Raw genomic sequence first — 72089 nt, 5'->3', positions numbered from 1 at the left:
TTTCCCGATCCTGTATGCTGGAAAGATTCCTGTGGAAGATAGCAAGCGGAAAGATTTGTTATGGGGGATCGATTCAATGGACCTAAATCGCTGCACGATTGTCGATGTTCACGAAACATGAGTTACTAGTTGTTCAAACCGTTCATCATACAGTGATAGACATTCGTTTAGCCGCACATGAAAAAAAAACTTGAAACACTTACAAAACAACTAGGAATTTTCTTTATATCGGGATACTTATTTGATGTAGTGGTAGTATATTTAAGTCTATTTTATTGAAAGGACGTGCGTCACAATCACACACACAAGGCGGTGTGTGTGTGATTGTGACTGCGGTATCAACAACTTGGTTTCAACAACTTGTGTTGAAACCAAGTTGTTGATATCGCAGCAAGCCGTGATAAATAAAATTACGAATAGGGCTCGGCAAAGTCATGTTCTACTGAGGATAGTCAGGGGACTATGAAGCCATCGGCCTTCACATTCAATTGGATATGAGTTTTTGCTTATTCCAGCACTTTCTCGGTCAACATGAATCAACAGCCATTCGGAGCCTCTTTTCGCTAACTGTTCTAACGAAGCTCCGTGCTCATTTCTTTCTTAACCGTCGAATGGACTTCACGGCAAATTGAAGCGACTTCCCTAGACTGAATTCGTTTCTCTCTCGCATGTAAGGTAAATGATTTTGGTTTGCCCACTTTTTTGAATACTTTGAAGCGGTTGCAAAACATTTAAATAAAATTGTCATTTTCCTGATTTACAGTAGTTTTATAGTATATTTTTGCTGAATCACATGTTTTAAAGGATTATAAAATACACCTTCTATTGGTGTCAATGCGCCCCTCATTCGAGCCAACTTTTAATCGATCACCAGATGATTATTTGGCACGTATTCAGGCCTTTTCTAGATTATAACACTTACAAACATTGTAAGAATCATGCTTGCACACCATTTGTATCAGATTTATCGGCACCTGCCCTCTGCTTGTCTCGTAGACTAGAACGCGGTTCTGGAAATAGCTTTCTAGGATTCTGCACAGGTACCCAGGAACCTTAATGCGGTGCAGGAACTCGGCAATGGTGTCACATTTAGCGCTATTAAACGCATTCGTCAATCGGTTGAAAATAATCCTCTCCAAAAGTTTTCCGAACGTATTCAGCAGGCATATATGCATATATGATGTTAGTACTTCCGGGGGCTTTCCTGGTTTCGGCAGCAACACTAACTTCTGTATCTTCCATTATTTAGAAAAGTAATCATTGTCCAGATTTTTCTGTAGCACTGTCCTGAAAATGTCTGGAAACGCCAGTATCACCACTTTTAAGCCCACATTGGGGATTCCTTTGGGCTCGGGTGCTTTCTTCATCTGTGGTCTTTTGCCACTGCCATCAGTTCCTCGTTGGAGACTCGTGAGCGTTCGACAGCATTCTCTTTGTACGGTGTGGGTGGCCAAGTCGTTGGATCATGCCTCGGGAGTAATCCTTCCACAATGGTTTTCAGCCTCTCGGGACACGATTCGACGGGCGTCACTGGACTTCTGATCTTCGCCATCACGTTCCATAAAACAGTTCGATTTGCTCAGTTTAATTTCCCGTTTCAAGGCGGCTCTAGCTGCTCGGTACACCGTACTACCTTCCTATCTATCAGTGCTGTTTCGTGCTCTCTGGACGCGTCTTCTAGCTCGAAGACAACTTGCGCGAAGGTTGCGGAGAGATTCGTTCCACCAGTATGCTGGGCGTCGATTATTCTTCGGTTCGATTTTGCGCGGCATAATGTCACCTGCTCCCACCAGTAAATCGGTTAAATTTCCCACATTCCAGTCAGAAGTTCTGCTATCCAGACGAAGTGCATCCACGAAAAGGTTCCGTAATTCTGTTTATCGATTTTATACCAGATCGCCTGATGATATGCGTATACGATTCGTATACTTTCCACTCCGTGCTCGCCCCCAACGACGGACTGCAAGAGATGACGTCGATGATTCACGCCCTTCTCTCCGAAAAGTGCTGATGGTACCTTCGTTCAGTAACGTCACGTCCAGCTTTGCGAGAGCTTCCAGTAGACTGTACCCTCTTACGTTGGCACATCTACTTCCGCACTCCACCGCCCAAACGTTGAAGTCGCCTCCAATGACGATCGGTTTTCTATCGACGCGGTCATTGCGTCTAGCATCTGTTGGAACTGCTCGATTGTCCATCTTGGGGGTGCATAGCAACTGCACATGAAAATTTCAATAATTTTGGAGATTATGAAACCTTCATATGGGCCTCCAATCACTTCCTGGATAAAATATCTGCCCATTACCTGTATTGCAGCCATCTTTGATCCTTCCGTCACGCAGTTGTCGTTATCGCGAGGTACTCGATACGGTTCAGCTATGATTGCAACATCGCAATTTGCTTTTGTTGTTGACTGCAACAACAGTTGTTGAGCCATCACTGCGAATCTATCAACGCCTTCTTGTACGAGGAACACTTGAAGCCTCCTGTTGCATGGTCGCTACCATCCTCCGATTTGCAGAGCAGGCATCTCGGTGGCTTCGTGCAGTCTCTCGCAACATGCTTTTTCTCGCCACATTTCCTGCACAGGTCAGATTTGTCGGGCCAGTGTTGTCCGAACCCCATACACTTGAAACATCTCTCCATCCGCTTGATTACCCGCACACAATTTTCATCGGGCGCACCGACCGGCCGACTTCTATTTTGGTCGTCTGTACCATTTTGTTGGTTGCTACCGTCGAAAGCCGTATCGACGCGGTCTGCCTGTCACCGTACGCCTTCCTCATTCAGATCGTCATCGGAATATCGTCCAGCTTACACTGTACCAGTAAATCACGCCTCAACTCCTCGTCTGTAGTGACTTCGTCCAGATACCTGCACTCGACCACTGAGATAGAGCTCCCATGTTCGCTTCCTCGCCGAGCGGCTTCTCAACAAGTTCCTTGAAAGCTGAGCTCTTGACCACCGGATCTTTCTTCGTCCCCAGTTCCTTCAGTTCCGGATCGTCCCTCACTTTCCGTAGGAATGAAGTCACTCCTCCCTTCACCTCGACAATCAGGGCATCACCTTTATTTCGCTCGCTTCGGGGTCTAGGGGTTTTCTTCTCCTGCGCCACTTTTTTTTTCTTTTCTTCTCTCTTCTTCCGTTTCTCCGTCTGGTTTTCGACAATGCGCCACCCACTGCCTTCACCTTCCTTCACCTATTGACCGGGTTATTGTTTTTTGCCTTCTTCAGGTATTCTCCAGGAGTATCCCTCTTCCTTTTATCCGATGGAGAAATCCGAGATCCCGTGTGAATTTACCTCGTTCATTTTGTTTATTTTATCGTTCATGATTTCTTTGGGTACCAACTCCGGGCCGCTCGTTGTACATAGTCGCTTTTTGTGATCCCATGATCTTTGTAAGCAGTGAGGCCAGAGCCGTGATCAGCGCGAATCAGGAATGTGACATCTGAGCCTGGTACCTAGTGTCAAAGCCTAGACGAACATCCTGTTTAATTTTGTCCGCCACGGTACCACTGATTCTATCTCTCTCCACGAAATGTTCAAGAGCGAAATGCATGCGGGGGAGGGAGTCCAAAATCCGGATTTTTAGCGTTACGTAATTTGTGCACGACGCCTAACTGCTGGATCGATACAAGAAATATGTCGTGTCACAGGATACGACAAAGATGAATTTCATCATTTTTAGAAGAAATGCTGTGTAGTACTATTTACAGTTCTGTTGAAAAAATCAAGATATTTTTCTCAGAGACTTTTGATTGCAGCTTTCACAGCAAATACCAATTCAATGATAGCTGCTGACAGAAACGAATCATTAAAAAGATCGACGTTTATGAGTGACGTCAGTTTATCCATTACTGGTTTGATAAGGTTCGTCAGTTCGGAGAAAAGGAAAGTTGCCATAGGCTCTTCAAAAATAGTTGAACTGCGGCAGCTGATGTTACGAAAAACGCTTAATTTAGCCTCCAATTATTCATCCTCAACAGCCTCTGTAACTACTCCAAAGGTACTGGGGGTGAAAACAGAAGCAATGCTCCTACGAAAATCTGGATGTGTATCTTTGCACTTAGGGTCCTTTTATGTTTTGACTGCGACGTAGGTTTGAAGGTTTTTAAAATAATAATTAAAAATATGAGTCCATCTGATTTTTCCTGGTTTTGAATGAAAATTCCTGTTTATTTCCTGTTTTTTTCTTGGTGAAAAAAAATCCTGATTTCCCGGATTGAGTTTCCACCCTTAATAAATTAGATTTGATCTCAATACAACATGATAGAGCAACAAAAATACGCATTAGAATTGAAAATTGTAAAGAGGAAATTGGGAAATGATGCGGAGGACTTCATTGGTTAATTTTTAGAAATTGGTGTGGACTCAATAAACATGCTGTCTTCTTTCCTTGCCGTATTGCTCTTTGAGGCTAAGAGATCATTCAGGAATGAACACCGGCTTTGGAATATGTTTTTCGAAAATGAGGCAGATAAGCATTTCTTAAAAATGAGGGAAAAATAGTACTTATTTATACATGCCACCGTAGCGCCATGTTTATTGTGAATTTATTTTGTTGTAATGACATTTATCTTGAGAACAATGTCTAACCATCTAACGAGGCCGCCAAGGTGACGCAATTCGCGTCGGCCGCCGACCCGCCGTCGGAAGCGGTGGCCTCTCACAAGCAAACCTGTGTTTCACCGATTGCCCAGTTAATAAAGGGTGTGTCACATCAAATTGCATCACGGAAAAAACGCTGTAGAAATTTAATTTTTAGGAATTATATCTTCAGCTTTCGCTTATAATCAGATAAGAGTCTATAGATCACGTTGGCCATGTTTCACTGTCAATTTTTCGTAAATTTGGAAAAATGTCGTCGAACGAAAAAGAGCGTCGTGAATTAATCCTGTTCACTTATTTCGAGAATACGGAGTTGTCACATCGGGACATCGGTAAGATGCTGGGAATCGCCCAATCCACAGTCAGCAGAGTACTAAAACGATACTTCGAGAACCTAACCATCGACCGGAAGGTGAAGAACGGCAAAAATGGATGCTCCGTCAGTGAAAAAGATCACAAGCGCGTAGTTAAGCAGTTTAGACGTGATCCGAGAAGTTCGGTCCGGGATGTCGCCAATAAGCTGAATTTGTCAAGTTCATTCGTCCAGCGGACCAAGCAGCGGGAGGGCCTGCGTACATACAAGGTTCAGAAGGCTCCTAACCGCGACGAAAGGCAAAACATGGTGGGGAAGACGCGAGCCCGGAAGCTGTACACCGAAATGCTGACGAAGCCGCATTGCCTGGTAATGGACGACGAAACCTACGTCAAAGCGGACTTTGGTCAGCTGCCGGGCCTGTCGTTGTTCTCCGCAGAGGACAAATTCAGCGTTCCGGAGGAGATTCGCAAGCAGAAACTATCCAAGTTTGCCAAAAAGTACATGGTGTGGCAAGCGATCTGCTCTTGCAGAAAGCGGAGCGCCCCCTTCATGATGACCGGCACGGTAAACGGGCAGGTTTACCTTAAGGAGTGCCTACAGAAGCGCTTACTACCACTATTGAAGCAGCACGAGGGCCCGACCATCTTCTGGCCGTATCTCGCTTCGTGCCACTATTCAAAAGATGTGTTGGAGTGGTACGAAGCCAACGGGGTCACCTTCGTGCCAAAGGAAATGAACCCGTCCAACGCGCCGGAGCTTCGCCCAATAGAGAAATATTGGGCGATTATGAAGCAGGCCCTCCGGAAGAACCCAAAAGTTGTCAAATCGGAGGCGGACTTCAAGAGAAAATGGATTTCTGTTAAAAAAAAACTACAACCTGACGTTGTACAGAACCTTATGGGCGGGGTAAAGAGGAAGGTGCGAGCATACGGGCTTGGGCTCGAAGTATGAATAAAAAGAAAATGCCAAAAGTTGTTTAATAGTTTTTATTTTACTGTCTAAAATTTTCAAGAGGATCGGTCTACTGGGCGAATTTCTACAGCGTTTTTTCCGTGATGCAATTTGATGTGACACACCCTTTACGAAACATAGGAGAAGATTCTTTAGTTAGGTCTAACCGAGCGTTAGCGAGCGTTGAACGGCATACGTTTGCCTGGTGCATTAGGTTTGCCCGAGTATTTTTTGTTCGGAAATATATCATTCATATTTGAGGGGCTCAGAATGCAAGGGGTGTAAGTGACTTAATCGTTTTCTCTTCATCAACTTTTTATTTAATTAATAACTCAACTGCAAAAACTTTCCAATTTAAGTTTGCTATAGAATCCGATAGATGAGGTTCTGACCTATTTTCCACGTTGGTAAATACAGCTGGGAATGTATTTGCAGCTAAGTTATGACCCAAAGAGAGAGTCGATGTAGAGAAATCGATCAAATTACTTACACCCCTTTCATTCTAAGCCCCTCATTTCAATGTAAAAGTTACATACATGTCTGAATAAAGGATTTGGCAGTAGTGGAGCAGCTCGTAGTTGATGGTTGCCTGGTTTTTGTTCTTCTAACAGATTCCAATATCTCATCCTATGAATTTTATGGCGACAAAAAAAATTGACAGCTTTCCTTACGTGAATGGGCTACGTGATCCAAATAACTGGGTAATGATCATGATCGAATTTTAATATCCATTATTTTTACAAAATTTATTATCTATTTAATGTAAATGTGAAACTATATATCTTCTTTAGTTATGACTTTGAAAGACATAGTACGTCACGCCGCTTTCTCTCGTTTTTGCTCTACTCACGCAATATACGAGTTTTTAGATGCCAGTTAATTTTAATAATGCATGTCAGAATCTAATATAAAAATACCTTCTAATTAGATATAGCTGTGAATGGTACATTCGGGTAAATGATGCATTCGGATAAACTTTGCATTCGGGTATCTGCTACATTCGGATGATTGGAATTCGGATAACTGTCTTTCGGATAATTCTAATTAATTCTGAAGTAAACACTGACGAAAAATGTGTAGCAAAAAGCTCACATTTCTCCTCGCCCACTGATGATTCAACATCATTCAAAAAGATGCTGGGAGGTATAGTCGAATTCTTCCGTTTCGAGTTTACATAGCTCCACACTGGAGAAATAGTTTAGTAAAAGCAGCTACCAACTCTTTAGTAGCAAAAACATTGGTAAAATATACACATTTTTTGTAAATATTACTAAAATTGCGTAAAAAGGATGTCAGACGCAATGAATGTTCCTACCAGGAATTCGTATATTTTACTTCATACCATTAGTAAGTTTGTTTTTATTGTCATACCTAACAACTGTGATGTGCGCACTTTGTCTTTCGTCTTTTGGAGACGAAGCGATTCGGAGGTAAGCACTTTGTTTTTATTGAATTCAATTATGTATTCATCTCCCCCGAGAATTTGTTTTCATATTTTCGGCGGGGAAAATATCACAAGAAATTTTAATCCATATTAACATAATTGACCTAATACCTTTTATTTCTTTTTTAGTTGGCCTTAAAATTATATGCAGTACAATTATTCATCATAAACAAATCGGAGATAAGTATTCGTTTTTTTACATCATTACATCAGTCACCTCGATCGGGAAACTATTTTCATATTCCCGCCAAGGATAAACATCAGTTATATTCTATACATTACAACACTATTGACCTTTTTCCTTGTCTTTACAGCTGTCATGATCCCAGACTCGTAATACTTGTTTACCAAAAACCATCCAAGCTATGGGATTGAAGGTAACGGCGAGTTTGTCGCTAAGATTGGAATCTTTCTTCAACACATCATCGACCGTAAAAAACTTAAGGTGAGCATGCATAATTTATTGCATATTTAATATCATTAACATATGTATTTCTTTTCTTCATAGGGACACGAGAGAACAAAATACGGATGAAACGTGCTAATTCTACCGTCACTCTGCTAATCAGCTGCTAAACAGCTAATACAAATCAGAGCGATGCAGCAGGAAGAGGAACGGGAACTTGCTTTGGAAATGCTCATCAAATTGAGGTGGTTGAGACTGCGATTGAAATTTGCCTCTTGTACGCAGTTTATAGAATGATTCCAACGAGAATTATTGATGTTGTTTATAGAATAAGTTAATAGTATAATGTATTCTAAGTAAGTAGAATTAAACGCAATCAAATACAATTTTTTAAATTAAAAATAATTATTAAAATATATTGTCATTATCCCTGATGATTATCTCTCACAAATATGAAGCAAAATTTTCACTGTTATTGCACCAATGTTGGACCAACAATTTGTAGTTTGTTTGACATATGTGCCTACCATTCTTTTTTTGTAACATGTACCAATGATTAGTAGGGTAGAAAATGACTAGAGAATTGGTAACATGTACCAAAAAATTCGTCATATTTACTAAATTTTCCTCTCAGTGCAGAAGCTCTTTGGGTTTCGCCTCAGATTAGTTGAACTCGCAAAACGTACGATTTGTAGAGCGACGAGTTTAGATTACAGTACTCGTTGCACGCCAAGTGGAAACTGCGTTTATTGCCGAGAAACGATTACATCGAAGTCTGCGTTGCGAAGCATTCCGTTTCCGTTTCAATTTCCGTAACAGCCAGGTGCTCCAGGCAGGAGAAACAGCAGGTCGACGAGTTGGGACATTTGAATCCATTCATCGAGAAGAGCATTAACGCCAGTCAGGAAATCAACTAGAGCATGGAAATCAATCTTGCTATAATCTAACGCAAGCTCGACATTTTCATTCATATCATGCGACGGTGCATCATCGTCAATCAGAGGTGGAGAGGAGATGGCGGATGGTGAAGGTCAGCTACTTCTGCCAGCTGACCTTCACCATCCGCCATCTCCTCTCCACGGATCGGATCTCGAGATTTCCACAAGCAAATCAAAGGAACAAAAAAAAAACAAGTCGAGAATTCGCCCTAAGTGGTTGCACTTAAGATTCCTTTGGCACAAATTAAGGAAATCCATGCCATCAATCAACGGGGAACTAGCCATTGATAACGGAACATAATTCACGGCCTGGATCGACCATCAGAACAATTCCAGGAAATTCCAGGTTGATTATAGTCACCGCATACTAACAAGAGATCGTCAGCAGAGCCATTGTTCGCTAGTTCATGAATGGACGCAATATGTCTTTTTAGTACGTTGAGGTCCTTGCTCTTGTCCGGCGGAACATAAATTGCACACAACAGTATCCGCTTGGATCGAATCGTAATCGATGCACACACTTGTTCTAACGTTTCACCAAGGCTTACAGTTATCCTGTTACTGACGAATCGATGGTGTACGGCGATAAGAACTCCTCCAAAACTCGATTTGTTGCTATTGTTACAGCTTCGGTGGACAGCATGGTTGTTACCAAAAAGCTGCGTCGAATTGATGGCATCGTAGAGCTCCGTCTCAGTTAAAATGATGACATCAAAATTACAATCCAGGGTGTTGCAATAGAAATCATCGATCTTGGTCCGTAGTCCGCGAACGTTTTGGTAGTAGATCCATAAACGGCTACCATCGCAGGTTATGTTCTGCAACAAGCAATCATCAGGCGCAGGAATAATTGGTGAATGATATAGACACTCACCTCTGGTGGAAACCCTAGAGTTTCCACCATACACAGAACGTCGCGAGGAATGATTATTAGTAATGGTGTCAACCCTAGGGCTTCCACCGTCAATTCAATTCATTGTTTTTAGAAGCTTTAAACTTTGCAGTTCATTCGCCTCTAGCTTCCACCGTACACAAGACAGAGCATTAAGAAGTTGCCTGAGTATTGCCGTTGGATCGACACTGATTTTTTGTATAGTAGATGAATTCACGGAATAAAAATCCATCGGGCCTGGAGAGCGAGGTCTTTCAATGATGGATCCAGTCCGATTTTGAAAGAAACGAAAGTCAGCTTTGCAGTATTTGCCTCCTTAGGAACAAGACGTATAACGTCAGCAGGACCGGTTAAATTCAAACAACGAGAAGCAATTTTTTGTACGTCGTCAACACTTGCTAACGGGTGCAATCCAGATAGGTATAGTCAGATTTCAGGAGCGGGAATCGATGGTGTCAGGCATGGCAGAGACAAGTCACTGAGATCAATTTTTTTGGACCCCCGGGCTGAAGAAGTGCCAATCGCTTCGGCTTTATTACTGTAAGGCTAGGCGCAAATTGAGACGCGTATGGCGCGAGTAACTTGGCGCGATGTAGCGCCTGTCTTTGTGGCTCATGGAAACAGATGAAACGGCGCATATTGGTCAGATGACGCGAGATGGAGGAGCGCTCGTGAGACATGACTCGCTCGACGCTGTGGCTGAGCCACAGTTTCTCGTGCTGCTCATGCTGGTTGTGTTGGTTGTGTTGGTGAACAATCATATAGCGCCGTGAGTCTGATGGTTGTACCGGTCGGAAGGTTGTGTTAGTAAATAAATATATCGCACAACTCTGTGTGAATCAGACATTGTATGCGAGTGGCACGTCATTTACACCAAACTGCGACTCAATATGCGCTCCACCACGCTACGTTTGTGGCACGAATGAGTCGTGTTGATAGTCTCGTGTTCGCTTACGAGCGCTATACGCTTCTCAATTTGCGCCTAGCCTAATAGTTTTATATTCGACCACTTGGTCCAAACCCACTAGCGAACTAGATATCAAAAGCAAACAACTGTTCTCGATCATTCAAATGTATTGTTTATATAACACTTAAAAGGACCAATAAAGGGGAACTGAGTCGGTTAGAAGACGACAGCCAAACTATAAAGTGTTGTGATAAATTTGAATGAAAATTATACTGGCGACGAGAATAAAAGTGGAAAGTGAAAATGAAATTTGGTAGCAGTGTTTCATCTTGTCACCAGAGATTCGGGATAAGATTTTTTTTTGTTGCTGCCTATATTGTTTGCGCTGCCCATATTGTTTGCGGTGCCGGCATAGTGAATTTAACACAATTTTATTCAACCGTATAGCCATTTTTTTGTTGCTCAATTCGACGGACATTGTGTTCTGTAGTAAAGGGTGTGTCACATCAAATTGCATCACGGAAAAAACGCTGTAGAAATTGAATTTTTAGGAATTATATCTTCAGCTTTTGCTTATAATCAGATAAGAGTGTATAGATCACGTTGGCCATGCTTCACTGTCAATTTTTCGTAAATTTGGAAAAATGTCGTCGAACGAAAAAGAGCGTCGTGAATTAATCCTGTGCACTCATTTCGAGAATCCGGAGTTGTCACATCGTGACATCGGTAAGATGCTGGGAATCGTCCAATCCACGGTCAGCAGAGTACTAAAACGATACTTCGAGAACCTAACCATCGACCGGAAGGTGAAGAACGGCAAAAATGGATGCTCCGTCAGTGAAAAAGATCACAAGCGCGTAGTTAAGCAGTTTAGACGTGATCCGAGAAGTTCGGTCCGGGATGTCGCCAATAAGCTGAATTTGTCAAGTTCATTCGTCCAGCGGACCAAACAGCGGGAGGGCCTGCGTACATACAAGGTTCAGAAGGCTCCTAACCGCGACGAAAGGCAAAACATGGTGGGGAAGACGCGAGCCCGGAAGCTGTACACCGAAATGCTGACGAAGCCGCATTGCCTGGTAATGGACGACGAAACCTACGTCAAAGCGGACTTTCGTCAGCTGCCGGGCCTGTTGTTCTTCTCCGCAGAGGACAAATTCAGCGTTTCGGAGGAGATTCGCAAGCAGAAACTATCCAAGTTTGCCAAAAAGTACATGGTGTGGCAAGCGATCTGCTCTTGCGGAAAGCGGAGCGCCCCCTTCGTGATGACCGGCACGGTAAACGGGCAGGTTTACCTTAAGGAGTGCCTACAGAAGCGCTTACTACCACCTTCGTGCCAAAGGAAATGAACCCGCCCAACGCGCCGGAGCTTCGCTCAATAGAGAAATATTGGGCGATTATGAAGCAGGCCCTCCGGAAGAACCCAAAAGCTGTCAAATCGGAGGCGGACTTCAAGAGAAAATGGATTTCTGTTAAAAAAAAAAAACTACAACCTGACGTTGTACAGAACCTTATGGACGGGTAAAGAGGAAGGTGCGAGCATACGGGCTTGGGCTCGAAGTATGAATAAAAAGAAAATGCCAAAAGTTGTCTAATAGTTTTTATTTTACTGTCTAAAATTTTCAAAAGGATCGGTCTACTGGGCGAATTTCTACAGCGTTTTTTCCGTGATGCAATTTGATGTGACACACCCTTTATAATTGTTTTCTGACAATTCAATCAGTTCCTTTGGAAGACTAATTTTTTTTTGTCTATCAATTTTATCATCAGAATACAACAAGGCAAAATTTGTCGATTGAGCGATTTGTTGGTGGTTGCTGTTTGTGCTCCTGTGATTGCTGGTTTTTGCTGCTGTTGCTGGGTTTTGCTGCTGTTGCGGCTTTTGCGGTTGTTGCTGCCTTTTGTTGATGCTGCTTTCGCTGAATGTTTTTGTCTGCCCGAGCCAGATTTGGGTCGGTCGATTTGTTTCCCGTTGATTGAACAACAGAAAATAAGGTACGTGCACCCATTTTTGGTCAATGATATAAATAAAAGAAGTTCCCTATTTTTATTATCATTTTTTTGGAAACATACATATATTTAGAAGCATTATTATTCAGACGTTTTGGTTTTTGCATTCATTTTTGTTCATTTTTATTGTACTATCAGATTAACAATGCCGCTAATAGGCTCCATTGAGACGTATATTCCTTGTTCAACCAGTTTCGCGCAATATGTTGAGCAAATCGAATGGATCTTTAAAATTAATAAAATACCATTTCGGGAGAAAATTGCATATTTCCTTGCACTGTGTGGAAGAGAAACATTCAGTGAGCTAAAGCTATTACGTCCAGATGTAGATTTATCTACTCTGACTTATGAGGCTATTATTGATTCGTTAAAGCGACGGTTTGACAAGGCAGATACAGATATGTTTCAGAGATACAAATTTTATATTATGATGCAGGAAGAATCTGAAACAGCAGAAGATTTTATTCTTAAAGTAAAATTACAAGCAGAAAGCTGCAAGTTTGGTGCGTTCAAGGAAACTGCCATTATAGATAAATTAGTAATGGGCGTTTTAGACAAGCAGGTACAGCAAAGACTGATTGAAGAGGAAGAATTAACTTTGGCTAAAGCTGAGAAAAATATGGTTAACAGAGAAGTTGCTGGCGTACGCAAAAGAATGATGAACGATAATAGACTAACAGTAGTGGCAAAAGTAGACAGCAGCAAGCGGAAGGTTTACAGTTCACATCGTCCCAGAAGCCGAGAAAGGAGAAATAGACATGATGAAAGCAGGAGTGGTAGTCGTAGTAGTTCGTTTTCCACCCAAAGAAAATCATACTTTTGCAATTTTTGCAACAAGAAGGGGCACACTAAAAAATATTGTTACGAACTGAAAAGAAAAAAAAAGATGCATGTCAAATTTGTGGATGATTCTGAAGCTTCTCCGGCTCAAACTGCTAGCAGGACTGATTATTTTAAACGTTTGAAAGAGGATCTTAAAGACAGCGAATCCGAATCAGAAGAAAACTGTATGAAACTGTCTTCTGCCAAGCATCTGAATGAGCCCTGTTACATAGAAGCTTTTATGGAAAATAGGAAAATGCGCATGGAAGTTGATTGTGGTTCTGCTGTTAGCGTTATTGACGAACTGGAATATAATAGTCGATTCTGACATTTAATGCTGGAATCATACCACAATCGCCTTGCCGTTGTGGATGGAGCTAAATTGGAAGTTTTAGGAAGCATTTTGGTATCTGTAAGCATGAATGGAATTAGTGAGCACAATATGGAATTGGTGGTTTTGAAAAATAATAAGAAATTGCGCAGAATTACCCCACTTTTTAGCAGAAAATGGCTCGATTTGTTCTTCCCAGAATGGCGTACGCCATTTTGTTGTGCGAGGATAAATCAGATCTCGGAGAGGGATATTGAAAGTACAGTGGAAAATGTGAAGAGTAAGTTTAATCAAATTTTCAAAAAGAGCTTTTCTGATCCTATAGTTGGGTTTGAAGGAGACTTAATTCTGAAGGAAGGTAGACCTGTTTTCAAGAAAGCCTATCAAGTTCCCTTGAGGCTCAGACAAAAAGTTATTGAACATCTTGAACTTTTAGAAAAAGATGGAGTGATTAAGCCTATAGAGGCAAGTGAGTGGGCTTCGCCTGTTGTGGTTATTGTGAAAAAGATCAGGGAATTCGTTTGGTAATCGATTGCAAGGTTTCAATCAACAAAATTATCATATCTAATACTTATCCTTTGCCAAATGCTCAGGATCTTTTTGCTTCTTTGGCGGGAGCTAAGGTTTTCTGTTCATTAGACCTTGCTGGAGCATACACTCAGTTGAAGTTATCAGAAAAATCGCAGAAATTTATGGTAATCAATACTCTTAAAGGTCGCTACACTTATACAAGACTACCACAAGGTGCATCATCCAGCGCTTCGATTTTTCAAAAGATTATGGATCAAATTTTGAATGGTTTACCTTTAGTATTTTGTTATTTAGACGACGTTTTAATTACCGGGATTGACTATGAAGACTGTAAAAAAAAAGTCTTTCTAAAGCTAACATAAAAGTAAATCTAACAAAATGCAATTTTTTTGTGAAATCATTGCCTTACCAGGGAAACATTATTTCAGATAAAGGATTAATGCCATGTCCGCAAAAGGTAGAAACTATTCAGGTAGCGAAACCACCACGAAACGTTTCAGAATTAAAGGCATTTTTGGGACTTTTGAACTTCTACGGAAAGTTCATTCCCCATTTGTCATCCCGTTTAAGTTGTCTTTACAGATTACTGCAAAAGGAAGTTCAGTTTTATTGGTCTAACGAATGTCAGGAAGTCTTTGATGAATGCAAGAATTACCTTTTGAATGAAAATCTCTTAGAATTTTGACGTAGGACTACGACTAACCGGAAGATATAGGGGGTGAAATGGAAATCTAGGCACTGAACAAGTAGGAAAAAATGCAAGATTTGGAACGCTTATAACTCGAGCATTTCTCAATAGATCGCAAAGGTTTTTGCATCAATTGATAGGAAATATATCTACGCATCTATCATAACGAATAACATTCCATTTTTCTTGAGATAAATAATTGAGTAATTGTGAAATATCAAGCATTGTCAAAATGCACTATGTGCCCATTTTTGATTGGTCCATTTTGTGCTCCTCAAATCGTACCGACCAAAACGGGCAACCAGAGCAGCAGCGAAATAGAATGAAGCATGATTGGAAAGGAAAAAGAAAAAAAAAATGAACGAAACATTGGTCGCAGTCTCACACATGCGTAATTCTCGAGCCAGCCAGTCAGCTTAAAAATCCCCGCTCCGCTGCCGTAACGATCATTCTCATTCAAACCGTACACCACATCGGTTCGCATCACAACACATCAACAAACTGACACAAGCAGCCATGTCTGGACATGGCAAAGGAGGAAAAGAGAAGGGAAAGGCAAAATTCCGCTCGAACCATTTTGGACTGCAGTTTCCCGTAGGTGTATTCGCCAATTGCTCCGCAAGGGTAGCTAGGCCGAGCGCGTTATTACCAGTGCACCAGTCCACCTAGCCGCCGTTATAGAGTTTCGGCTGCCGAAGTGATCGAGTTGGCTGGCAAAACTGCTTGCGCTTTGGTTCGGTGGGCATCAAGACAACAACAGGCAGACGCAAACGCAATCGCAAAACGGCAGCAGGTAGCAGAAGAAAAAAGTTTGTTCTTCATACAAACTGCTTTGGTGGCAAATCCAGAACAAGGCGGCATCGAGGGCGTTCGAAATGGTTTTTTTCAAAACCACGAGTAAGTTTTCTAAATTGGAACCATTCCATAAAACAAGGCGCTTTTCAGGGCCATTAAACCCTCCAAAAAAGAGTTTAAGAAATACAGTTCAATGCTTTCTAAAACATTATCCAAAATAATAATAAAACACAAATTGATTTTTTCATAATTTGTTTGCCAGGATCTGATGAGTGTGTGAATTTGGCAGTTGTTCTGAGCTTATTGATAGTTGGGGACTTTCCAGATTATTCAATTTTCACCAATTCTTAAATTGTTTCCAGATTGAAAGTACAGTAATTTACAATTAGTTCGACATTTAGCTAATTGGACGGACATGTAATGCGACTTATTTAGTTGGACATTTTTGTAAACATAGAGATCCAAATTATGACCCCACATTGAAAGTCGATACTGTACCACTGTCATCGCAAATGTTCAATTACAGGTTAAAATCGCCTCCAATGCGACACTGAGTGGCGCTTCGGCACGTCGCATTGAATGTAATTTACTGTACAACATGTCACAAAGCTGGATGGGAAGAAATTTTCCAACTGTGAAAGCTGTGGCGAGTGGCAACAAATCGCTAAACAGGAAGGTTTAGCCGAACAAGATGGGGATATCGGGGTTAACAAAACAATAAACTCTTTAGATTGAAGATAATTTTGTGATCCTGAAAAGGATCCTTTTTAGCCTGCATGTGAATCCAACGAGCGAACAAATCGTAATGAATGTATTTTTTTGCCATCGCTCCCTGTTAACGCTCATTCGTTCGTCTCGTTGGACTCGTCCCTCTGGCTGAGTCTGCCGATTTGTCTCTATCCTGTGAGTGTGTACCGCTAGAGTATAAAACACGCGGACCCCAAAAAAATATCTTATTTTCTTTCAAACCGTAAACCCGTGTGGTTGTACGGCATCGGCATCGTGGACGTAACAAAGGAGGACAAGTTAAGGGAAAGGCAAAGTCTCACTCGAACCGTGCAGGTCTCCAGTTCCCTGTTGGTCGCATTCACTGATTGCTCCGCAAGGGTAACTAGGCCGAACGGATTGGTGCCGGAGCACCAGTAACCTAACAGCGATTATAGAGTTTCGGCCGTCGGAGTGCTCCAGTTGGCTTGCAAAGCTGCTCACGACAATCAGAAAACCCGCATCAAGAACAGAGCAGCTTCGGTTCGGCGCTCATCAAGACAACAATTAGTTTCAGTGAGTGGCAAAGTGTTTCTCCGGCACGTCGCATTAAATGTAATTTACTGAACAATATGTCACAAGCTGGATGGGAAGAAATTTTCCAACTGTGAAAGCTGTGGCGAGTGGTAAACGCAACAGCTAAACAGGAATGTTTAACCGAACAAGATGAGAATATCGAGTGATAACAAAAACACAACACCAAAGGTTCTTTTCAGAACCATCAACATATTCATAAAGAGTAAACAGTAAACTAAACCATTTTTCAGGTAGATAGGTAGGTATTCACGTAGAAGAAGAAAATAAAACAATATATTTAAAATATATATTTAACAAAAGCTGTCCCCTTTGTATAGTCCTACGTCACTCCGGTTATGTGCCCGACATTACCCACCCGTCTTTTTTGATCCAAGAAAACCAGTAGTAGAGGTTTCGAATGCCTCCAGTTATGGTATCGGTGGTGTCATCGCTCATGTGGTTAATGGTATAGAGAAAACAGCTTCGTTTGCATCGTTTTCTCTTAATGCCCAACGCAAGTATCCCATATTACATCTGGCAGCTTTAGCAGTGGTAACCACTATAAAAAAAATTTCATAAGTTTCTTTATGGCTAGAAATTTACAGTTTACACGGACCATAAGCCACTCATTGGCATTTTTGGTAAAGAAGGTCTTAATTCAATGTATGTTACCAGATTACAACGCTATGTTATGGAACTTTCAATATATGACTTCGACATAGTTTATCGACCGTCTACAAAAATGGGGAGTGCTGATTTTTGTTCGAGATTTCCGCTATCGGACGAAATTCCTCAGTCATTGCAGCGAGAATACACTAAAAACTTTAATTTTTCAACGGATTTTCCCATGGACTATCGACAGATAGCACGAGAGACAGGAAAGGATATGTTTTTGCAACAAGTGCAGGCGTTTATCTCAAACGGTTGGCCAGATAGGATTGATACATGTTTCAAGGATATTCGGGCACATTATCAGGATCTTGAATTAATTGATGGATGTATCTTGTTTCAAGATAGAGTGATTATTCCGAAAGTTTTGCAAAACGTTATTCTGAAAATGTTGCACAAAAATCATACAGGGATTTCAAAAGTTAAGCAATTGGCCCGAAGAAGTGTTTATTGGTTTGGACTAAACAGAGATATTGAAAATTACACCAAATCTTGCCGTACCTGTATAGAGATGTCTATCGTGCCAAAACCTGAGATAAAATACGCTTGGATACCCACAACACGTCCATTCGCCTGCATGCCGTTTTTTTTTTGTTTCCAACAAAAAGTATTTTTAATTATTGTTGACAGCTATAGTAAATGGTTAGAATTGGACATAATGCCACAAGGAACCGATTGCAAAAAAGTTCTGAAGAGATTTACAACTTTATTTGCACGGTTTGGGTTACCGGATGTGGTTGTTACCGACGGAGGACCTCCTTTCAATTCATCCTCATTTATCAAGTTTCTAGAGAACCAAGGTATAAAGGTTTTGAAGAGCCCTCCGTATAACCCGCAAAGCAACGGACAGGCTGAGAGGATGGTGCGACTAATCAAGTATATTTAAAAAATACTTACTAGGCCCACGGATGCAAAAGATGGACACAGAGGAAAAGGTTAACAATTCGATCGAATCTCGCCAGAGTTCCTAGTGAACCAAGATACCGAAAATGATTATCAACAACAGCAGGCAATTCAAAGCGACGAGGAAGATTTTTACGGGTTTGTATCGGACTCCAATTTGTTGGATGCAGCCGTTCGATCCAACTCAACTAGTGTTCCAAACAGCCCAGTTGAAATCGAACATTCTGAACATAGCCGGCAGGAAATAGACTAGGAAAGAAAATCCGAAACGCGAAAACGTAAACACCCTCAGACGCCTGTATGCTTGCTCGACTGAGGTTGAAACCACAACATTGCGTGCTGATGTGGAAGTAAAAATAAAAAAATCGAACAACGTAGTGATTCGATTTCGTTTATCTCTAGCTGGCATTCTCCGCATTGTTTCTTCTCCATCTTCCAACAATCAAAACAAATGATGAAATCCAAAATTCGGGGATATGGTTTCGATTTATATCCTTTGGGATCGTTATAACAGTATATTACAAATGAAGTTCACACTTCCACTATGTAGACAGATCCAAAAAACAAACTTCCAACAGACAAATATTAAAACCGTGAACGATTGTTTACGTTGTAAGCTTCGATCTTATTGTGGCTTCCGAGATGGAGCGGAATATTCTGCCTACAGAATAAAATAAAAACGTAAGTTTCGTGTCCGAGTGGAGGCAGAATCCTATCTGAATGTGACATCAGAAAAGGATTGGCAGTACATTTGTCACTTGAAAATAGAAGCCGAACTTGGATGAGCCGGAAAGGCTCAAGCCAAAAAAAAAGCTAAACAAATTAAATTTTCGCGAAAAAGCATCATCTTTCAGTCCACTCCTCTATTTAAAAAAAACGCAAACAACTGAACAGGAGATCAAAACATCTAATTGGCCACACTTGCTCCGACCGATGGCGGCCACGATAATTGACTTAAATGTAAGGACCAGTAGCATAAGATAAGTGTTAAATTAATAGACACGATTGTCACCAAGCTCTCCACGAGTAGACTTCTTTTTAATCTGTTTTGATTCTACCCACACCATCTTAAAAAGTTGCAGATTCAGTGATGTCGTTTCGTCGTTGTCGCATCCTTGAACGTTCGTTTTCTTGAGCGCTAGCAGTTTTTACGAATCAGAAACGCAAGACAAATGTCCTTGGAGCGTTAACCTTTTGCGCCCAGGATTGCTCCCACAAAATTGACATTGGAATTCAAAATTGCAGAAATCGTGGACAGGATGATGTATTAAATCTTTGAGTTAATCCCTAATTTAAACATTTTACTATTTCTTCTCTTCTATGATATCATTAAACAAATAAACGCTAAACACTCACATTCTCTCGATCAAACCAGTCTCATCGAGGGCGCCAGGGATATCCCGCTTGTTGCCTAGCACTAGAACCGGAATGCCCATCAGCTGGGGCTTATCCAGCAGCGAATGCAACTCATTCCTGGAAGCTTCCATCTTATCCAAATCCGCCGCATCAACCATATAGCTGAAATAATCAAAACAAAAAAAAGAAACATCCCAGCTGTGAATAATCATCGCGCCGACTAAGAGATAAGATAACGTACACAATGGCATTGACCCCGCGGCAGTATCGCTCCCACATCGATCGGAATCGAGGTTGGCCTCCGATGTCCCACACTTTGATTGTGACGTTGCCTTTGGTCACCTTACGCATGTTGAAGCCAACCGTTGGGATCATATCCTCGCAGAAGTGACCGGACTGTATTGATGAGATAAAAACAAAGACGAGTCTAAAATTCAATTGCATCAATACCTAGTTCTGCTTTTATTTTTCTAATTTGTCTGCAAATGCGGCGCATACTGCGATTGTGAAACATATAAAAAGAAAATGCGATTGGAAATTCAAAAGCGAAAAGATGACACAATCGTAAACAGCCGTTGCAAACAAACGCAAAAAGTACATTTATTCATGTGTTGCACTTCTGATTCTTTCACTAAAATGCTTTGTATGAGTCACAAAGAGCTCAGCCTCAAGTTAGGATCCGACTCTGCGTAGTTAGCATATCAAACAGTAAACTGAACGCATATTGCCATCCAATCACTATCAATTGGGCGCTGATAACGCAGCCGACGATTAGCTCAACATTTCATGAAAAATAAGCCCAAGATTCAATGGCACTCTTGTTCTTCTCATTCCCTGCGGAATTTATGCCTAACTTTACTCTTTGATGCATTCCACTTACGGCGATAACGTTAACAAAGGTTGTCTTCCCGGAGTACTGCAATCCGACCAGTGTCAGTTCCATTTCCTCCTTCCAAAACAGACTTTTGAACCAGTCCAGAATCCGATTGATTAGCGCTAACATTTTCGATCGCTAGTGTGCACCGTGTAGACCACCTGGATATCCTCCACCAAGGAAAAGCCAATTTTCGATTTCCTCCTTATACACTCAATATGACAAACTTTTTTTCTGCTGGATTTGACCCTTGAAAACTATTCCTTCTGTTTACACCCTTTTCTCTTCCATCAATTTTCCGACAACTGACTAGGAGAACGACACTCACGAAATTCAAACTGCGTTCTTGGAAAGACTAAAACAATAACCTTAGGGAAAATCAGTAAAAATGAAAACTTTTTTCGGTACAGTCTGTGCTTTTCGTCACTTTTTGTCACAGACAGCAATATACGACAGAGAGTATCAAGATTTTTCCCTTCCTTCTGCACTATCACTTTTTTATTTGCTCCTGTCACTTCTGACAAACACATGATGATGAAAGCCCGAGTCGTATAACAGTTTCAGTCGAAATGAAACGGGGGACAGGCAACGTTGGCTTGTTTTAAATCGTAGAATGAGAGAAATAATTAGTAGTTATAAAGAATTTTTTGGTAAATGCTACCAATCTATAGTCATTTTTTGCCGTACTAAGAAACATATATGTCAAGCAGAACAATAATTCGTAAGTCCAACATCGGCTACATTTTACCGGCGAAAATGCAGGTACAGTAATTTACATTGAATGTGACATTTTACTAATTGGACAGACCTGCAATGCGACACGTTTAATTGGACATTCTTCTTCTTATTGAATGGCGTTAACGTTCCCTGTGGAACTTTTGCCTTCTCAACGTATGCATTAACTAGCGTCATTTATTAATACTTAGTTGAGATTTCGTAAGCCAAATAACACGCCTTGAATGTATTCCGAGGGGCAAGCTCTTGAATACGCGTGACCACAGTGCAAGTCGAAGGAAATTTCTTTGACGAAAAATCCCCCCGGCCAGAATGGGAATCGAACCCGAACACTCGGCATGATGATGTGAGATGCTAACCACTCGGCCACAGGTGCATTGGACATTTTTACTTCTAATTGAACCTTTTTGTCGCCACCAGACGCCGACACTGTACCACTCTCATCGTCAATGTCCAATTACAGGTCAAAACCACCTCCAATGCGACTCTGAGTGGTGCCTTGGTATATCGCATTATATGTAAATTACTGTATTAATAAGAGTACCGGTAAGTTTCTTCGTTTTTTTTTCTTCAAAAATTAATGTTTTATTCTGAAAAAATAGTTGCAAATTTAATATTCAAAGTAATGTTCATCGTTAGTCACAACTGTTTCCCATCTTTCTGGTAATTCACGGATCCCTTTGCGGAAATAATCGGTCGGTTTGTCGGCTCGATTCGATGCAAAAAACCCTTTCATTTATGCCGTTGGAGCAGTTGTTCGCACGTGAAAAAAGTAACAGGAGGGTTGGGTCCGAGACACGACCGCAAAGTTTACGTAGGATTCCGTTAGGCTATCTGTTGATTTTGGATATGTTTGGAGAATTACATCGTTAAACTCTTTGATAATGATTTGGTGGCCCTGAAAAGGTCCGTTTTGTTTGGTTGTTGGGAATTGTTTGTTCACTCCACCAGTGTTTACCGAGTGATGATGACAGAAGGATGGTAAACAGTCGTTGGATGGCGCGTATCAGATAAAAGATAACGAAGTGGAACGATTTATGATGAAAACCGTCCTCTGTGATCCTAGACGAGATGCCTCCTGGGTTATGTATGGATGGAATAAAGAAAACAAAAACTCACCAATGAGATAATTACCGATACCGAACACAATTATCAATTTTTCTCATCAGTAAAAACATGTTACTTTATTATATAGAAAACATATTTGAAATGGAAAAGGTAAATTCCTATTCTAATTTTCCGTTTCTGTGTGTTTATTCAACCCAATGCGGATTTTAATTGGACTATCAACAACTAATACTAAATGTAGAGCATATGGGAAATCACTTTTTCTAATATTTCTTCGCTTTTCCGATTTTTCCCGCCGCATAAACTTTTCTTGGGTGAAAAAATTTTATTTCCTAGAATTAATCGTATCACTCACCTTACATACAATATAAAAATGCCCCCGACTTGCATATATTTGAAATGCCGATTTCCCCCAGGCAGCTTGGTTTTGATGAACACATTTCGGTAGGAACAAAAGTTCCCACTACTTTCATGTATTCGCAATGTCGATTTCCCCCAGGCAGCTGGGTTTTGATGTCTCTGTTAGGGACCCGCTGCATGTCTCGTCAATTCGACCAATCAGAAGTGGGTATTTCCGTTCGGATAGGGGTTGAGATTTTTCAATTGTTCGATAGTTAGTTTCATGACATATATTATTTTCTTCAAAATAAAAATTGTTATGAAGTACCAAAATCGATTGACGCATAAATTTAATCAATCCATCATGAAATGACAGAGCAATAAGCGTTTGAAATTGGACAATTTTCACGATGTGCTCGATTTTCGATTTTCAGTTTGTACCTCAATATGTTCCCGAAAGACGTAATCCTACGTCAAAAACGGCGTTCGACGTCTCGTGGCTTCAATTCATACGGCACCCAATGTCCTATCTTTCGGGTAGTTTCCAATGCTTTTAAACGATCGGATAAGGTTTGCTGAGCTACTCCAAGTATATATGCAAGTTCTTGTTGCGTTTGTGGTGGATCTTAATCGAGTAAAGCCTCCAATTCTTCATCTTCAAACTTTTTTGTCGGATTTGTATCGGATGTTTTTGACATACAAATCGCGCAATGACAGTAGGTTTCCAATGAATGTCTGGAAATTTGATTCACTGGAATAATAATCAAGTTACGCCATCTGTTATAAAACCGAAGAAACTTACCGGTACACCTGATAGAACTATATCGAAACTCTAACCTCCGTATTGCCTTATGGCTACGATAAAAATGGCCAATACGCGCTTTTCTCTCCAGTCTTCAGATATGAAAACATTCAAGTTTACCTATTTCATCGAGCAAAATTTACTAACATCTGGTAGAGATGTGGAACAGTTGGCAATATGTACAAAAAAATTGTACATTCTACTAATGTTTGCATTACCAAAGGTATTTGGTAGTTTTCTAACGAGAGTTTTTCTAGGTGTAGATACAACCAAGGTGGGTCAATATATCAAAACCACTTTGTAGCCATCTTGGAAGTATACTGTGTTTTGTATGTAAACAAAACACAATACGCTTGTGCGCAACCTTGCTTGTGATCAGCCTGTTACTTTCACGGTTCAGGTGAATGATGTAAATAAATAATGTGATCAGCCTGTTACTTTCACAGTTCACGTAAATAATTACTGTTTTCGTATACCGCCCCCTAACCCACTTGAAACGTCCCCACCAGTTGCTAAATTGGGTTGCTAAACACAAATACGCAATCCCGCGATAGCTTGGCAACCATAAAATAGTGATTTTTGCTTTTCTACTGGCGACGCGTGAGTTCCTTAAAACTCGGAGCAAACAATCATAATTGTGTGACCTCTATTACCGAGGAACCACCAAACGCGCTCTGAGAAGCTGATCACGCTTTCGTTACTGTTGGTATGCCAAAGGGGTGATTGTTTCTGTACGACTGGATGTACATACCGTGCGTGTGTATGTGCATCAAGTATATGCATACAAGGTAGGATATTACTGAGGCATAATAGGAGATATCGGCAAGATTATTATTATAGATTATGATGCCACACATCCTCCACCATTCCAGAAATATAGAAGAAGTGCAAAGTTAAACGTAAAATAACGGAATGATCATTTGGCTAGCCTTTCATCGTTTTCACATAGAATATTTCTCAAAAATTCTATTGCTATACCTATCGTATCCTGATCCGCTATCGATAAGATCCGTCGTGAGCATTTTTACCTGCTGTATGAAAAAAAAGCTACCGCCATCTATTTTCAAAAGCGCGATTGATCTGGAACCACTGTCTACAAAGATTCTGCGCAATCATCCCGATCCGAGCCGCTATCGATCGAATCCTGCGCAGTCATTTCAAGTCGCTATCGACATCCAACCACCATCACGGCCCGCTGCCGAATAAGAACAACAAATATATCCTATGAAGATCTGGCAGTACGTTGTGGATAAGTTTAATGTGTTTTAATAAAATATTTCAACCACCTTTTGGATGTATATGCTTATTTATGAGGTTTAATTAACAAAATATCGAGTCAAATTCTGTTCTCCATACGGTCGTCCCGTGCCGTAGTTTGTTCTGCGCGGTCGTCCCGGTACGCATATAATTTTACTTCCATTTTTACAAAGCACGGTCGTCGCGATCCGCACTCTTAACATTTTATTTTTTGTCATACGGTCGTCTCTAGTCATAATTTTCTGCGCGGTCGTCATGATCCGCAAATAATGTTACTTCCATTTTTATACAGCACAGTCGCCCCGATCCGCGAATAATGTAACTCCATTTTTACATAGCACGGTCGTGCTGATCCGCACTCTTCACAATTTTTTTTCATACAGTCGTCCCGAGCCGTTCTTTTTTTGCGCTCTCGTCCCTATCCGCAAATACTATTACTACCATTTTTCACAGCACGGTCGTTTAGATCCGCACTCTTATCATTATCATTCTTTCATACGGTCGTTCCGATCCGCAAATTTGTTTCATTTCCATTTTTACACAGTACGGTCGTCCCGATCCACACTCTTATCATTATCATTTTTTTAAACCTTTCCAAGCAGAAAATCCACAAGCACACAGAATGAATTCAACAACAAAGCGACTTTTACTTCAAACTCTGAAGAATCTCCAGCGGTCTGAATACATATTGTCTCTAGAAGACATTAGTTCATTTGCAATCGAAAGTTCGAATGATTGTGGCTTTGTATACTTATTATTGGGCCTATACTATACGATAGATTAAACTATATTTTTCAAACGACATACCATTTCATATTATACGACATTTTTCATATTTACATACCGTTTTAATAATGGATATGGATATGGTTTGAGTTACAACCAAAACTACAAAGCTGAAATGAACAAATTCAGTTATCACAGTTCCGTTTTTGGGGAAAAACTGGGGCAATATTCACTCAGTCAACGGCCCATCAAGCCAATTGCCATTTCCAAACACACAAAATATATTTCGCCATTGCACAATATATTCTTTGTTCACATTCATTGAAACAAACCTCAAAAGCTCAAGGCAAGTTCAATGAAATGCGCCACACAGTGCCGATTAGAACAAGCTTTGAACATTCCATTAAACCTTTTTCAAAAGTAAATAATTATTCCCAGTCTCCTCCAATATGACTGTGAAGACACACGAAGACACTTCTTTTCGTACCTTGTAAAAGACATTCCAAAAGATCACCTGGGCTCTCTGCTTACGTCACCGAAGGCGATTGATCAGCGACCACCCTTCTCACTTTCCGGATCATGTTTATGATTTCGACTTTCTCACAATATTTCACCTTTTATAAGAAAACTCACTTGCGTTGTGGGTGATTTCTCAGTAATGAAAAGAATATTCAAAACTTTTGCTGAAAATTCAGCAGTCTGGCAGAATCGCCATAATATGTGATCTCTATTACCGAAGAATCACCCAACGCGCTCTGAGAAGCTGAATCACTGTTTCGTTACTGTTGGTATGCCAAAGGGGTGATTGGCTCTGTACGACTGGATGTGGATACCAAGGCGGTATAATAAGGTGGAACGTTATGTCAGAACTGCTGTTCAGCCATTACTTGAGTTCGAATTGACAGCGGCCAAACGAACGGCTAGAGTTTTCCGAGAAAGAGGATAACAAATGGCATGCAATGAGGAGTGCATGCCGCTATGTGTTTGCTGCGCATAAATGTTGGTTTTGTTTACGCTGTTGGCATCATTGTAGTGTTTCGGTGACTGCTGCAAGTTATTGTCTGCATTGCTGTTCTACGGGACGTTGTTGGGTCTGTTGCCGTTGCTGCTGGGATTGGAAACTCAGCGATTGTGGGAGCTTTGCTAGTGGGTATATAAAAGAGGTGGCTCTTAATAACCGGTGGGCTTGTGCCGTACTGCTTTAGCTGAAGACTCGCCTGATCGTTCGGGTTGTGAGACACAACAGCTAGTTCGATTGAAACCAGCCCAGCGTAGGTATATGTTGGTGGGGACCGCTATGTAGCATAAAGATTTGATCTACTTTGTTTATAAACAAAAAAAGCCGCTGTCATTTTTCATCCCCTCTCGCATCATCCATGCCTTATCCTCATACTGTCGAAAACGAACCACCTGTCAATTCTAGCTCCTTGGTGGATACCGTGCGTGTGTATGTACATCAAGTATATGCATACAAGGTGAGATATCACTGTGAGGCATAATAGGCGACATCGACAAGGTGATTATTATAGCTTATGGTGCCACACCATAAAAACAAAAACAAACATCCTCGTTTGATAACCCGGTGCAAAAAAAACAAAATACAACAAGTTACATCTAATTCGACATCTAGCTAATTGGACAAATCTGTAATGCGTCATGAATGCTTGGACTTTTTTTTAAACATCGAGCTTGGGACCCAAATTATGGACTCAGATTGAAAGTCGTCACCAGACGCCGACACTGTACCACTGTCATTGCGAATGTCCAATTACAGGTCACAATCGCCTCTAATGTGACACTGAGTGGTGTCTCGGTATGTTGAATTAGCGGTAACTTATTTTCTGGCGGAATGTGTTCAAAATTAAAATTATAAAATTATGAATACAAATCAACTTCTTCGTATCAAATTAGTATTTTATTTAACTAATACTCGCGCGAAAAATCGTAATTTGTGTACTCTGCACTGTGCGCGTCTCTGTGATATTGCTATTATTTATTTTTATGCGTTATTGGTATTTATTCAAAGAAAGAGATATAATTTTGTGAAAAAACTCCAGGAAATATTTTTTCTTTAACTGCATTCAGTTTTAGTAGTCATTTAATTTAGCCACCTCATTGATGCTCGGTCCGTCATACCTATACACAAGTATAGGAAGATTAAATGAAAAACACCTTTTTTGCAGGTGGTGAAGAAATCTCCTACGAAAATTGCTTTTGATTACAATTTTATAGTAAAATGAAGTTTCAGTAAAAATGTCGGAAATGTATAGAATGGTTAAATAACTGGTTCGCGCGGACAGAATCAAATTGATTGTCAAAAAGAATCCAATAGTAATATCAAAAGTGATTCAATGATCAGAAGGGGAAAACGATTACTTTTCTAATAATAACCCACTACATAAAGGAAGTATTGTTATTGAACGCAAAAATAATCGGATTAATAAAAATTACCGAACTACATTTCTTCATCAATTAATTCTAGCGTTCATAAGGGGCCAACTGACATTTTGGCAGGAACTGATATGGGTTAAATATGTACTGTATCAACGATTTAACCAAAAAACGTATCAAATCGTAGCAATTAGGTATAATTATCGAAGCCTACACTCTAGACACCAGAACGAATTTGGCATAAAGAAGACCTAATGAAAGCGATTGATGTAAATATACACGAAATTAGTTCATTTCTGTTATGTTTGCCGTCTGAGGTCAGCACGCACCGGAAAAATAATATTTCAGCACCAACTGCTTCCTTGTGTGCTGTGGACAGATTTTTGTATTTGTGGTAACTTACAGGAGCGTTTCCATAAAACGATACTGACAGGGTTTCATCAGCAGATCGTTTTGCAGTTTGTTGTAATGATAGTATATTTCTTTTTGTCCGCCTCACTAATGCGCGGAGTGGCGCATCCTTCAAATCCTGAGCGGTTCGCTTCAATGCTTCCGAGTCCAAATCAAGCTTTCCGGCTTTGAGTGGGTTCACCTGCCATTTGAGTTTTCCCTTATTAAATTCTCTGCAATGATCTAATCCAGCTATTGTCAACCTGCGGTCCGTGGGCCTCATGCGGCCCACCGTGTTCTTTTGGTTGGCCCGTCTGGCCCGTTATCATTTTGTATGTGTAACAATCATGAAAACTTAAGAAACCATCTAAGAAACATGAGATGAGGATAATGGAAGGTGACGCATTACACATTATTACACCTTAGTTAGTTGTCTAGTGAAGGGGCATTAGTAGATTAAATATCTATTGAATACATTTAATACGATCATTTGGGCTATTCTCGTTGACGTTAGTGCATAAAGATGAAAATATGGATATGAAAAGATTACCTAATTTTTTGACATAAGACTACTTACGTATTTACGTATTTACCAAATCAGAAAACAGATCACGTTTTTTTATGAAATTTTTTTCTTTGCGTTATTTGCCTTCTATAAGTACGCTGTTCTGACCCCAATTTAAACTATTTTCTATCAATTTTCAGATATTCTCACCAAAACTTGCCATTATAATACAAAATTATCTTTAAACACAATTTGTGTATGATATTTTTTTACTACTTGCAAGCAAAAGTGATTTTAGTTTACCTAGAGTACTAATTTGGTTTGGTAAAAATAATTTTCATTCATAATTTTTATTTTAAAAGCACGTTTATGTCTTTTGCAAACCCATATTGTCATGCCTGCTCCCCCATTTCGTAATACGAAGCTCAATGCCGTCAACGCGGATTGGGTTAAATTATGCAGGGTTGGGACAAACCTTGAAGCGAGCGAAATATGAGCGGCAGGGCTGCGTCGCATGGTCACGGTGTGTATAAAAGGATAGGCTGCGCGTTGCAGGCGAAATGCGTTGGATGTAAAGGGAGGATTTCATTCACCATCCACACAAGTGGTCACCCTAAGGAACATGCCCATTTCCTGTGTTAATATATCACTACAATTTCCGAAAAATATTGTTGTTCAAGATAACATGCGATTTTTATTATGAGAAATTAAAATAGTACATTTTTCATTATATTAAAAAAAGTTGAAAAATCGAACATTTTTTTTTAGTAAGGAGGTAAAGTTGTCACTTGTGGGAAGCAAAGTGTTCACTCGCACATATCATGCTAGAAGCAATAGATCTATGCGTATTTTCTTGTCCAAATTTGTCGAAATCATTATTGAAATAGAAGGTACATGTATGAAATAAGCAAGGCCTATCACCTAAAGTCGTAATTAAAATTTTCTCATACGCACTAAACGTAGTAAGAAACACACAACGTTTTTCATAATGAGGCTTGGTTTTGGTTTGGGTGGCATATTTTTCCTGGGCCAAAACAACAAATTTATCCCCTTTAGGAGCAAAAGGTGATCCGGTGTATCAGGTTCTGAAAACAGAACATTGTCAGTAGTAATCCTCCACTGACCACTTTGCCCTCAAACAACAAGGTAATTTCTATGTGAAATAATCGCTGAAATCGAACAAAATAACTCTTCCCCTCTCCTAGAATACGTGAACAGTCTTCCAAACTGTTGATTTGTTGAAAATATCAGGTAAAATAAACTAAATTTCGCTAGAAACGCACAAAACTACGGCCGAGTGGCTACCGAGAGAGCGATTTTTGTTCGTATTTATATTTTAACATGTGACAGCTCCACTGAATTACAGGGTGACTCACAAGCCATGCATTTCTTCAAACATAAGGTGACTATCAATACGGTGTCAATAGTCAATAGTTTTACTACTAAACAAGCAGGTGACCACTCTACCCCCACTTCCCCTATGTCACAACGGCAAGGTTGAACTCATGGAAAAAGAAGTGGAAGAAAATACAATAAAATGTTTAATATTTACAGATGTGAATACGAATAAGTTTTGGGACTTCATTTCGGAGTTTTTTTTTATTCTTTTTCTAGAAAGATTGATACAATGTATTCTATTTTAAGAAATTTCCTTTATCAACTGACCATTCTTATTTTCTAGACATATCCCACGTTCAATAAACTCCTCGTATTTTGAGGGAACCCAAAGGTAGAACCACTTTTGGTAAGAATTTAAATTCTACTTGGCCAGGCAGTATTTCAAATTTGTTTTGCGGTTTGGCTTGATAGTTTTAGTCCAGATTGATATTGTTTGACTCAAATAGCTCATACAAAAAGGATCCGCCCCCCATCAATAACCAAGACATATAAGAACTACTTTACTACATCATACCGTTAAACTATAAATCCCTCATTGAGCCACTTCCATGGTTTCAGCAAGATCCTCTCGAGTTTGGTGTTAATCTTGGCCCTTTACTAGCCTTCCTTTGCGTTCTATATCACCGGTATAAAATCGCCAATGTTTAAAAGTTGAAACCAGTACATAGCTGTTTCATTAACGGAACGTGTACCCGATATGCTTCAAAAACAATCGATGCTCATCAGCACTTCCAGCACTTGAATTTTGCTAACAAAAAATTTAAGTAACACACAAAAATGTTAATTTGACTTCATCTAAAAAACCGCAGTAAAAAAACTGGGTGCATCATATTTTATAAATGACTAAATTTAGAAGTAAATTGTTGTGCTTGGGAAGAAGTTCCTAAAACTAGAAGAAATGTTTTGAACATAAATGTTCATAAATAACACACATAATATGTATTAAATTTATTTTTGGATCCATTCAAATATTTTGTAACCATGAAAGATCGTCCTCTTCTGCCACGGCTTCTTTTTTATGTTTTTTATTCCTGGGTGACACTCCAGGCTCTTCCTTGATGAGCATTTTAATCATTTCATCAGTTGAACAGTTGATTGGAAGTTCGCTGAGTTTACGTTTTCTTTTCGTTTTAATCGAATGTGATTTTTTCGAGACGGTTTCGGCTATCTGCTCCGTTCCATTTTGTAAATACCACGCATCTGCTCGTTGAGCTGCAAGTGACAGAGCCTTTTTGGTACGTTTGGGCAGTTTCAATGCGGATTTATAGTCCACTCCTAGCAGCGGATGTCGTTCACGTATCTCCTCTGGAAATGGCACTGAATCTTCGGAGCCCTTGTATCCTTCCTGTTTCACCATAGGGCTATCAGAAAAATCATCGCATGTTTCCCTAATTTGAATAGTTCCTTTGGGAACGAATGATTTGAAATTTTTACCCGCCAATATTGTTACTGGTTTTTGAGCAGTGTTCTCAACCACGAAGCCTTCCAATCGTTTATCCGTCTGCAGTGAATGTATTTTGCTTGCCTCGCCGACTTGGCAGGCATCCAATTTTGAATTCGTCAATACTTTCTTTGCATCGATTGCTGCTGGACATCGCACAATCCAGATTTCATCGTCCGGATCAGTTAGATCTAAATCAGCGCTGTATTTTTCGTTCCTAAGTCGAACATGGGGGAATTTGTTCAAAAAATTTTTCAGCGTATCATTCACACTCCTTGGAGTGGCTGGAGCCATTTCTTGAGATGTGGGCTGATAGTTTTCCGACTTATCGTCAGGTACATCATCTCCACTCGTTTGATCGTCATCCTCCCCACTATCTTCTTCGCTTGGTGCTGATTTTTGTTTGGATGCAGCAAGTGGCGTTTGGAGGAAACTTGATTCACTTCCTGTTGTAATTGATAAACATTAATGATGAGTTTACATAATTGAGGACTTATATGTTACCTGATTCCTCTGCAGAACTTTCCATTTCCATTTTTACCATGTTTCCACTATGAGAGGGATTTCAAAAACGTGGAAAACTAAAATGAATAAAAACCGTGTTCAGAATCACAATAAAAACAAATATACGGGGGGTATACAAATAGTACCAAAAATAAATTTCAGATTAATATAATCTAATCTAGGTGGGAATTAAAATGGGGAGCAATCCTGAGCAGGAAATAAAGGTGGTGCAGATGGTGGAGTATGCGAGCATAGTGTGCGTGATAACTGAGTTTTCATAAGGCGGTCATTACAGAATGACCCTAGAACCATGCAAGCAACTCGGTACAATCGTTGTATCTGTACCGACCTGTTTCATCGTTGTACATGGCTACAGTTGTAATGTGCGCAGCGCCATAGACGGTTAGTGGTGGGTAGCATGACCAAAACGAATCAAAACACTTGGTAAACACTCTTTTCATTGGCTTCCTCTTGAGTTAATAACTCAGATTGGAAGCTTGTTTCTTGTGTTTGAAAGTTTAGATGCCAAATAAAAACATTTTTCATTGAAATATGTGGTGAAAATTGATCAAATTTCTGATTATCAGTTTGACATGCGGTACAAGCTACCGTGGTACCTGTACAACGCTAGTACAGCTGTATGTCTGTCCATGGTATAATTCTAGAGCAACATGTCAAAAGGGCCTAACTCGAAAATGTAAACAAAAAATTTATTGCATTTTGTGTTTGAGAACTCCACCATCTATCCACATAATTAACAAAAACTACTAAGAATACATAGAAAAACAAGTAAAAATCATTTTGAAAAAACGGCCTAACTAATTATGCTTAACTTTGTAGATAGACCCATTTGATGTAAAAGGACCTAACTTCAATTTGGTCTAATAAAAAGTTAGGCCTTTTTTTTGAGTGCATCCGTTTTATATTTGAAAGCGTGCCACCATAACAAACCCAATGATTCGTAGTTCTATGGACAACGTGCGAATGCTTCCAATGTTCAATCGCTGAAGTGATTTCGACATACAGGACGCTATTCATGATTCTTCAAGCGAATTCTCTAGCTAATCAACAAAAACAGATCAGTGCAAAGATAGCCCACTATTGATAGATGAAGAAACTCCAAGTGATAATGAAAGTGATTTTGGAAAAGACCATCGTTCGGCTGCATCTCAACATGTTATCAGCCCTCATGAATCTCTTTCATCTTTCGACATGAACGTTAACAGCACACATCGGACGGGCCTCCAGGTTTAACTTCAGTTTAGCTTTTGCTTCGTATTGAATCCTAGCTTGCTTAAGAGTAGAGAGTGCGGATATAAGTTTTGTATAACATGGCCTAAACGGCTGGAATTTAGTGGAGTTTGAAAGAAGTTCTATTTCATCTCAGCTATCAAAAATTGAAGAGATTGTGAGAGAAAATTACCAGTGAGATGACCTTGCGATCGCGTACCTATTGCTATGGCGGGTTTACATTAGGGAGATCTATAGCTATAGATGGATTTATTCACCCGAAAATAGATGTAAACGGGTGAGAATATATATGATACACTTCTTCGACGTATATTTAGAGGCGAATGAACTTCAAAGTTTAAAGCCTCTTAAAAACAAAGAAAGAAAGAAGACGTGTATATGTATAGAGTGTATAGAATAAATACATATGTAAACGCTGGTAAATTTCTCACTGGTTAGAAACCACTAAAGTTGGATAGAGTTCTGCTTCAGGTGAATAATTTCACTGAAAATATGAATATATTCATTATATAAGTTCGCGCTAGTGTAAACGGTTGAAGCGATTTCTATAAATCTCATCATATTTCTTCACACGAATATATCACTAGTCTAAACCCACCCTTACACATCAAAACGTTTCAGATATCTGCTTCTCGTGTATCGTGTATCTCGTGTTTTTTAAACCTTTAAAGAAAGATATAAGGACAATGGTCGCCCAAGTTAGCACATTGTAAAGAGTATCGTTCATTTCAAAATTAGGAAAATTAATCGGGCTTATACAAAGAGTGACATCATTCGATCCAAATAAAAAATATATGCATTTATAAAGAGCGAAATGTGAGTTTGTTTTCCGAAGTTCCTTTTAGCAAACTATGAAATAGTTCTGCATTTTCGTGTTGATTACAACACGCAGTGGGTGGGAACGTTTCGCCGAATCCGGACAGAGCATTTCGAATTTGCGCATCTCCTGCTCGATGTTACGATTCTGCTTTTCGGAATTGTGCTTCGCGTCCTCCGAGCTGATTAGATCACGTTTTAGTTTCTGAATCTCCATCTCCATCTGCTGGCGCTCGAGCTTGCACTGCTCGCTGCACTCATCACAAGCAGTTTTCTGCTCCGCTAGGTACCGATGTTTGGGCTCATTCTGCAGTTGAGATTCTAGCGACTGTCGGTGGTGTCGTCCTTCGTCAAGTCGTCGCTCTACCGCCTGGATATTTCGGCGTTCCTGCTGGCACTTTCTGGTCAAATCTTGGTATCGATTCTTCATCGCACTTTCTATGTTTTGCCTGCAAACACGTCTTCATGCTATTGTTCCTTAAATCGGACCGTTGACGAGTCTCGTTGTCACTCTGCTTTAGGCTGCTAATTTTGGAGCGAAGCTTCTTCCCATCTGTCTCAAGTTGACTGCAGAATTGGTTGAAAACAATCAAAGTGATCAATCAGCAAACAACTTGAAAAGGATCTAATTAAAATGACAAATCACAAAAGGACATATCTGATAGCGAATTCGTTTTTAAAACTGAGTCAGTGCCAAACTGACTCTGTAATAAAAAAACGTTTTCAGTTTCACGAATGCGGTGGTTTGTTGGTGTGCGATATATAGTCTGATTTGTTTATATTTACGACGGCAAATGTACAGTGTCGACGTCTGGTGGTGATATTAGTGCTTGGGAGGTAAATTGTTCTCCATCAGATCAGAAGGGCCAAGTGCAGTGTAAACATATAAAAGTTTGAATGAAAATTTTTACTTAATATTGTTTGATTACCTAACACATGTAGTTCTGACACTTACTTAACCATTTGTCGATCATTTCCTGTTTGTTCCACAAATAATTACTATTATAATATAAAACCATCATTAGACACAGTTTTCGTTCAATATTCTGCGATATCGGAAAAAAAACTTTTATTTAATCACATAAAATAAATATTCGATACGTTAATGTAAATTTTCATTCATAATTTTGATTTTGAAATTTATTCCACCTGAATATCAATCATTATTTTCACCTCCCATTGAAAGCACACGTAGCTTAATGCCGTCTACTCTACTTTTCAAAATCAAAATCCGAATTAGATTACGATTCCAATAATACAAAAGCAAAAGCAGCAGGTTTTCCATTTTCATAGTCTTTATTTTTAGATTTTCCAAAACAATATTCGGAACTTGACAGTTCAGTATAGTTGTATTGGTGAACCCGAGTGCCAACCCGTGAAACATCTCAGTGCGAAACTAACAGCTTTCGGGGCAAACTAGTGCGACACTGAGTGCGAAACTGAGTGAATAAAAAAACGTTTTGACAGCAGTTTTGCACCGTGCCAGCGGCGTGTCTTCGGCGTGCAATTTGCTTCGTTCACAAACATTTCTATCCCAACAATTCGTTCACTCTCAATCAGTTCGTTTTCAAACAGTTCACTCGCAAACCTTACTCTCCGAAACAAAAAATATTCATTATTTTAGCGATTCCATGAGGATAATCTAGAGGGTCGTAGTATCGGTGTAGGTGACAAGGGAAGAAAGTCTATAATTGAACAGGATTCGATCGAAATGGCTACTGCTGATCAGGAGCAAGGTTGCTATTTGGCTCCTTGGTGTCACTTAAATAGTAAAAATATGTCACTTTATATATTTATAATACACGGAACGATACAATTATCGACCAACATTCAAACTAACACAGTTTTATGATTTTCTGAGCATTTTTAAGATGGAATAAAATAATATGTATTTTTAACTTTTTTTTATATAAACCTCATATCCGATGCAAATCATGACGACACATTTTTTTCGTTCACCACAAATATATTACACACTGCTTCACATCAGTTCACTCATTGACTTCCAAAGTTATCAAGCGTATTGGCAAGTAACTGATAAAGCTTATCAAATATAAGTACATAAGAATAAACTGAAGGTGAACAATATACAATTGATAGTGGTTTATTTACACCTGAAACAAGCTTCTAGACAGAATATTCTGACATTAACATGTCCACTGTTTAGTTTCTATAAAGGTATTAGAAAAGAAAACCCTTTCCGGTTACTGCTAACAGCTGTTTTTTGTTTTGTTTCTAAATAGATGATGCCGAGTTCGTACTTTCTTGTACCATTGTACCTGTGTTATATGGTGGTACCTTCTGTGGCCCCAGACTGTGGTTGCAACAAGCTGAAACGCGCTCGCGAAGGTGAAGTTCCTCCCACAGAGAAGATAGTATTTCCCGATCGTGCTGGGAGGGAGAAAAAAATAGGTGATAATGTTCTGGAGTTGGTGCAACACTCACAGAAATTCGCCCAAATGAGCCTTATACCTGGTGGAACCTATCTCGTTGGAACGAACGAACCAATGTTTCCTGCGGACAGAGAGGGACCCGAAAAGGAAGTTACGATAGCGAATTTTTATCTAGATCAGTACGAAGTCTCCAATCGCCGGTTCCAGAAATTTGTCGATAAAACTAAGTACGTAACTGAAGCTGAGCGATTCGGAGATAGTTTTGTGTTTCAGCAATTTCTGAGTGCTGAAAAAAGAGAGAAATATACGGATTTCCGGGTTGCTAGTGCCCCTTGGTGGTACAAAATAGAAGGGGCTAGTTGGCGTCATCCCGAAGGTGACACAACGAAAGGTATTGATGATCGATTTGACCACCCCGTTGTACACGTTTCGTGGAACGACGCTGTAGCCTATTGCGGCTGGCTCGGTAAAAGACTTCCCACTGAAATAGAATGGGAAGTCGCATGTCGCGGAGGACGAAAACAAAAGCTGTTTCCCTGGGGGAATAAACTGATGCCAAAAAATAATCATTATACCAACATTTGGCAGGGCGACTTCCCCGATTCCAATCACGCGGAAGATGGATTTGACGGTACATGTCCGGTGGATAAGTTTCCACAGAATGCATACGAGCTCTATAATATCGTTGGAAATGTCTGGGAATGGACGGCAGATTTGTGGGACGAACGAGAAGATGTTAAACCACCGAATCGGGTGAAAAAAGGTGGATCCTATTTGTGTCATCAATCGTACTGTTACCGATATAGATGTGCTGCGAGATCGCAAAATACTGAGGACAGCTCAGCTGGGAATCTTGGATTCCGCTGCGCAGCGAATGTTGATTGATATTCGGCTACGCAACGACTTCTGGAAGCACTTTAACTGTATTTATCTGAGAGTATTGTAATTACGATATTAATAAATTATGCTTGAAAATCATGACTGTATCTTTCTTATCGACAATAAACGAGAGATTGGCAGCCAATATTAGATAAGAGTCTCCTCCCAATCAATGCTTCGTTTCAATTTTGGTTGTAAAATGCCTGATCATTTTGGAGGATTACTTTAAACATGGCTTCCGAGTAGTCAAGTAATTATGTAATACCATAATGTATTTTAGCCTTCTGAATTTAGCTCGAATTATACGATGAATGAATGGAAGATGTGTTTGCGAGTTCGATTTTAGGTTTTTTGATATTTGATTAAATTATCAGAGCACTATCTTATTTTCTTGTGTTGTTGTTCTACTACATCTAGTCCAAATCTAGTTAATTCAGAAGAGGAATACTTTGGGAATATGTTAGGTTTATTTAATTTGAAGATGAATTGACAACAGTAACACATGCCAAAGTCATATTATATGGGTTTCGCAAAAAGCTGCAGTACAAACCATCCGCACTATAAATTAATAAAAAGTATAGTATAAACATTATAATGATATAATTATAATTCGTCGTTCTGCAAAAGTCGTTGCAAGATACCCTGAACAATCTGTTCACGTGGGCTCTCAAGCTGGGTATCGAATTCTCTACGGAGAAAACTGAAATGGTCGTTTTGTCTAGGAAGCACGAACCCGCCCAATTCCAGCTTCACCTATCCGGCAAAACGATCAGGCACTCGATGTTTTTCAAATACCTGGGTGCATATTTTGATTCTAAGGGTACCTGGGGGAGACACATTGCGTAAAAACAAAACAGAAATGCCAGCAAAGAATCAATTTTCTCCAAACAATAACCGGAACATGGTGGGGCGCCCATCCAGGAGACCTCATTCAGTTGTACAAAACAACGATATTATCAGTATTAGAATATGGCAGTTTTTGCTTCCGATCAGCTGGCAGGATTCATATTCTCAAGCTGGAGAGAATACAATATCGTTGCTTGCGTATAGCAATGGGGTGTTTGCATTCGACACATACGATGAGTCTCGAAGTATTGGCAGGAGTACCCCCGCTTACTCTTCGGTTCACGAAATAATCCTACAGATTTCTCATCCGTTGCAAGATCATGAATCCGTTGGTGATTGATAACTTCGAAAATCTACTCCAACTGACTCCTCAGTCAAGTTTTATGTCTTTATACCATGAGTATCTTACTCACGACGTGCACCCTTCACCAGGCATCTCCAACCACGTTTGCTTCCCATATTTTTGCAGTTCCTCTGTCATTTTTGATCTGTCCATGAGACAAAAAATCCATGGAATCCAAGATCATCTACGATCCAATGTTATTCCGTCGATATTTTCGGAAAAATATGGGAAAGTTAGAGCTGATAAAATGTTCTTTACTGACGGTTCATTCATAAACGGGTCCACTGTCTTCGGCATCTTCAATGAAAATTCCAGTGCCTCTTTCAAACTCAAAGATCCTTGATCCGTGTATGTCGCTAAACTGGGTGCGATATACTACGCTCTAGGGATCATTGAAACATTGCCCATCGACCATTATTTTATTTTTTCACACAGTCTCAGCTCAATAGAGGCAATCCGCTCATTGAAAGTTGATAAACGCTCATCTTATTTCCTAACAAGAATAAGACATCTATTGAGTGTTTTGGTCGAAAAATTATTCAAGATTACCTTAGCATGGGTTCCCTCTCATTGCTCGATTCCGGGGAATGAGAAAGCGGATTCGCTAGCTTATGTGGGCGCTTCGGAAGGCACACTTTTTGAAAGGCAAATTGCTTATAATGATTTTTTTCACATTCCTCGTCAGCACACACTCGTAAGTTGGCAGTGCATGTGGAGTGAAGATGAGTTCGGTCGTTGGTTACACACGATTATCTTTAAGGTCTCGACGAGTGCATGGTTCAAGGGGATGAATGTAGGTCGTGATTTCATTCGCGTGATATCTCGGCTTATGTACAATCACTACAACCTAAACGCTCATCTTTATCGCATTGGGCTCGCAGCAAACAATCTTTGTGATTGTGGCGATGGCTACCACGACATCGAGCATGTTGTCTGGTCGTGTATCCGGTTCCATGCTGCCCGCTCTCAGCTCAGCAGAGCATTGAGGGCACTAGGCAGACAATCGGTTATCTCCGTCCGGGATATCTTAGGTAGCCGCGATCCTGATCTTCTGCTTCATCTATACCTATCCCTCAGAAACGCCGATGTCAACGTTTAATGATGTTTCCTCCGTTGTATCCCTCCTATCCGATCGATAAACTTTTACTTAGTCGCGGCAATACATACACATACTCTTTACAGATACACAGGTCGAAGGTTGTGCAGGCCACTGAACATTCAACAAGAGCCAAAGGTTGTACCGCTCATGACAACTCTACACGAGCTGAAGATTTTACCGCCCAGTGGCCATTCTACCCTGGATTCCTCGAGTCAAGAGAGATGCACCACGATTGATATGAGGCACAGACTAGGGGGGCGTCGCTGATTAATGATCAGTTGCACCCCAATAGGAAATATCCCATGTTGGCCACACATACATAGTACTGGAGACTGCAACATCCCAATTATGAGAATCTTTGTAATACTAACCTCGAGACAACCGCGAGTAATCGGTTACATATTACTAACATAGTCGTAAGACAAAAATTGTCAAAATATTGAACTCCCGGCCCCGTCAGGCTAACGCCATATGTGCCTTAATAAAATATATATTTTGGAAAAAAAAATGGTTATAATTTTATTATTTTTCTACATATCCTATAGTTACACATAGGTGCCTATTCTATCAAACTCCTTATAAAAATCCTATTCAATTTGAACTAGGAAAGTGTCACCCATATCTGGATGATGGGGCGACTTCGTATACTTAAAACTTTATATAACTTTTTAAAAAGAACCAATTTTTTTCTATACTTTCAACAAAAAATTATAACTCAAAAACTATAATATCTTCAGAATCCTGATCAAAGAATAAAATGTAGGGAATTGTTTTATATTTTATTTTAAAAATATTTAAAATTTTCTTAAGAAAAATTACACTGAAAAAAAATTATTAAAAAATTTAAATTAGGTTTTCTAAAAACGTTAAAGCGTCCCGCGCGGTTTGGACACTTTCTTTCCTCAAAAAAAAACATAACTTTTTCCTTTCTGTAAGAGACACGACCGTCCTCCTGCGTGGCTGACGATCGACTACTTTATCTTCTTTTTTGGCTTTGAAAGACTTTCAACATTTCAGTTCATTTGACTCTATACGATCGACTACCTTTTTTCTTTATTTCTTCTCTTTTCATTCTACACAGAGGATGTTTTATTTATTTATTATGGCTTAACGTCCTTACAACATGGCCTGATTCACAATTTTTTGCCAATTAACTCGGTTCGTGGCTATCTCTCTCAAATTCCGTGGGCACCACATGCTCACCATGATGCTCTACTTGGTCTAACCACCTTGTTCGTTGTAGTCCTCGTCGTCTCGTACCAGTCGATGAACACAATTTTTGCAGGATAGCTGTCCGATCACATTCTGGATACTGGGTTCACCGGTAAGTTGCGTGAGCTCGTGGTTCACCTCCATACGCCGTCCTCATGTACACCGCCGAAGATGGTTCTTAACACCCGCCGTTCAAAGACAATGAGTGCTCATTTTGAGTTTTTGCTTCAATTTCAAACTAAAATCACATAACAGTTACGATTGGTTTTGCAGAGTTGTTATTGACTGCTAGTGGTGAAAGTAGTGATAAAGATCGATTCCTTTTGAAACAATTCGCGGAACAATGTTCCGGTCTTCAACTTCGTTTTTCTCGAGTTGATGTGAATGTTACATAGGACCTTTTCAAAAATTACGCGAGATATGTTTATTCGGGTTCGACCTATCTGTTTTTTTTAATCCGCGTTGACGGCATTAAGCTTCGTATTACGAAATGGGGGAATAAAATCCTCGGTCGAAAACTACTAAATACATTTGGTAATGCAAAATTAGTAGAATGTACAAATTTTTTGTACATATTGTCAACAAACCCGCATCCCTACCAGAGATTAGTATATTTTACTCGATAACATTAGTAAGCTTGGATATTGTCATATCTGAAAATTGGTTAGAAAAGCGCGTATTAATCATTTTCATTGTTCCCATGAGGCAATACGGAGGTATAATAAGGATATAATTCTGATACGTGCATTTTCGGCGAAAAAATGTAGCCGATATTGGGCTTCCGAATCATGGTTCTGCTTGACATATGTGTTTATTAGTACGGTCGAAAATGACTATAGATTGGTAGTATTTACCAAAAAATTCGTTATATTTACTATTTATTTCTCTCAGTATAGGCATGACAATATGGGTTTGAAGAAGAAATGAACGTACTTTTAAAATAAAAATTATTTGTACCAAACCAAATTAGTGCTCTATGTAAATGTAAATCACTTTTGCTTGCAAGTAGGGAAAAAATATCATACACAAATTGTGTCTAGAGATAATTTTGTATTATAACGGTAAGTTTTGGTGCGAATATCAGAAAATTCATAGAAAATAGTTTAAACTAGGCTCAGAACCACGTACTTCTAGTAGGTAAATAACACCAAGAAAAAAATTTCATACAAATTTTAGCAATTTAAAACTGCCTTAAGGTCGACTTGGAAGACGAGGAACGTTCCGAACCGCCAAAAAAGTTTTAAGATGAAGAATTGGAGGCTTTACTCGATCAAGATCCGTCACAAATGCAACAAGAACTTGCAGATACACTTGGAGTAGCTCAGCAAACCATATCCGATCGTTTAAAAACAATGGGAATGATCCGAAAGATAGGACATTAGGTGCCGTATTGAAGTCACGAGACGTCGAGCACCGTTTTTTCACGTGCGAACAACTGCTCCAACGGCATAAAAGAAAGCGTTTTTTGCATCGTATCGTTACTGGCGATGGAAAGTGGGTCCAATAAGACAATTCTCGCGTAACTTTTGAAAAGGTCCAATGTAACATTTTTGTCAACTCGAGAAAAACGAATTTGAAGACCCGAACATTAATCTGCGAATTGTCTTGAAAGGTATCGATCTCTATCGCTACTTTCACCACTAGCAGTCATAACTCTGAAAAACCAATCGTAACTGTTGTTCCGTGATTTGAGCTTAAATTTGAAGCCTAGGAACGAAAAATGTTACATTGGACGTTTTGACTGCCGCGTTTGCACATTGGACATATTACGTTGCACGATGAGAATCTGAAACTAACTACTAAACAGCAATCCAAATATCAGCATTTCGTTCTAAAGACAGATTATTGTTGTTATCACTCGTTGAATTGCACTGAAATCGCTAACAACGCCCGTAGGAAACTAAAACTCAAAACGACCGAAGTACGACTTCGTGTTGTTTTGACTGCTTTGTTACTTCGGACGTTTCGGGCATCGGAGGAAAGTGGCGTCCGAAGTAACAACCGGGTGCTTAAAATCCAAATCTGTACATTGGATATTTTTTGTATCGGCGATAAAAAGATGAAGAAAATAGATACGTTAACGATTGTTTTTGTAGAATTCTAAACGTCGGGCAACGAATGGATACCCCGGCCATGCATCAACATCGACGGCCGCGCGGAATATTCACGGCCAGGAGGTTGTGCTGTCCATCTAGTGGGATCAGATGGGTGTGGTGTACTATGAGCTGCTAAAACTGAATGAAACCATTACGGTGGACCTCTACCGATGATAATTGATGCGTTTGAGCCGTGCACTGAAGGAAAAACGGCCACAATACAAGCAAAGAAACGATAATGTTATTTTGCAGCACGACAATGCTCGGCCGCATGTCCCGAAACCGGTCAAAACATACATGGAAACGCTGAAATGGGAGGTCCTATCCCACCCGCCATATTCTCCAAACATTGCTTCGTCCGATTACTACATGGCCTGATTGACCAGCACTTCTCCAATTTTAATGAAGTCAAAAATTGCATCAATTCGTGGTTAGCCGACAAACCGGCCGATTATTTCCGCCAATGGATCCGTGAATTGTCAGAAAGATGGCGTAAAGTTGTGACTAGCAATGGGCAATACTTTGAATATTAAATTTGAAACCATTTTTGCAGAATAAAGCATTAATTTTTGAAAAAAAATGGGTGGGTTATATCTATGATATAACCGCAAGGTTGACGTGGGACTACCTTAGCGTAGCAATCAGTCGTTTGTATTGATTAAATTTTTGATTGAATGAAACAATTCCCGAATTCAATTGAATTCAATATATTTACTTTGTGAGTAAAAATATTGTATTATTCCATATAAGGTCAATTCATGCATTGTGATAGATTATGTTCTTCGTTACAAGTAAATTTACTGACAGTCCTTTTACGTTTGGTATGATGCCTAGGACAAAATATGTGATCGGAAGAATTATCAAACGATTATATTATTTTACGTTTCCTTCTGAAGTTTGCATCTCTCAAGTGTACGTATTTCTCGAACCGCGAATTTGTTTGATTTGATGAACATCAGGCAATCAGTTTCGATTTTGACATGTACGTCGAACGCATATTGTTTAATTAATAGGCATCATCGCAGCAATTGGTTATCAACATCTTGTGGGACAACAGAGTGGACCGTCAGAACACACTAGACAACCCAACAGGCCAGCGGAATTTCGGTATAATTCCGGATTACGTGATTGTGTCAAACGGAAATGAAAAAACGTTTTAACTCGCGAGATAATAAACTAAATGCGTCTTTATTCGTGGCGTATAATGTGCAGAATAACAAGTAATTTAAATAGTGCTCCTTGCACGTTTTTTTCACTCTCTGTAATGTTGCCAGTATTGCGGTGTAGTGGCGGCGTTACTATAAATATTGCCCCCACTTTATTATAGCTAACACATCTTGCCTAATCATCAAATGATATGCGTAGGTGAGCAGAAGATATGAAGGCATATCCTTCAATGCAATCTTGAATAACCGAGCCAAAGCGTGGTGTTCGTACCTGCTTTTGTAATCCATGTTAGGAAAACACTTTTCGGAGTGCAAAAAAAACATGCGAGTGCAGAAGTACCCCCGGAAGACCGTTTTAAGGAAACATATTCTAGTTTGCACAAAGGCAAGCGAGTACAAAAATACTCGCAGTTTGCACTTATTTGCTGAGCCCATTTCCCCAGACATCTAGGTTTAGAAGTCTGTGTTAGAGAAACACATTTCAGACAGAACAAAAATGGCCCCGACTTAAATGTATTTGGAATGCCAATTTCCCCACGCTCCTTGGATTTGAAGTCTGTGTTTGAGAAACACATTTCAGTCGGAACAAAAATATCCCCGACTTTCATGTATTTGAAATACCGATCTCTCCAACGCTGCTTGGTTTTGAAGTCTGTGTTAGGGAACACATTTCGGTGAGAACAAAAGTTCCCATACTTTCATGTATTTGCAATGCCGATTTCCCCAAGGCAGCTTGGTTTTGATGGCTGTGTTAGGGAAACCGTAGATCGGGCCAATCAAAATGAGGCAGTTAGGGCGTTTAGATAACGATTAACATTTTAGAGTTGTTCAATAGTTTATCTAATGAAAAATAACATTTTATTAATTGCGATAGAAGCGTAGAAATATTCCCTATCAATTGTTGCTAACATCTTTCCGATCCAGTAAGAAATGTTCGAGTTATAAGCATTCGGAATCATTCATTTTTCCTGCATGTTCTGTGATTAGGTTTTCATTTTACCGCCCTTATACTCCGGTTAGTCGTAGTCCCACGTCAAAACGAAGAAACTTAACGGTACTGGTACTCCGGTACTTATTTATACGTAATTCTCGCAGCAGGAATTGTCTTTCCATTTGCAATCGGTTTTCCACAGCCCAAGTAATAACTCGATTCCACATGAGGCTGTTCCATTAGAAACCCAATTTTCGTACTCTTAATTTTCATCAGGTGTATGTAGTTCCAAAACTAATGAAGCAGTCCAAAATCGAATTTTCATCATCGTAGAAAAATGTGTTTGGATGCAAAACAATGTTGACTACATGCCATCGTCGATTAGGGCCTCAAACTCCACATCCTCGTTGAGTACGGTATTGTCCTGGTCAATCAATTTCTTCAGAATCGAATGTATGCATTCTTTCACAACCGAAAACGGGATATCAGCATTTACCATGACTTTACAATGGAATCAGCCGGTTCCTAGTTCCAAGTCCCGGCTACCCAAAACATAGCACAACATTAGGGATTCGCTTAAAAATGTCATCGGACTCTCCTTGGCATCCATGAAGCTCACGTATAAGGTTTTGCTTGTAGTTGGACTTGATCATTTGAATAATATTTTGGTCCATGAGCTGTAAGAAGGCGATGAATATTTTTTTCGATTTTCTAAACGTTACTCTTTCCCCCAGGGAGCGCCAGACAATTGTTGGTTATGCTACTGCAATATACAGGGTTTTCCATTTCGGGCTTCCGAAAGTATACAGCCCTGCGCTGACAACCGTTTGACATAGCTGTCAACCAAAGCGTCATATAGTTAGTTGAATGTCTGCCATTTTACAATATGGATCGTTTTAGCATCGCACAACGTGTTAATTTTGTTAAATTATACTATAAAAATGATGAAAAACCGGCAAATGTTTTTCAAGCATTACGGACGGATTTTGGTCGTCATGGACGGCCTACAGAGCACACAATCGCTAATGTAGTGCGTAAATTCGAACAAACTGGATCCGTAGCGGATATTCTGAGACCTGTGCATCATCGTAATGTACGTTCGGCCGAAAATATTGCTGCTGTTGCTGCCAGTTTGGGGGATGACCCGAATGTTTCGATTCCACGGCGTGCTCAGCAATTGGGCTTGTCAAACACATCATTGTGGCGAATTGCATTTGGACTTGCACCTACATCCATATAAAGTCCAACTGGTATAAAAATTAGAGCGTAGTGACCATGGAATGCATCGGACATACGTCGATTGGGTGAACGAACAACAGCAGCAAAATGCTGAATTTTCGCATCAAATTTTCTTCAGTGATGAGGCACATTTTCGGTGGCTATGTGAACACCCAAAATTTCCGTATATGGGGCTCAGAAAATCCACACGTGATTGTTGAGAGGCCATTGCATCCGCCAAAAGTCACTGTTTGGTGCGCATTATGGTCTGGGGGAGTCATCGGGCCGTATTTCTTTGAAAATGAGGACGGCGAGACGGTAGCTGTGAATGGTGAGCGCTATCGCCGCATGTTAACCGATTTTTTTTGCCACAAATTGAAGATATGGATACGGATGACACGTGGTTTTAGCAGGACGCCGCCACGTGCCACATAACACGACCGAACATGGCCATATTGCGAACGAAATTTGAGGGACGCATAATTTCGCGTTTTGGTGATGCCAATTGGCCGTCCAGATCATGCGATTTGAACCTGCTAGTCTTATTTTGTGGGGTTATGCGAAAGACCGTGTCTATGCCAACCCTCCGCAAACTCTTGAACATTTGAAAGACAACATTCGTGAAGTTATGACTGAGATACCGCCCCATATGTGCCGAAAAGTCATCGAAAATTACCTATTCCGGATCAAGGTGTGCGAGGAAGCCCTAGGTGGACATTTGAATGATGTTGTATTTCACACATAATGGCATAAGCCAAACTTTAATTTGAAATAAAAGTTTCATCGAAGTGTGTTTTATTTCAATTTACTTTCGGAATTTAAAGATGGAAAACCCTGTACAAACAAATCAGTGCAAATCATAGTTATTTTACGTTTACCGAGAAACTTTCTTTTAATTATTTTATGACTCGATTATCCGTAAAATTCGATTATCCGGAGTGAAAATAAAATCAACATTTCAGATAATCGATTCCGACCTGTTTTGCTTGAGTTATATTTTTTTGTAAAAAATCAAGAAAAAATTGTTGGCCTTTTTCAAGAAGTAGTCTAATTCCTTTTTAAATATTTCAAGTTGTTTAAAAGACTCATATGCTTAAACTCACAACGCTTCACAGATATCTGAGATGGAGCTGCCAACGGCCAGTCGAGTTGGCATAAAATTCGTCTTTTACATCATTTGCATCTTGACAATCGTGCACCTTACACATGAAAACGTAAAAAAACACGTTTTACGTGAGTCAAAACGTTGTCGCGTCTCGCTGGAATGGGTCAATATCAAAATAGAGCTAACGAGCGAAATTCTTATCAACGCAATTTACTTAATTTCCATTTCCACCACCTACACTTAATATGCTAAACATACTAATAACCGTTTGCATCAGTAGGGTCCAGAAGCTGGTTTATAATACCTTAGCTGTATAACATTCCGAGATGAGTGTTTTATTTTCAAGTAATTTTTCAAGGGCTTCTCGGGAAGATCCCCTTTTATAATGAATATCATCCTCATAACAGCATACACCAACTGTATTGTCCTTCACCGTTAGGCAACCCAGATTCTCTATTGCAATAGAGATCGGTGACATGGATGCCCTTTCTTTTCCCGACGTCAGTTTTTGCGGACTAGCGGTTCTCATGAACAAGCAAAAAAATTAAAGAAAAGAAAAACATAAACAGTTTTGCATCGCGAACAGTACCTTGAAACTTGGAGCACGTGAAGATATTGCATCTGCATTGCCGCGAATGTGAAAGTACATAAAACAAAAGTTCCAAAAATGCTTTTGTAAAATTACTAAAAACCCCAAAACATGATTGGTCCTATTCCAACGCTATTTCCCAACACATTATGCATTAGGCCTACTTTTATTCGATACCCTCCTCTCTCCGTCATAACACAAAGGGGAAAAAACACCACGCTGCACCGTTAACAACAGGTTCGCGCTGCGGATTTACTAGTTGTTGCTACTACGGTGGGTCTTAGTAAAACCACAACAATACACTTTTAGTCAGCCCAACTAAGTCCGGTGAAGCTCAGGTGAGATCAGTCTCCGATTAACAGCCTAGGCTCGCGGTTGAAGCATTTTCGGACGGACGGTTGTTTGGCTTCGCGGATTGTGTTCCAAAACGCGATTGACCGTTGCTCATAACTGGTGCTTGGCGATCCTTACAGAATTCGGAAGAAGGTCACCATTTCACCATTGGGAAATTGTGAAGAACGCGGTTAGTGAAAACGTTTTTGTTGGGCTTTATCGAGAAAAAAAAGGTGCACGTGGAAAACCTTTCTCTTTCTTGAAACCCGTTAATTACAAGGTAAGATTTTAAAAATAATTTCTGAAACGTGCAAACGTCACTTCTACGAACAGTTTCAATATACTTGAACTGTGACTTGACATTACCGCTACACAACTGTAGAATAAACTCTACACGTTGAAAAATAAACAGGTGGTAATTATTTATTATTTATGGTTAAACAATAAATAATCAAGGATGAGACCCTCGACTGGCACGGTAATGCACTACGATGTTCATTGTCATCCAACATGTTTGTGTTTTAACAAGCAACAGTTTTTTTCTTCTCCGGTATGTAAAGGTGAAATGTATACGTCGTCGAGACGAATTTCAAGGTTGAAACGAATATACTAAGTTTTTGAAACTGAAAAAAATAAACTCTAGATGTATAGGAGTAAACGCCACTGTCGACGAATGCAGAGGATTTCCAGTTTTTGGGATGATTTACCAGTTAAGGTAGTAGCCCGGTGTGACGACCGAAAATTCCACATTTTTTCATATATTTTTTAACAAGAAAATAAAATGCTATTGTTTTAAAATTTTTACATGTTTTCATTAGAGTTTTGAATTATACAAAAAAATATTTTTTTAGTTTATTTTACATAAATTTGCTTTTAATATTTGACGTCAGAGTGGAGTCCTCGAAAAGAAGATGAGCTGGTTCGGGGAAGCACACAGCCTTCCGCAGTGATCTGAAATAAAAAATACAAAAAGATTATTACACTGCAGACTTTATTTTAATCAACTAACCTATAATACAAATTAAAAAACTAAAACAAATGTGTTTGTTTTAAAGGTTACGTATTTAGATATGTGTGTCTAGAATAACGGGTAAAATTCTTAGCCAAATCGGTTGAATAGTCTTGAGTCAGTGCTTCCCCGAAATTTAGAAAACATGGTTTTGAGAAAAACGCGTTTAAAGTTTTGACAACAGACATGAAAAACTTGGGACGAGAAACTCATGTTAAAGTAAAATGAAGCGTGCATTTTTTTTCATTTTTCAATGTATCGGGTGTGCATCACTGAGTTTTATTTAATTTGAAACCCCATGTCTGAAACTATGGTTATTTTTTACCAGAAATCAGTTGGTGGCCATTCAAACATTTATTTCCATGTTGAAAAAAAGACGATGTATCTGAAAATTGAATTTTATGTTACTTTTGATGATTTCATTAGTGTTTTAATAGTCTTATTGATTCAGACTAAAGAGTGTGTCACATCAAATTGCATCACGGAAAAAACGCTGTAGAAATTCGTCCAGTAGACCGATCCTTTTGAAAATTTTAGACAGTAAAATAAAAACTATTAAACAACTTTTGGCATTTTCTTTTTATTCATACTTCGAGCCCAAGCCCGTATGCTCGCACCTTCCTCTTTACCCCGTCCATAAGGTTCTGTACAACGTCAGGTTGTAGTTTTTTTTTAACAGAAATCCATTTTCTCTTGAAGTCCGCCTCCGATTTGACAACTTTTGGGTTCTTCCGGAGGGCCTGCTTCATAATCGCCCAATATTTCTCTATTGGGCGAAGCTCCGGCGCGTTGGGCGGGTTCATTTCCTTTGGCACGAAGGTGACCCCGTTGGCTTCGTACCACTCCAACACGTCCTTTGAATAGTGGCACGAAGCGAGATCCGGCCAGAAGATGGTCGAGCCCTCGTGCTGCTTCAATAGTGGTAGTAAGCGCTTCTGTAGGCACTCCTTAAGTTAAACCTGCCCGTTTACCGTGCCGGTCATCACGAAGGGGGCGCTCCGCTTTCCGCAAGAGCAGATCGCTTGCCACACCATGTACTTTTTGGCAAACATGGATAGTTTCTGCTTGCGAATCTCCTCCGGAACGCTGAATTTGTCCTCTGCGGAGAAGAACAACAGGCCCGGCAGCTGACGAAAGTCCGCTTTGACGTAGGTTTCATCGTTCATTACCAGGCAATGCGGCTTCGTCAGCATTTCGGTGTACAGCTTCCGGGCTTGCGTCTTCCCCACCATGTTTTGCCTTTCGTCGCGGTTAGGAGCCTTCTGAACCTTGTATGTACGCAGGCCCTCCCACTGGACGAATGAACTTGACAAATTCAGCTTATTGGCGACATCCCGGACCGAACTTCTCGGATCACGTCGAAACTGCTTAACTACGCGCTTGTGATCTTTTTCACTGACGGAGTATCCATTTTTGCCGTTCTTCACCTTCCGGTCGATTGTTAGGTTCTCGAAGTATCGTTTTAGTACTCTGCTGAACGTGGATTGGACGATTCCCAGCATCTTACCGATGTCCCGATGTGACAACTCCGGATTCTCGAAATGAGTGCGCAGGATTAATTCACGACGCTCTTTTTCGTTCGACGACATTCTTCCAAATTTACGAAAAATTGACAGTGAAGCATGGCCAACGTAATCTATACACTCTTATCTGATTATATGCGAAAGCTGAAGATATAATTCCTAAAAATTAAATTTCTACAGCGTTTTTTCCGTGATGCAATTTGATGTGACACACCCTTTAGATACAAGAGGCTAAATTTCATGATACCTGTGATAAATTTTTACGATATTGTGTTGGACTATATTGGAAAATGGAAGGATAGCTTAGGAGAAACTATACATACATAAATGGGTTGTATTGAGGCCTATTCCTGAATGGACAGAGATTCAAAATAACATTAGTAAAAAACACATTGTTTGATAAGTGAACAATTCTCGAGTAACTTTTGAAAAGGTCCTATGTAACAAATGTAAACAAATCGAGTTAATGGATGCACGCTATTAGTTTTCAATCATTGAATGCATTACAAAAACAATCGTTCACGTATCAATCTTCTTCATCTTTTAATCGCCGATGCAAAAAATATCCAATGTACATATTCGGATTTTAAGCACTCGGCTGTTACTTCAGACGCCTCTTTCCTCCGACGCTCGAAACGTCCGAAGTAACAAAGCAATCAAAACAACACGAAGTCGTACTTCGGTCGTTTTGAGTTTTTGTTTCTTTCAGGTGTTGTTATCTATGTCAGTGCAATTCAACGAGTAATAACAATAATAATCTGTCTTTAGAATGAAATGTTGATGTTTCGATTGTTCTTCAGTAGTTAGTTTCAAATTCTTATCGTGAAACGTAATAAGTCCAATGTGCAAACAGGGGCAGTCAAAACGTCCAACGTAACATTTTTCGCTCCGAGGCAACAAATTTAAGCTCAAATCACGGAACAACGGTTACGATTGGTTTTTCAGAGTTATAATTGACTGCTAGTGGTAAAAGTAGTGATAAAGACCGATACCTTTTAAGACAATTCGCGGAATAATGTTCGGGTCTTCAACTTCATTTTTCTCAAGTTGACGAAAATGTTACATTGGACCTTTTCAAAAGTTACGCGAGAATTGTCAGAGGACGTGCTCCCATGAGCGAATGGTTAGCGTAACACATTATCAAGCCAGAGGTTCGGGCTCGATTCCTGTTCTGGCCCGGGAGTTTCAAATAAATTTCTTCCGACTTGCACTGTTTCGTTATCGCAAACATCAAATGGACTAACAATGCTTGTCACGATGTTATTGTAGAACATATTAGAATTCAATTTTTCGAATTTTTCTATTTCCCTTCAGAGTTTTCCAAAAGTTTCGTTGGAGAGAGGGGAGGAGTGTCGAGCCACAATTTCTTACCCCCTAAAACCTCCAGAGGCCAAATTTGATTCCATTTGCTTAATTGGTTCCCTTAGAGAGGGGGGAGGAGTGTCGAACCACCATAAAAACATTCCTCGCCCCTTTGAAACCTTCACATGCCGTTTGCACGATTAGTTCTCGAGTTATGCAGAAATTTTGTGTAAAAGCCGTACAAATGGCTTTTTTGAATTTATCATCATTCATTCATACAGCAATCTCCGATAAATAACGTTCTGCAACTGCAGCAAAGTTAAAAAAATAATCGATTTTCATTGCTTTTCCAACTGACCATGAAACAAGCATAGTGTAAGTTGAAATGCTCAGAGCTATATGGAGAAAGAATTTTCAGTTAAATTATCAAAACCACTACACTTGATTATCCCTATTTGATTACCTGACGTGCAATTCTGGTGATATTTTCGAAAAAATCAGTGTTTTCGGACCGATGAGCGCGCAAAAATGTTTGTTTGATTTCACGAACGAGGAAAGGTAAAAAAAAGACGCGGTTTACGTTAAGGCATTTCAATATTCTGGTAATGACTTTTGACTTTATAAAATTGAGTGTACAATTCAGTTTTTTCTTAAAAGGGAAATTCAAATCAGTTCAGAAATGTTAACAGATAACAAAAACCAATCCCCTAGTATTTGGTATGGCCCCCCTTGGCGTTCAGCACTGTCTGCAAGCACTGAGGCGAGATTCACTGAGTCACCGAAAGCGGAATGCTCTCCCAGATCTCCTTAATCGTCGTTTCGAGTTCTGCTTTGTTCCCTAGATTTTTATTCTTTAAACATTTCTTGATACTCCACCATAGATGCCCAATAGTATTCAAATCCGGTGATTGCGGAGGTGTTTTGAGTTGATAGGGACATTACAGAGTAGGCACTCCCGCACGATGAGATCAGTTTGCTTCGGTTCATTATCCTGTTGGAAGTAGTAATCACGAACGAGACCCGATTTCTGCACGGGACACAGTAGGGTAATTTCAGGATGTTCAATGAACCTATCTTGTCCATCGCCGAATCGATAAACCTCATGGTTCCAGTTCCAGAAGCCACCATCGTACCATACATCATCTGACTAACGTCGCCGTGTTTTACTGTGGGAACCAAATGCTGAATTTGGAGCTCCGATCCTGGTTTCCTTCACACCATCTGTCCTCCATCCGATTCAAAGAGATTGTTTTTATCTCATCCGTATAAAGCACCTTGTTCAAGAACTCCTAAGGTCTATTAACATATCTCTTAGCAAACTGTAGTCGTTTTTTCATGTTCACCTTTGACATCAAAGACATTTCACGGCCAACACGACCGCTGAGATTGTTTCTGTATGCTACTCTCCCGACAGTTTCTGTACTGACAGGTCTCCCAATGGTGCCGGCTACTTCGGTAGTCTATTTAGGAATGTTTGTTTTAGGGTTCTTTCGAAATGTTCGCACAATTACTCGTTCATCATCAGAAGACAGGATACGTTTGTGTATTCTACTCGGGAGATTTTCCATGGTTCCTTCGTATTTCCACTTGTTTATGATTTTCTTTGCTGTATAGTGGGTTGTTTCTAGTACAGCTGCTATTTCCTGCAATATCTTTCCACGACAATTCATACTTATTATCATTTTACGTGTATCAATATCTATTTCTTTCCTCTAGCTTTCCTCTAACAATTTTCAAACATCAATAAAAAACAAAAACCAACAATGCCCAGAAAGTGGTTAAGCGTTGACACCAATCATTCACGAAAAAAAGTACGCTAATTCGCAAAGATCTTACTTACCAGGCTAATTTGTTCGGAGAAATTTAAGATGTACACTCAATTTCGCGCTGCCTAGAATAGAGATTGTTTTCATTTTTTAGTAATAAACAATTAGCAGATAACTTTTCGCGGAATTTTCTTGCTCGTACAGCTAGTTAAATATGTGAATAATTAGTATGCATCAATAGAATCAATGCATTCAAAATATTTTATACCGAATAAATGGAATGTATCGTCAAGTAGCATTTGTACACTCAATTTTGCGATTGACTGTAGATAGATTAAATAAAATATTGGAACAAATAATCTATGCTAGTTGCATATCGTTGGGTGCAACGGCGTAGTAAGGGTAGACTGCGCCCCCGACAAACTATGAGAATGGCGCCCCTAAAAATTCCACTTTTTTCACAAGCCAGATGCCAGATGCTCTCCAAAACTTTTCAGGTCATAATGAAACACAAATTTCTGCATAACTCGAGAACTAATCAAGCAAATGGAGCCAAATTTAGCATTAGCAACTTTAGGGCGCACGAAACGTTTCTATGGTGAATATACACTCCTCCCCCCTCTCTGCCATACAAATGAAGCATGAATTTCTGCATAACTCGAGAACTAATCAAACCAATAGAGCCAAATTTATCATATGACGGTTTTAAGGTGCAAGAAATGTTTCTATGGTAAATAAACACTCCTCCCTCTCCTTAAGGCCCCCCATACTAATGAAGTATTAATGTCTGCATAACTCAAGAACTAATCAAGCAAACAGAATCCTATTTGGCATGTGGATGTTTTAGCAGGCAACAAATGTCCCTAAGGTAGTTGGGCACTCCTCCCCCTTTCTACAAAAGGGGAGGGGGTCTGAATAGCTCGAGAACTAATCAAGCAAATGGAATCAAGCATGGTATATAGAGGTTTCAGAAATCGATAAACGTTTCTATGGTGATTCGATACTCCTCCCCCCTTTCTTAGGGGTGGCAGCCATACAAATGAAACACAAATTTCTGCATAACTCGAGAACTACGGTGGTTAGATACCCCTTCCCTTCTCTCTAAATGGGGGGCTGCCATACAAATCAAACACAACTTTCTGTGTAACTCAAGAACTAATCAAGCAAATTGAACCAAATTTAGGTTTTAGGAGGCATTAAATGTTTCTATGGTGGTTTGACACTCCTCCCCCCTCCCTAAGGGGGGGCCGCATTACTCGAGAATCAATCAAGCAAACGGAACCAAAATTGTGCATGTGGAGGTTTCAGAGGGAGGGGGCGAGGGGGTTGTTTTGCATAACTCGAGAACTAATCAGGCAAATTGAACCAAAATTTGCATATGGAGGTTTTAGGAAGCAATAAATGTTTCTATGGTGATTTGACACACCTACCCCCTCTCTAAGGGGAAGGGGACTACCATACAAATGAAACACAAACTTCTGCATAACTCGAGAACTGATCAAGCAAATAGAGCCAAATTTGCGATGTGAGGGTTTTTACGTACGAGAAATTTTTCTATGATGGTATGACACCCCTCTCTCTTCTGGAATGGAGAGGGGGTCCCATAAAAAAATACTCATATTCCAAACTCTGAACTCTGAAAACTCTGAAGGAAAATGGGAAATTGATTTTTTTTCGAAAGTGGGAATGGATTTCAATGTGATAAAACGCACTCCTATATCGTGTCATATTTATATAAATGAAAATGGATTGCTAAATGTGTCGATAAGAGCAAAACTCGAGAGAGGAATTGTCCGATTTAGGACTGTTTTTATTCTACCAAATTTTCTGTATCAAATATTTATTCCATGTAACCGAGAAATATGTTATTTGCAAGTGGTTGAAAAATCTTGAACGAGAATTGTGAAATGAAAATAAAATATAATCTGATATTATAATGACGAGTTTTGGTAGAATTATTAGGAATTTTATAGTAAAAGGTAATTTTAAAGGGTAGATTAGAGGTTCAATCAATGAACAATTATGCGATTGGACCCATGAACATTGATAAAAATCAATTCAAGTTTGCTGAAACTACGTTCGCACGATGCCACTGTAATAGGAAGTATCAGGAAAAATCGTCATTAGAGTAATGTCGAGATGGGCAAAACGGTTCATTTCAGTGAGTGGCTCAGAGCCGTGCGCTCAATGAAAAGAGCTCTTTTCAAGAAGCGGTTTATTCGCATATGTAAAGAATGGAAGACGTAGAAAATAAGGGTTGAACATAATTATTGCAGAGAATAGTAAAAATATTACTTTACTGAAGGTTTTCTTTGTTATATTTCCATCACAATAATTTTCATTCGATATTTTGATTTAGAAATATTATCTTTTCAATGTTATCTGACGACATAGAAATAAATATTTTGTTGGAAAATTTAGAATGGGAAACATATAATTTCTCCTGCACTGCCGCAGGCCACGGTTCGTCTGAACGAGCGTACGATCCACGGTTATTTACAAAAAAGCAGCGGCTTTTAAAAGAACCACGGTTCTTTTATGAATTTTTGAACCGCGGTTCCTTGTTAGTATTTATTCTCGGTTTCATTCACTCATTCATAAAATTCATCAAAAAATGTATTTTTTAATTCTTTTTGGCTCACGTGCCCCGTTTTTATTCCTGAGCTATTTGACCTGGCAATAGTCCATTGTTTGAAATTTTCCCGAACACGGTTTATCATCCGTTGCACAAGCTCTCCCACTTATTTGGAAGCCAGGTTCAGTTTCCGCTTGATCGAATTCTCGTCGCTTGCACTCTACCTCTTCAGTTTGTGCTTCACAACCGACCAGTATTACATAGCTTGGTTACAACTATATCGGCCAGAGCAGAGCTTGGTTCCAGAAGTTACGAAGGCGTCAATTTCCAGTTCGCTGCTTCAGACTAGGATTTTTCGAGAACTCTGCCAACCGAACGAGGTACAAAACTATTGTCCAGAAATTTGTTCGTAAATTGTCTTGCAATACGTTTCATCACCCATAATGACATATTCTGGCGGCAAAATTTCGTAGAGATTGCTTGAGCGTTTCTTTGCCTCCAGATTTCGATTTGTGCTACGGTCCAGTTCAACTAGTGCCTTGAAACTTCTCAAAGGCTTACGAGACTCGTGCCATTATCGCCGAGTTGCCCGAAATTGTCGGGACCAATTCGAAAAGATTTTTGTTTTTCCTCTCTTCAGTACTGAAACATTGCATGAAAACAATGTTCTGTTTACTAAAGCTGATATACCTCATCACATTCTGCTCTTGAAGAGGTTCCTTTTGTGGCTTTGAATCTGTAAAATATGCCACTCCAACTAAACAAGCCTCATTATGCGTAACGTTATGTGTTTCTTACAGCGTTTTGTATGCATGAGAAAATTTAAATTGAGACTCTAGGTGAATAGACCAAACTTATTTCATACATGTACCTACTATATCGAATATCATTTGAGCTAATTTGGACGAAAAAAACGCATAAATTCACCCCATTTAGCTTGATATGTGCGAGTGACCACTTTGCTCACACTAGGTGACCACTTTACCTCCAAGCAAAAAAAAGTTCGATTTTTCACTTTTTTTTTGTAATGATGAAAAATGTACTATTTTGAATTTTTATAGTAAAAGCCGTATGCTATCTTGAGCAACAATGAGTTGAACTATATTATTCTTAGAAAAACGGGAATTGTAGCGATATGTGGACGTTGGAAATATACATATTCCTTAGGGTGACCACTATGCCCTCACTTCCCCTACTTATCTCGCAACTGAGTGGGAATTTCGATCTCTGCTCAAGACCAATAGTTTAGTTTAGTTTTCTAAAAACCTTTTTAAAGGCCAGTGGCGAATGTACTGAAGAAATTTCAAAGCCTAGCACTAACACGAGAAGAATATTCGGGATGCACACTGAGTGCGCCACTTCGGCTAAAGAGATGTTTCGAAGCAGTCCTTTTTATGATCAGCTCAAACTAAAAAATATTTTTATTCAAATTTTACAAAAATTCTACAATATTATTTTGTTTACAAAACAGTTTCTTTTTCAGTTCTCGTGCTCGCACCTATTTTACTGATTTTTTCCACGCTTCCAGTATTTTGCCTTGCCTTGCTTAAATTTCTCCTAATTTCTCCCTGTAATTTTATGAAAATTTCACATCCAGAATACGCACTACAAATCCACCTATACTACCTTCTTTTCAATCAATTTTATTAAAAAAAATATACTTTTTATCAAATTCACAACTCTCGGTTTCACTTAATTGTGCTTTTCCTTTTTTTTGTTTTCTTTTCTTCTATGAATCGATGTTTTGAAATATTGAAGCTTTCTGAGATTCTTAGGCTTTCTTAGTTCATTCGCATTTAACCTTTAAAAAAACAAACTAAACTGAACAATCGGCCTTGAGAAAGGCTATTCGAAATGCTTCGCTGCCGCTGCCATCTGATCGCTAGTAGGATTACCGATAAATCGTGAATTACTGATGAATCGTGAATGACATATTGATGATTTTTTACGAACGATCATAAAAAATTCATGAACTCGAGAATTGATTCCGGATTAGAAGTAGCATCAAAGTACAGCCTATTTCAGGCCGGATGTGGAGAAGCTATTTTTAGCTGCGTTTTCGGTGGAAAACGCTAGGAGAAATTTTGTTCCGCAGCGATTGCTTTTCGAATTGTCTGATGCAATTCTGAGAGTTCCTTTTTTTTTTTTTTTATCTTCGCTTATTTTTCGTCGGCCTATTTCCGCCACTTTAGTGCCAATCACCGACATCAGGGAGGCGACTCCACCTGTTCCTACCTATCAGACTCAACAACTCATGAGCCGGGCCAACTTCTTTTACTTCCGCTCCGAAGGAAGACGTAACCAGAGATTTTTCGCCTCAGAAAATCCCAACGACGCCAGCTGGGATTGAACCCAGGCCGATCGGATTGTGAGGCTGTTACGCTAACCATACAACCACTGGCGCCGTCAATGAGAGTTCCTTGGAAGATTATATTTGAGAACTATAAAATTTTGCTAAGAGATACTGAAAAACTACTTGGATATTCAGTAAGTTCAGTGTTTCAGTGTCCATCTAAACAGCGAGCAATCAACAGTACAAGTTAATTCTGAGAGTTAATTTGAAAATTCACTCAAATTGGTGATTTATTGCAAAATTGTACTAAAGCTTGAAAAACACTATACTCATTGATCAAACAAAAATGGTGCTCGATATGTTTTGAAGCAAAGAGTAAGAATAAGGCAATTTGTCAATTTGGCAGATCGAATAACATGTTTGTGTATCTTTGCAAACTTGAGATAGCCAACTTTGACATAATCAAAAATGTTAGGGGCATGAGACGAGGCATTGACCAATGGCGCTGTGACTTTGTGTGCACTTGCAACATGTTTATTTGTTTCCTGCATTCAATTGGTACCGAGAATCTTACAAACAACATGAGAAAATGGAATTGTAACATTCGGAACTGACCACAACTTCCCAATTTTTTTACAAGGAAAGAACATGATCAAGATCATAATTGTGTTTGGCGCTGTTATGGGGGAAATCTGATATAAACCGGTCGATATCTCGAACATCCGTCCGTTGGTGACCCTTTGTGAGGTTTAATAAAATGATACGAAAAAAAAACATTTTTCAATTTTGATTTACATTTCATATTTACATGATATGAATGACTTCATCAATGTTGGAAAAATATCAACTTCCAGATATTTTTTTCAATTTGACGAAGCCAAATACTGTAGATATCCTTGAGAAGCCATGCGAATTCAAATTTTGACACACCTATGTGAACCTCTCGAGCATCGGTGCACGCCGTCTGGCAGGGACAGTGACTCGTTTCAGTGCGATCAAGGTCGTGATCGTTTTTATTTTCGAACATCGTCCCATCGAGAATCGCCCTGGAAATCGACCCAGCGAATCCATACTGGTTTTTCTTCTGTGTTCATCACATAATCGGGTAGGATGAATTTCCGAGTGTTTGAAAACTATCACCATGATTTAATGGTTCATGTTTCCAACGTTTTTTACAAGACACAAGACAGACTGAAGATGTGATCATCATGTGAAAGAAGGCCACTGACTTCTTATAGTCCGAGCTGCTCAATGAAATCAATTATGTATTTCCCTGTTGTTTTGTCATTTTTTTTAATGCGGACTATTCAACCCTCTGAACAACCTGAAATCGAAAGTGTTTCTCAAATCAAAAATTGAATAATATATCTTTTGGGCGACGCGACCTTCGGTTTTTGAAACCAGTTTTGACGGTTGAAGCTAGCCCACGAATATACATTCAGAAGAACAAGAGCATTACAAACAAAATACATACTGAATGAAATAACGGTCGAAACCTACGATTGTCCTCTTTTGCACCGTTGCGTTTGTTAAATTCGAATGGTTAACAATTCAAAATATGGGTCATCCAGCTTCACACAAGATGAATCACTTTTTCTGCTACACGCAAACCATATGTTTGAACTGAGAATGGACAAAAAAACAACGTTGAACCGAATTATGTAATTTCTCAGTGACTGGTCACAAGGGCGGCAAAAATATGCTGCGCCATGCACATTGCTGGTTCAGCATCAGCATCGAGAAAATACCACATGACAAAAGATGTTCTTCTTAAGTACAACAGGCACCATGGGACAAAAAGCATTGCGCTTGGGGCTTTTCATTTGTGTACAGAGCACCAAGGGTGTAGAATTTTGCAATTTACTGCTCGGTGGATACTTATCTTGGCTCACACTTCATATTTTCCATTCTATAGGTGTCTTGATCGGTTGGGCAATATATTGTTTAATGACACTCTGTGATGATGTTTGTCAAGAATGAGGCAGGTAATAATGTAAGTCATTGAGAATTTACAATAATCGATTCGATGAGTCTTGAATTTCTCACAGATATTTTGCGCTCGCAGATCTTGTTTAACACTTTGATCTGGGTGACGGGTGTATTTCCTGGGAGGCCCCGTCACCCAGATGTGGGAGACACTTTTCTCGTTTAATTTGAATAGGATTTTCAAACAGAATTTGGTAGAATAGGCACTTAATATGAATGTGAGATATGTAGAACAATAAAAAAAATCCAAAAAAAAACACAACAAATTTAGTTTTTATACTATACTTTTAAACGGTTTTATTAAGCATGACCTATTGTAAGTATGTTCGTATGTTTCTCTGTAGGGTTGTCCCATATCAATAGAAATTTAACCCCTTTTCTGTTGAACGATTGATCTGAAATTTAAAACACACCTTTATCTCTACTGTAGTTATAAAACTGCGTATTCCATGATCTTTAAAATCCAAGATGCCGGCCGCTACAAAATGGCGGACTACATATTTTATCAAAACCCCATCAATATGGGTATCAAATGGAAGGGCTTGACTAGTAGAACATAGTTATTTGTGAAAATACTTACCCAAAATGGTAATATATGTTTTTTTTTCAAAACCTCTTCAATATGGATATCAAATGAAAAAGGCTTGACTGGTAGAAAACATTAGTTCATGAAAAATCCAAATTCAAAATGGTCAATTACATTTATTCATACAACTCTCCCCAACCAAAGCTGCTGACCCGACCCTCTACGATTTTTTGAGGCTTGGTACAAAACTACCTAAATTACAATCTCTATTATTATATGATCAATTCAAATTACGACTGATTTTTTCAAAGAGTGTAATTAACATGATTGATCTTTCTTTCGAAAAATTGTAACTCAAAAACCAGACGTCTGATAAAAATATGATGTTCGACAAAGTTTTTGGAAAATCAATAAACCGTTTGAGAAAAAATTCACATTTTGAATGTACTGTTAAAAAATCATTCTCAAAAATAATATTCAAAACTGTTATATATTTATGTCGTCTATAGAAAGATCTTCTAACATATCGCCCAGGTTTTCACTTGCTTATAGTTCCTGAATATCCGAATCGGAACTCGATGGGATCATACTCGAAACTTTTCTCCTAACGCTTCGCACATAATTGATGAAAATAACGAGAACGCTTGGAGAAAATTAAAAAAGATTACGGTATTGTCGTTCACTCGTGCTTAATTTTGAATTTTGCCGAGTGATACACATATTTTCACATACAATTAGCTGTTTTAAAAGAAGAAGAACCTTTTCTTTCCCCAGTAATTAACAAAAAAAATCCACACAAATTACAAAATGTACTATCTAATCCAACGATATCAATGCCAGGACATCCTTGTTCGTTCTCATATGTGTTTTCGTGACAGACAAGGTGAGTCAATTAAATTCTTCATTATCCCCAAAGTTTCGTTTCGAAAAGTTTCGGATATCTTATCAAAAAGCACTAATGGTTTTATTTAGCTACACCTCCCCAAAATCACTTGCCCATTCCCGTTCCTCTTCCCTAGAAGTAAACAGCACCCGTTGGGATCAGTGCTTTTCAGAATCCATTCGAATTTCACAAAGCAACATTCTCGGTCAAAAGATATCTAATCAGCATCACCTGGCGATATAATTATTACGAGTTTCTACAGGTAATGTTTGCGACAAGGATAATATCGTGGAGAAAAGCTGGTTATTGGGAGGACAACCCTGACGAGTAACGTACATCGAGTCGGAGGCTTGCCATCAGAGACAGAATTTATAAACAAGGCTTCCGGATTCTTTCTGTCATTACAACTCATACAATCTGTTTGAAGTTTAGTTCGTATAACAAATGGTTTTTTCTAAAGCCCCCATTTGGAGTATTGAATCAGTTGAATTTATGGATTTCTGGACAGTTACAAAATCTCTTCAAAGTCCTACGTCAAGTTTCCGTCCGTGCCTCTAGGCTCAGACCCTTCTACTTTTCAATGAATGACTATTGTTTCACCTACAGATGTTTTTAAATTTCTTTGAACAATGCAAGTAAACTGTTATAAATGGATTGGAGCACTGGATTGGATTATTTTTTCTCAAAGTTCGTCACTTTCTTTTTTTTGCTTGAGCAGTGGTCTTAATGTTTTGCCGACACTGTATATAGTCGAATAAATGTCAGTCTGTAAGAATTATGCTTTCGTTTTTTTCCTTGAAATCGGCTCGAATTTTCCGGAAAATGTACTATGTTTACCACGAAGTTGTACAGAAGGATGATTGATTGTTGAAATCATCTATCACGGTGATATTGCAGATGTTTTGTTTTAACTAGGTTCATTGCATCCGCCAGGCACTACTTACCCTGTAAAAGCGGTAGTACATCATTGATGTATTGATGTATTCACTTATTCTGCCCGTTTCCAAGTAAACTTTCCTAGTATTTACTCGAATCCGTATGAATAAATGTTTACTTTACTAATTTCATTTTAACGCATGTTCGAATTCGAACATATTTTTTACTTTGTCAAACACCTGTCAACTGATTGTTTAGGTTTGGTTTCAAAACGTTTTTTTGGACAAAGAGCGTATTCGCGATGACAAAAGAATAGTGTCGACGTCTGGTGACGCCTTTCAATTAGGGACCATAGTTTGGGTCCAATCTCGTTAGTGTAATACCAATCAGATTAGAAGATATGAAGTCAGTTTTCAAATGTTAAAATTTGAATGAAAATTTTTACATCATGTCAATTAATTATTTTAAACACTTATTTCTGACTTTTATTTAACCCTTTGTCTATACATTTCCAGCGTTGTTACTGAAACTTTTCATTATAATTTAAAGTTGTCTTCAAAAACAATTTTCGTACAAGATTTTTCCACCACCTGCGAAAAAACTGTTTTTATTTAAACAGAATGCTAATTTGCTACGGAAAGGTTAATTTTCATTCATAATTTAAATTTTAAAAACGTGTTCATTCCCTCTGAAAATCAATCAATTTTTTGAAGCTCCCCTAAATTTGTAAGCGAAGCTCAATGCCATCAACGCGGATTGTTAACTTGTTTAACTTTAAGCGCAATATAGCACCATTAAACATAAATCGGATATGACATAAAAAAAACTAAAGTGTTTTCATATCCAAAGTATGCTCATGAGCACACTTGATAATTACGAAGTAAATACTTGATAAATGCTGTTTTATTCATACGAAATCAGCTAAACATCCATTTCAAAAAGTAAATACTTAGTTGATACTTTTATTCATACCAAACGTAGTAAAAACTCAAACGCACTGCTCGACTGCTCGATTGAAGTAAAGTATAGCTGAATTTTATTTTTATTCGTATGGCCTAATATTTCGCAATAGTAAACTAATGCTAATGAGATGATGAATCTGGGATCAGGTTAGTGAACGGCATCAGAAATTGTTCACTGACTATCGTATATGCATTTGAGCGGCAATTCGTGCGTTTAACGAGCCAAAAATACAATAGAACTTGCAATACAAAATACAATATTTTCATTACTTGAGCATATCAATTTTTCATTCACAACGTAAATGAAATTTGGAAGAAACTAATGATATACCCGGACAATGTTGGAGAAAAATCAAAGAATTGAGAATAAATCTTTTAGTGAAGCTAACTTTTTTATCAATGAAAAAACACAGAATTTGTATGAACAAAAATGATTTCGAGTCCGTTCCTCACGATTTAGCTCGGGAATGGAGCAACGGATTTGAACATTTTTTTTATTCTTTTTTTGACAGGCTTTCAACCTCCTGGGCTGGTTCGCCTCTTTATCGACGGCATTGCCGCAAAGTTTCATTGAGATCAAATCATTTCAGATAAAATTATTACATGAAAGTGGGGCTTCAAGTAACACAAAAATTAAAGACATAGAAAAATCATTTACAAAACATAATTTAACAAAAAAAAAAAAGATTGCTGGACCAGATGACAAGGATGTCCTCGGCTCCATGGGTCCAGGCCAGTGGAGAGGATGCCGTGCCGTTAAAGATGTCGAAGTGTTCGCATTCCCCTTCATCGTGGAGGAGAAGAAACAAAGATCTTCTTGACTGATTCATTGTTCAGACACTAAATCATGAAAAATAGTTCGGCATCTTTTAAGTAGCAGAAAAGCGCTGCTACTCTCGCTGAGTCGTCGCTGAAGACATCTCGTATACTCCCACTGATTCCATGAAGATTTCGCAGAACATCATACTTCGGGCAATCACACAGGAAGTGTTCGCAGAGTATATGGGAAAGTCCTCTGTTGAATCCATGTGAGATCGCGCAGTGACCGGTCCCCAGTCTGGACAGGATTCGTTGTTCTCTCATTCTTTTCTCGTCATTGAATCTGACAATCGAGCCCTTGATTTTTCTGAGAAACTGCCCTCTCTCTGCTAACTACCTTTCGGTCCAAAAGGTGCGAAAAGAGTTGGTGATCCAAAACTTCACATCGTCCAGCGACACCTCCCGAGTGAAAAATGGTCCGATATGACCGATTCTGGCAAATCGATAGGCCGCTTCATTCCCTGCGATGCCGTTGTGTTCGGGGACCACATGAGCACAGTGTCGGGCAATAGGTACTTCCCTGTACAATTGGACCTGGTCGCACCGATGGCATCAATGGCGCTCGCCGAATCGGAGGCGACCAACAACGGCTTGGAATATGAAATTGTTGTTGCTTCGAAGATACCGACCTCTTCGGCTGAGAAGACCTGGCAGATGTCCGCGAGTTTTTTGCTGGAAATTAGACTAATATTACTATCGCTTACCCCCAATCCAACTCCTGATGGCCCGTCCGAATATCTGATCTCGTGAAGACGGTATTTTTCTGCTATGATTGTAATAATAATTGCCTGAATCCATTCAGCACTGTCATAACCATAGGACATTCTTTTATGTTCCCACTGTTTTGACAGCTAGCTAGATATGTCATGCCAGTCAACTATGTTACAATGTTATTGATATGCGAAATAAAATGATTGTAGTAGATCCATGTTACTGCTGACGACAAACACGAGTAATTATTGAGAAAACATTACAATGATGGCCTTGAAATATTCTAGCAGACCGGTCGAGCTTGCCCTCGGCTCGGAAGTTGTTCCTGATATCGTTCTCGACGAGGAAAGTTAGAAACCACCAGTCGTTCGCACCAAACCAGGATTGTTTTGCCTCCGGGGTTGGTTGGAATGCGCCACCCGTTGCAGGATCGTGGATCAGGATCAGGTGGGTCTCCCCCCTACCGTTGGTTTTCGACAGAAAACTGGCAGTCCTGGCTACTATCGTCGAGTCTATGATTAGATCGAAAAGAGGTTTTCCAATTTCAGCGCAGACAGAGGCAGCTGCTGTTGATGGCAGGAGGCCGGATACAGTCGGTAGTGCCAGAGTTTTTGGGAGCTTGTCTCCAGTAAAACACGTCAGTTCGATGACATAGGTGAGACGGCTGCTGATAATAGCTTGGGCCACCCGTAGCCGGATCTTTCTGTTGTTGCTCTGGTACGGTTTGGACATATTTTTCAACAAATTTAACCGGATGGCACAGGTCCTCTCAACTTCCTCCAAATGGCGGAGGAAGGTCAATCCACACTCCAAGGATATTTAGCGTTTTACGGCGAGGGATGTTGTTTTTGTACAGTTGGACCCTGGAGTTGGGACCCTGATGTTTGCCACTGCATATCACCATATGGCTATGGGTGTTACCCATTGCTCTCAGAATAATGTCGTCCGCGCAGACAAACACCAAGACTCCCCCAAACAGGACCTGAAACAGGCTATTCATGGCGACGAGAAAGAGGGTGACGGCAAGAACAGAACCTTGAGGTACTCCTGTTACCTCGTGGAAAAATCGGGAGCTGATGTTACCAATTTTTACCTCAAAGGTTCGACGAAGTTCTTGATGAAGTGCAGTAATTTACCGTCTACGCCCTGTGTGTCCGCGGAATAATCGGAGACCATCCGAAGCCGAACGGTGACTGCCTGCTGATAAGATGGCGGAAAATGTGCCGAGTGCCCAGCCCACTTGATCACTAACTGGTTCCATGTTCTGTTGTATGCCTTTTTCAGGTCCAGTACTACTACCTTCATGTGCTTACAGATCCTGTTTGGCTTCGGATATCACGTCTCCGAGGGTCGCGAAGTAGTTGTTGGAGTCCATAGCAGGTCGGAAGGCGAACTTTCGACAATTCAATTTCCTGTTTTCAATTCTTACCAGGATCTTGGATGAACAGGAGACGAATTTGAACAGTCAATATCAGGTTTAATGCGTTTCAGCCTGCGCCAAGTTTATATACAAAAAATATTCCGCAAATATGGATCACGTACAGAGAAAATAATTTCTGAGAGAACGTAAGTTTTCGAAATTATTAAAACCAAAATATCAATTTTTGACGAAAAATTGGAGGGATGTCCACGTGGATAACAGGGGGTGGGGTATAAGGAATGTCCACACTTGTCTAAGGAGGAGGGAAAGATCTAAGGGAAGTGTCTAAAAAAGCGTAGAGTTTTCACAGTAGAATGTTTAAAGGTTCAAACTGAGAACCATATCTTCTTTATCACTGGAATAAATATGTTTTCTAACGATCGGATATTTATTTTTCAAACAGGACCATTGCGATGAAGTTCACTAAAGCCATCAATCCGCCGGACAACTACAAATTTCCGTACTCCGATGAGTTGCGCAAAATAGCCGAAGAGGAGCTGGGCGAAACGGATGCCAAACGAGACCACGCGCTCAAGATGATCCGCGAATGGGCCGAGACGAATCCACGCATCGAGAAAATCAGAATGGGTATATTATGACTTAAGTTTACTCGTACAGGCGTATAAATAGAAGTTATTTCACTTCACAGATTCCACATTTCTTCTGAAATTTCTCCGTACGAAGAAGTTCAACATTCCGGTCGTTCAGGAGAATATTGAACGGTTCATACTATTAAGACACTATAAAGATGGACAACTGTTTATGAATTTGGACTGCCGTCTGCCCAAAATGGCCAAACTGCTGGACCTGGGATACATGTTTGCACTGCCTAAGAGGGACAAAAACGGTCGTCGGGTTATGTTCTATCGTCCGGGAGTTTTTGATTTGAATGAATTCAAAAACGAAGACATGCTCAGGATCCACGGCATCTGTTATGAAACGTTGTTGGCAGATGAGGAAAATCAAATACGAGGTATAGTGCACGCGGGTGTCGGAACCGGCATCGGACTGCAGTATCTGACACTGTTCTCGATTAAGGAAGCGGTTAGAATTGCCAAGAATGGAGAGAAACTGCTGCCGATGAGACATCGGGAAATGCATGGTTGCAACATAAACCCTGCGCTGAAACTTGCCGTCGATTGGGGATTATCTCTGATTTCGGACAAATTGAAGAAGCGAGTCCGGTTGTATACCGACATCAAGGACATCGAAATGGACAAGAGTTTGTTGCCGAAGGAATATGGCGGTGTTATGCCAATGGCAGAGATGATTAAACTGTGGAAGAAGGAAGTAGAAGCACACAGACCGGTTCTTCTGAAAGATGATGAGATGTCTGTTCACATGCACATGTACCCGGAAGCTGCCCGAGATGGATCAGTTAGTTCCCTGAAGCAAAATTTCAACGTCTGTTCGGGTTTCACCGGAAAGAACTCTACCTATGGATTGGCAGGTAGCTTTCGGAAGCTTGAAGTTGATTAAAATATAACCTTGTATGTTGAAATTTGTTCTTTGTTTACTGTAGTTTAATTCGTACACATAATTTTCTAAATAAAATTGGATTATAACCTTATGTAAGAAACAAAATTACACACCATCATATCTTCAAACTATCAGGAGAATAAGCTCACAACTCCGAATGGGAAACTGAAATTATTCGTCACTGTTTGCACTCCTCGTGGAAAGGTTCCAGAGTACGCAGGTCTCGCCATGTGGGAGGCAGGGTATTGTGTAGATGTTTGCCACATTTTTTGCAAGGGTCAGCGAACAATGTTACGTAGCTACGGAACCAAGTCTGAAATCAATATTAATTATAAATGAAAATTTCATGAACACAAGCTTTCTGTCGTTACTTACAATAAAACTCCTGATCGCTAGTTCCGGCAGGGTTGGTGAGAAAAAGTGCAACATGGCAGAGTGGGCGTGATCTTGAACTTTGCGAAATACTTGATGCCGTGATTCGGTCCAATGTTCATCGACTCCATCCAACAGAGATTCGTCGTAACCCTTGACGGTGACCCACTCTATAAGCAATCCTTTGAGAATAACTGCTGCTCGGAGAACACGCGCAATCGACACCTAAGTATATATTTTTTTAAACACTAATTATCCACTTGATAGTGTTGATTACAGTAATCACTTACGTGCAGAATTGCATTGGTCATGAATGGTCGAACGATTTTTAAGTTCATATTATTATAGTGAATACTGCCAATCAGATTATCGACCGTTCTGAAAATGCAGACATTAATTTGTATCTCACGAATGTTTTTTTTTTCACTCACTGAGGTGTCGCCAAATGGCTCGAGGGAAGTGATCGTCTCCGTTTGGTGTTTGTATAGTAGGATCTCTTGAGGGCATTTTGCTGAAGCAGTGTGGAAGCGAAAGTACTGTATTCGTGGAGCTTGTCGTGCCACTTGTAGCTCTGCACCAAATGTGGATACAACGCCTGTCTTTCCAAGTTTGTTTCCAGCGACAAATAGGCCGTATTTGCTAAATTGAACGGTGCTTGCGGGGGCGTAAGATCATTGATAGATGTTTCAAACTCTCGAAGATTTGTGTTTACCACACCGAGCAGCTCGTTGATCTCTTGGAGGAATTTTTGTTCCTTTCCTTCTTCACCGTGCTCAGCACGCACTCCGTTGCCAAGAGTTTCGAAAACCTGGCCAACACTTGACCGTAGCATTCGCAAATGCAGCAAGGCATTGTTAATTGGTTCCAAATTCATTTTACAAAATGTGTGAATGCCTGTCTCCTGTAAAGTTGAAATGAGATGTCGGTAAACAACAATGTCGATAGGGGTTATGTTGTATATTTATAAACAATTTAATTCTCGCGTAACTTTTGAAAAGGTCCAATGTAACATTTTCGCCAACTCGAGAAAAACGTAGTTGAAGACCCGAACATTATTTCGCGAATTGTCTTAAAAGCTATCAATCTTTATCACTGTTTTCACCACTAGCTGTCAAGAATAACTTCGTAAAACCAATCGTAACTATTGTTCCGTGATTTGAGATTAAGGTTGAAGCCTCGGAGCGAAAAATGTTACATTGAACGTTTTGACTGCCCGCGTTTGCACATTGGACATATTACATTGCACTATAAAAATTTGAAACTAACTAATAAACAACAATCCAAGTATCAGCATTTCGTTCTAAAGACTGATTATTATTGTTATCACTCGTTGAATTGCACTGAAATCGATAACAACACCTGTAAGAAACAAATTCCAAAACGACCGAAGTACGACTGCGAGTTGTTTTGACTGCTTTGTTACTTCGGACGTTTCGGTCGTCGGAGGAAAGTGGCGTCCGAAGTAACAGCCGGGTGCTTAAAATTCGAATCTGTACATTGGATATTTTTTGTATCGGCGACAAAAAGATGAAGAAGATAGATACGTGGACGATTATTTTTGTAATACATTCAATGATTGAAAACTAATAGCGTGCATCCATTAACTCGATTTGTTTACATTTGTTACATAGGACCTTTTCAAAAGTTACGCGATAATTAAGCTTTTTGACATTAGTCTTTTAACGGGAGCTTTATAGAGCAGTGCTACCAGACGTATTAATTAAGGAGGGCGTACAATGTTTGTCCAGAGGACAAATATTTGACGCTTGTTGACAGATAGTTGGTTTGAAATTTGTACAAAGGATATTTTGTCTGTTATACCACGGACAGACATACAGCTGTACTAGCGTTGTACGTGTACAACGTTGTACAGGTACGATCGTAGCACGACACACATGCTTTGGTTGTACATTATACCGCATGCCAAACAATCAGAAATTCGACCAGTTTTCACCACATATTTCAATGAAAAAGGTTTTTATGTAGCGTCTAAACTACCAAACACAACAAACAAGTTTCCAATCCGAGTTATCAACTCAAGAGAAACTCAATGAAAATAATGTTTACCAATTGTTTTGATTCGGTTTGTTCATGCTACCCACCATTACCCATTACGCACAATTGGTATTGACAAGCTATAGCCATGCACAACGGTGAAACAGGTCGGTACGGATACATCGATTGTACCGAGTTGCTTGCATGGTTCTTGTGTAGGCTGATCAAATAGTTCAGGAATAAAAACGGGACACGTGAACCCAAAAAAACAATGAATTTGAAGAAATTGAAGAATTTTAATGAATTTTAATTTTGGTGCAACCGAAATGTATCATAATGGACGACGAGGCGTACATTAAAGCGGATATCAAGCAGAACACCGGCCTGGAGTTTTTCAGATTACCGAGAATAAACCCAATCAATCAAATATTTTTAGATGTACCTACTTTGGCTACAAAGAAGAAAAAATTAGATGCTAAATAGACTTTCCAAAAAAGATTATGATTTTCGGAAATTTTATCATGAAATATGTCACATTCCAGATCAATGTTCTGTTTGACAGTTATCATAGCGTTTATGTCGTGACTTTTTTGTTGTCCAAATATCGATCATCATAGAAAAATCTTTTGACTGATGCGCTACTACCAGCTAAATACAAAATATACACCCTCATTCAGGTTCACGATCGGCGATTGGATTGATTGGATTTCACAATCCGATCGAGTCCGAATATTTTGCATTATACCCGTTCTCCTCAAATCCTAAAGGGCGGCGAATTTCGAATATCGAACTTTCATCGCAGCAGTCAGATAACTGTGAAACCAAAACAAAAACAAAAACGGCAAATGATTATGAAAGTTGTAGTTTCTGCAGAAAATAATTTATTGCGCATTGGAATACATTGGAATAAAAGGTAAAACCAAGTTAAAATGATATAGATTACGATTTAAAATTTATTTATTTTGCCTATATTATGTACCAATCGACGGAATATAACATCCGACGGGACGGCTTGGAATAGCAAATCGTATAGCTGTTT

General features: G+C 39.5%; 5 protein-coding genes across 7 annotated transcripts in view; 2 read left to right on the top strand and 3 right to left on the bottom strand.

The window, feature by feature from the left end:
• Positions 1 to 21227, bottom strand: part of LOC129768446 (ADP-ribosylation factor-like protein 8) — a 22860-nt gene extending 1633 nt beyond the window's left edge. Inside the window, exons 1-4 of the mRNA XM_055770112.1 lie at positions 20727 to 21227; positions 20088 to 20242; positions 19847 to 20008; positions 1 to 29 (exon numbers count right to left, since the gene is read on the bottom strand). The exon at positions 1 to 29 is cut by the window's left edge and continues 1633 nt beyond it. Of these exons, the coding sequence (XP_055626087.1) occupies positions 1 to 29; positions 19847 to 20008; positions 20088 to 20242; positions 20727 to 20849 (469 nt within the window). The 5' untranslated portion in view covers positions 20850 to 21227. The remainder of the gene's footprint in view (positions 30 to 19846; positions 20009 to 20087; positions 20243 to 20726) is intronic.
• A 10018-nt stretch (positions 21228 to 31245) lies between these two features.
• LOC129768422 (uncharacterized) lies at positions 31246 to 36277 on the bottom strand. Its single transcript, XM_055770078.1, has 3 exons — positions 36259 to 36277; positions 32277 to 32353; positions 31246 to 32218 (listed from the first exon to the last, which is right to left on the bottom strand). The coding sequence occupies exons 2-3, from the start codon at positions 32314 to 32316 to the stop codon at positions 31296 to 31298; spliced, it is 963 nt and encodes a 320-aa protein (XP_055626053.1). The 5' UTR covers positions 32317 to 32353; positions 36259 to 36277; the 3' UTR covers positions 31246 to 31295.
• A 19-nt stretch (positions 36278 to 36296) lies between these two features.
• LOC129768400 (formylglycine-generating enzyme) lies at positions 36297 to 37714 on the top strand. Of its 2 annotated transcripts, none has more exons than XM_055770045.1 (2): positions 36297 to 36421; positions 36587 to 37714. In XM_055770045.1, the coding sequence occupies exon 2, from the start codon at positions 36587 to 36589 to the stop codon at positions 37619 to 37621; it is 1035 nt and encodes a 344-aa protein (XP_055626020.1). In that variant the 5' UTR covers positions 36297 to 36421; the 3' UTR covers positions 37622 to 37714. The 2 variants fall into 2 exon arrangements, with proteins under 2 accessions (XP_055626020.1, XP_055626012.1); XM_055770037.1 differs by having other exon boundaries at positions 36326 to 36521.
• A 10844-nt stretch (positions 37715 to 48558) lies between these two features.
• Positions 48559 to 68967, top strand: LOC129768410 (retinaldehyde-binding protein 1-like). Of its 2 annotated transcripts, none has more exons than XM_055770067.1 (3): positions 48559 to 48833; positions 67608 to 67792; positions 67854 to 68964. In XM_055770067.1, exons 2-3 carry the CDS (start codon positions 67618 to 67620, stop codon positions 68681 to 68683), a joined length of 1005 nt encoding a protein of 334 aa, XP_055626042.1. In that variant the 5' UTR covers positions 48559 to 48833; positions 67608 to 67617; the 3' UTR covers positions 68684 to 68964. The 2 variants fall into 2 exon arrangements, with proteins under 2 accessions (XP_055626042.1, XP_055626032.1); XM_055770057.1 differs by lacking the exon at positions 48559 to 48833 and adding an exon at positions 49151 to 49268 and having other exon boundaries at positions 67854 to 68967.
• Positions 68699 to 70475, bottom strand: LOC129768431 (mediator of RNA polymerase II transcription subunit 27). The gene is made up of 5 exons (XM_055770087.1): positions 70322 to 70475; positions 69487 to 69956; positions 69346 to 69433; positions 69059 to 69280; positions 68699 to 68996 (listed from the first exon to the last, which is right to left on the bottom strand). The coding sequence occupies exons 2-5, from the start codon at positions 69927 to 69929 to the stop codon at positions 68862 to 68864; spliced, it is 888 nt and encodes a 295-aa protein (XP_055626062.1). The 5' UTR covers positions 69930 to 69956; positions 70322 to 70475; the 3' UTR covers positions 68699 to 68861.
• Positions 70476 to 72089: the final 1614 nt, after the last annotated feature.

This window comes from Toxorhynchites rutilus, chromosome 1, assembly GCF_029784135.1.
Source record: "Toxorhynchites rutilus septentrionalis strain SRP chromosome 1, ASM2978413v1, whole genome shotgun sequence".
NCBI lineage: Eukaryota > Metazoa > Arthropoda > Insecta > Diptera > Culicidae > Toxorhynchites > Toxorhynchites rutilus.
Note: the sequence above shows the minus strand (reverse complement) of the source record. Positions and strands in the feature narration are given on the sequence as shown.

Bases quoted from the DNA above. Each gene is read 5' to 3' on its own strand.
- LOC129768422 (XM_055770078.1), bottom strand. From the start codon at position 32,316: ATGGTAAAAATGGAAATGGAAAGTTCTGCAGAGGAATCAG. The intron at 32,219-32,276 runs GTAACATATAAG...CAATTACAACAG, and splicing joins AAGTTCTGCAGAGGAATCAG to GAAGTGAATCAAGTTTCCTC.
- LOC129768410 (XM_055770057.1), top strand. The intron at 67,793-67,853 runs GTATATTATGAC...TTCACTTCACAG, and splicing joins CATCGAGAAAATCAGAATGG to ATTCCACATTTCTTCTGAAA.
- LOC129768400 (XM_055770045.1), top strand. From the start codon at position 36,587: ATGATGCCGAGTTCGTACTTTCTTGTACCATTGTACCTGTGTTATATG.
- LOC129768431 (XM_055770087.1), bottom strand. From the start codon at position 69,929: ATGAATTTGGAACCAATTAACAATGCCTTGCTGCATTTGCGAATGCTA. The intron at 69,434-69,486 runs GTGAGTGAAAAA...CTGCATTTTCAG, and splicing joins AGCCATTTGGCGACACCTCA to AACGGTCGATAATCTGATTG. The intron at 68,997-69,058 runs GTAAGTAACGAC...TATTGATTTCAG, and splicing joins TAGCGATCAGGAGTTTTATT to ACTTGGTTCCGTAGCTACGT.